General features: G+C 32.4%; 2 protein-coding genes across 2 annotated transcripts; both read right to left on the reverse strand.

The window, feature by feature from the left end:
• Positions 1-9,977: 9,977 nt before the first annotated feature.
• On the reverse strand, positions 9,978-36,611 carry LOC139490153 (serine-rich adhesin for platelets-like). Its single transcript, XM_071277004.1, has 5 exons — positions 35,297-36,611; positions 34,806-34,861; positions 17,749-18,943; positions 17,258-17,313; positions 9,978-10,133 (listed from the first exon to the last, which is right to left on the reverse strand). Exons 1-5 carry the CDS (start codon positions 36,609-36,611, stop codon positions 9,978-9,980), a joined length of 2,778 nt encoding a protein of 925 aa, XP_071133105.1.
• Positions 36,612-52,433: 15,822 nt separating this feature from the next.
• Positions 52,434-55,455, reverse strand: LOC139490154 (uncharacterized). Its single transcript, XM_071277005.1, has 3 exons — positions 54,082-55,455; positions 53,551-53,606; positions 52,434-52,476 (listed from the first exon to the last, which is right to left on the reverse strand). The coding sequence occupies exons 1-3, from the start codon at positions 55,453-55,455 to the stop codon at positions 52,434-52,436; spliced, it is 1,473 nt and encodes a 490-aa protein (XP_071133106.1).
• Positions 55,456-72,089: the final 16,634 nt, after the last annotated feature.

A 72,089-nucleotide genomic window follows, 5' to 3' on the forward strand; every position in this document is an offset into this window, starting at 1 on the left:
TATTTTTGTTCTCGCGTAAGATACAAAACTGCGTACATAATACGATAAACATGGTAAAATGACCCAAGGATTGGCTGTATGATAGTTAATTTTTCAGATCATATCGGTATTTGATGGGGTTCGTGTTGTTTTTAGTTTTCTATTTTGTGTTCATGTACTAATATGATCTGATGCAATGACAATTCTTGATTTTTAGTTGGTTAATTTCTCGACTTTCAAATTTGAAAACATCACATTGGTATTTTGAAACTCTCTTTAACACAAGTTTGCAATCTAAATGATATTATGGGTCAAAGTCATTGAAAAAAGTCTCACATTTATTCTACGAAGTTCAAGCTTAACTTTTTGTGCCATTGTATTTATTTGGCCAACAATTATTTAACTATTATATATGAATCAATTTCGTATGCTGTTTGATAAATATAGAATTAAAGCTTTGTTTTAAATCTGCACATTTGCTTTGACCGAGCCAACACATATATAAACTTTTAACAAATATTTATAGATTATCGTTCATCATCTCAACGAGATTGATTTTCTCGCTTGTGCCGGGACGTCAAAAGCGAGAAAAGCAATCGTGTTGAGATGACCAATGGTAATCTGTTTATCGCTATTTTCCCTATGACGACGTTGTCAATTTCATGTCAATTTCATTAGCAACGCCACGTGCCTCCTTAGTTTCTAGTGATACTTTTCCATCTCAAGCGAGTATCATGATATGAAAAATTCTCACAGAAAAAAAAGATCAAAGGAAAAATGCACAAAATAGCGATATTTGTTTTTTACAGGTACACACTGGTGTCATGAGATGTTGCCCATGTTACTCTCTCATACTACAGAGTATAACACAAAAGGTGTTTTACATCATGTGTTGGTAGACTTAACTGCACACGTCTTCGATAAACTGGACGATGATCAGGACCCTAGCCTATTCATAATACATTTGCCTTTACATCACCTACTAATTCATCATGTGGAAACATGGAAACAAAATTATATACCTGAATAGAAATCCGAAAGATAGATGGGCTTCTAACTACACATTTCTTCATGAAAAGTTCGGATTTCCTCATTGGACATGGGATGAATTCATTGATAATATGATCATTAAAGTTACACATACACACTAAGTCTTGAAGTCGTTAATTTATCACAGAAATGATGGAATTTCAGCATTGGACTTTTAAAATCAACGTTATTTAAACTAGGGATGTTGTTATGTGTCAGCACAGAGTGTCAAATGCCTCAGCTGCATACTGTTAAAAAAAAACAGAAGATGGAGCATGAGTACCAGTCCGAGTTGAAATGACAAAGATAAAACTATCACAGGTTACCTTACGTATACAAAAGTGAAAAAACGTCATAAATAGTCACCTATAAAAGGCACAAACATGAAAAATGTGAAATAATGCAAACGAACAAAAATATCAGCCAACTTTATAGATAATCTACAAAAATCACCATTGATTCAGTAACACATTCAAATGTTTTTAAATCAATAGTTTAAATTGTAAATTCAGAATTTATTTCTGTTCAGACGACTTTTACGGAGGTTGGTTCAACTATACAAGGGAATTTAAAAAGGCGGCACAAATTAAAACAGCCAATATACTACCAATTAAATATGAATATTTGAAATTAGTAAGTGTGCTAACAAATATATTTACATACTTTAATAAATAAAACTCAAAAAGTCATGAGAATTCAAATTACCAACATTTATTAAGTCGATTTACAGGTGCCTAAGTTGACATTTGTTTTCTTGTAAAATACTTAGAATCTTTTGAGGTAATGTGATATTTTCAAAAAACATATTTCGGTCATAGCTTCTTCACTTCATTGACATAACAATAAGAAGGATTCAGTTCTGTTATGAAAATGTATCATTCTAATATGACGTACTTCTTTCGCTTTTCGAATAAACCCATGCTCTAAATCCAATAAAATTTGATTGCACATGCGAATATTGACTACTGCAGAATAATGAATTTTATCAAATTAGCAAGAATTTAATATATTTTATTAACTTGAAACACTTTCAAACTCTTAAGTGATGCACATAATGTTACTTATTGATTTATCATGACTGTAATGTGTTGCAATTCGAAATTGACATATTTGACCTAAATATAACAACCGTTCATGCTGGCTGTTCGAAACTCCTCCCTCTGAAAATAATTTTGCAATTTCTTTGCTTGTTTATAAACAAAAGAGGGAGGTTCACGGAAGAGCCCTCACAAACGTGCTTCACTATTGCTCGGGCAAAAATAATCACGAATATAATGCCTACCCTTGTTAAAACTACAATAAAGTATAGCTTGCATCAAATATTTCATTATTGTTATTATGACACCAAATAACATTCATACATCTCATAAGAGTCTCCATGGGGGTTGCAGGCACTTTACATTTGTAAATCACTGGTATGCGTAACCTAATCTTTAAAAGATAATGAACCTCATCATATTCCCTTTGCGACATCTTTACTAACGTGATGACTTATATTTGCCGAAGACACAAACAAATTTAAATAATAGTTGCAAGCTGATAATACTTTTTCTCGATTTAAGGATGTTCGCTCCAACTTTTTTTTATGTTTTGCAGATATTCGGATCTTTTGCTTTTAACGATGCAGCGCCATTAAAATTTTGCTAAAAAAAACCTTAAAATTTTATAACATATAGTTGAATTTTTTTTTTATAAAAATCTTGTAAAATTCTTGTTACTTTTCATAGCTTACGAAAGAAAACGGTGCCAATGTTAATTCTTTAAGAGGTCATAAAAGAATCATTTCTCGCTAATTTTACGATGGCTTATATCTCCAAAACAATCTTCACGGACCAATATTGTTTGTTCTGCTTTTGGGGTTACTTTATACATCTACATCTAACTTAGAACAGTATTTTGAAAAGCGTGTTATTTTGAAATAGAGTAACGAAAATCCTTAATTGAAATTTATATAAACTGAAGCTAGTTTTTCTATTTTCTGTTACTATAAAATTCAAATTAGTCGATTTTTATACACAGAAATATTTTCAATTTACAGTCTCTAACATGCATCTTTTTGTCGTTTTCTATTGTAGAACTGTATTTAATTACATTACAAGTTGTATCATTTTTTATAGTATGTACCATCATAAACATATCTTTTCATCACTTCTAGAAAATGATACTCTTGTTTAAAAAATGTCTTCATCTCTTTGTTTCAGCATCCGTTCTCAACGATTAAAAAAATGGCCGAGTTTATAAATGTATCGCCCAATAACAATTTCATTTGAGAGATAATATAGAAATGCAGTTTTGATAATATCAAAAAGCACAAGTATGATTCAACTAGAATAACTGATCCCAAAAATGAGTCGACTTTATTCCGATAAGGCAATTTTATAACATTAGATAAAATGACTTCTTATATGTCTACAAGTTATTTGTATTGGGTCACTGTCATTTTGATTTTTAAAACAGTGTATATTGTTTAGATATAAGATAATGAAAATATTGCAGGAAATAATTCTTTCCAGGTTTTTTACGTACTTTTTGTCCTTCAAAAACCTTGAAAAAAAGAGATTTTATGAAAGATTTTCACTAATTGATTCTGAAAAATATGTTCAAGAAAATGAGAGAAGTAGTAGGGTGTTTACTGGCAAATTTAATTTAAAGGCACATCATGGATAACAACATGAACAATGGATACCACCAGAGGATTTTGAATATGTGACCGAGAGTCAAAAACAAGATTAGCGAACATTCTTAAATCACGTACATGTGTTACCTTCTTCTTGAAATAATGATCTTCAATAACCTAGCCATTTGAAGCAATACTCGATCATGATAAAATAAGTTATAGTTAGTAATTTAATGTTTACTTTTATCGTTTTAAGTGTTATAGGCGACTGGAAGATTTGGTTTACTGTTGCTCAAAATGAAAAATTGGATGAAATATACAAAGAGGAAATGAAGAATTGTGATGTTGACTTTATCTATGAACAATTCTCATGAAATTAATTATCATTTCTTTTCCTGTTTATTTTACCGTATTTTTGCCGTTTTTGGCTGGTCTTCAATAACTAGCACAGTATAATCGGGTATAAGAATTTATTTATAGCAACAATTCTATTACATAATTATAGATCCACTATATCATTGGTCGATGGTCAGTATATAAATCGGTCAAAGGATTTGTTTTGATATAAAACATATATGTCACTGGATTTTCTCATTTTCCGGCAGTAATACATTTCAGTTAATAATTTATTGTCCGTTGTGGGATGTATATAATCGTAGAGAAGTCATATACGCCTACAAATAATGTCAAATTCTATGCGTTTAAAGATTAGCCTATGGCTAGATATAGAACAATGTAGTAAGGGTTATTCACAATCGGTTATAACTCTATAATAATAAAAGATGTAATCACTACACGGGTTAAAAAAGTTATGCAAAGGCAGTTACAGAGATTACAATATATGTTATCACTACAGGGGTAAACAATTAAGAAAAGGCAATTACAGAGACAGCAATAGATGTAAGCACTTACAGAGACAGTAATAGATGTAAGCTCTTACAGAGACAGCATTAGATGTAAGCACTTACAGAGACAGCAATAGATGTAAGCACTTACAGAGATAGCAATAGATGTAAGAACTTACAGAGACAGCAATAGATGTAAGCACTTACAGAGACAGCAATAGATGTTAGCATTTACAGAGACAGCAATAGATGTAAGCACTTACAAAGATAACAACTGATGGAAGCACTAAAAGGATAAAAAAAGTAAGACAGATGCGTTCACAGAGAGTACAATATATGTGAGCCCTAGGCGTTTGTAAAAGTCAAGTTCATCAATGTTTTTTAAGCATTTACCTGAAACAGATTGAAAATCATCTGTGTAACCTAGAAGCTTAGAATATGTTTTTGAAAATGGTTGACACAAACGTACTGATGATTTTAAGAGTTCTTTCCCTTAATCTAGGTCTACCTCCTTAACAAGGGATATAGTTACAATACTGTTGTCAAGTCATTAAAGATTGCATATTTTGGCTTTAATATTGATTCACTTATAGGGTCTTTGCATCGAAACTAAACACATTTATTTGAAAAACAGTTGTTGGTATGACACGGGTTATGTTCTTCTCATATATTTTATGATAGTATGATACTAAACCCCTAACGAGAGGAATTGTACCTGATATTCATATGATGAAGACATACTCTTTCAATCAGTTTATTTGAGGTCTGGAGCTGGCATGTCAGTTAACTGCTAGTAGTCTGTTGTTATTTATGTATTATTGTCATTTTATTTATTTTCTTTTGTTACATCTTCTGACATCGGACTCGGACTTCTCTTGAACTGAATTTTAATGTGCGTATTGTTATGCGTCTACTTTACTACATTGGCTAGAGGTATAGGGAGAGGGTTGAGATCTCATAAACATGTTTAACCCCACCGCAATTTTGCGCCTGTCCCAAGTGAGGAGCCTCTGTCCTTTGTAAGTCTTGTATGATTTTTAATTTTAGTTTCTTGTGTATAATTCGGAGTTTAGTATGACGTCCATTATCACATTACTAGTATACATATGTTTTAAGGGGCCAGCTGAAGGACACCTACAGGTGCTGGAGTTTCTCGCTACATTGAAGACCCATTGGTGGCCTCGGCTGTTGTCTGCTCTACGGTCGGGTTGTTGTCGCTTTGGCACATTCCCCATTTCCTTTCTCAATTGTATGATAAACACGACACACAATAAAATATAAGCTAACTCTGCAAAGATTCCGAAATTTCTGACATTGATAATTGTGAAAAAATCTATAATTACTAAATTCTGTATCCTCAAGATTTAAACATTGTTAAACGCACCCTTTTCTTATTTCGAGTGGTTGCGGTATCCAATGCAAATATTCAGCTGACCAAATGCATTGACTGGCAGTACTTTATACAAATCACGATAGTTTGATCATCTCCTATGCACCTCTCAACTATCATACAGCCAATCCTTGGGTCATTTTACCATGTTTATCGTATTATGTACGCAGTTTTGTATCTTACGCGAGAACAAAAATAAACAAAAAAAATTTGGACAAACATGATAAAGTAAAAAATAATAAGTGCTACCTCTATGAGAACACGCAAACAAATTACCACATTTTTATACAGATGTTACATAATTGTTCATAAAAAATGCACCGTTATAAGAATCATCAACTTTACTTTGATATTTCATTTTTGTTCATACGTAATGCAGATCATTTATTATTACGATTTGCAAATATAAAAACCTGATTTCATAGAGGTACACAAAAGTATATCTGTGTCTTTTGTTTTGAGTGTCCCTATAGTTTCCAAATGCTTTTCTATACCATGTTCCTTGATGAGGGGACCCGAAAGAAATTTTGCCTCTCCTAGTCGAGTAAACGGATAAATCACCAGACCAGAATCGATAATGCTGAAAAATAAACGCGAACACACATGACAAAACAATATCTATATAGGTTAATTAGTATACATTTGTACTCCCGCTTACATATACATTTCAATGGTTAGAAATATTGTGTACAAGGTGTTAGTTTTACAAATTATAATTTATAAGTTTTTTTGACACGAACCTTATTGCACTTGAAGATACAGGTTTATCTTCTAAAATGTACCAGTTGAATGTTCTAAATTCAAATTTATATACTCCAATCTAACATTTAGTGTCTTTCTCCTAGTCCTCAAACTGGAAATGAAGATACCTAAATGGTTTAATTAGTTATCAAAGGTACCAGGATTATACTTTAGTACGCCAGACGCGCATTTCGTCTACATAAGACTCATCAGTGACGCTCCGATCAAAATAGTTATAAAGCCAAACAAATTCTAATTTAGTTTTTTTTCTTCTTATACCGTACCTGTTCCCTTTTCGTGTTGTCGTCAGTGTTAATGCTGTTCTAAAAGAAAAGATTTCTCGATGCACTTGTTTACAAAGCTGCTTTTATTGATCATTACCTTACCATAGTCCTCAGCGTTTTAAAGATGATTATTTGTTATTTATTTTATAGATTTTACACGTTAACAAATGGCTGATTTTGTCGGCTACTTCCTTTGAAACTTTACTAGAAATCGTAGATCAATCCACAGAAATTACAAAAAGTTAGAAACCAATGTAGCCGATAGATCCGTTTATAATATGAAATATTTTAAAAAATGATCTTTTTAACAAACATATTTATTTGTTGATGTTTTTTCTCGAATTTTCACGAAAGCACTGGCAATTATTACATGCATGTTCTGAACGGGGAAACAATTTACAAATGAAACCAAAAGGTAGGTTTGCCAATAGCTGTCGACTAAAATAGAACAGGAAATGTGTATGGGAAATAAGTATATATTGGATAGGGATATGAATAAGTCCTTGAAACAGGTCCCTGTTAGACCTCGCGCATATTCGTTAAAAAAGTTTTAGCATGTAGATAGCGCGTCATTCTCTTTACACAAGGCATTGAATTTAATATAACTATCCGATCGGTCGTGGCTATGATTTATACATTCCGCGAACTACTTTTGCAACGGTTTTACTTCCGGTCGAGAGAAAATCAAGGAATCACTATGTTTCTATATCTCAGTCAACCCTTATTTTTCAAATCCACTTTAAACCAGATGTCAACCGTAACAGATACAACAACGGTTCTAAAATAAACACTGACAAAACCTTCCATTAAATGCATATACAAAATATGCATCTTCTGCATAATATATAGTAAACATTTTTTAAACTTTAAACTTTTCTTATTGTATAGATGTCAGATTAGCTTTTTATACTATGATCAGCAGAAAGCCCTCAATACGAGTTATAATTATGAAAGTATTAAACAATAAATTGTACCTTTAATTATGTCGTTTTAGTGGAACATCGTGTGCATCCGCCATTATAAGCTGCTAACTTACCTACAGGTAATACTTGTAATGAAATAGTATGATTTACATGTAAGTGTATGTTAACGAAGGTTATTGAATGTAGGAACATAGTAAAATAGCTGTGACAAAAAGTAGAACACCGACTATGTTAGTGAAATTGATAATTACAGATGAAAATATAAATAAACTCATTATAGATATCCGGACTAAATTTTGTATATACGCCAGACGCGCGTTTCGTCTACAAAAGACTCATCAGTGACGCTCGAATCCAAAAAAGTTAAAAAGGCCAAATAAAGTACGAAGTTGAAGAGTATTGAGAACCAAAATTCCTAAAAGTTTTGCCAAATCCAGCTAAGATAATCTATGCCTGAGGTAGAAAAGCCTTAGTATTTCAAAAATTCTAAATTTTGTAAACAGTTAATTTATAAATATAACCATATCAATGATAATTCATGTCAGCACAAAAAGTGCTGACTACTGGGCTGGTGATACCCTCGGGGAAATAAATCTCCACCAGTAGTAGCATCGACCCAGTGGTTGTGAATAAACTCATCATAGATACCAAGACAAAATTTTGTATATAAATGTGTGTGTAAACAATTCCGAATAGATGAAGTATTTTGAATAATAGGGAATGGGGACAAAGTTATGTTTTCAAATGCATGCATATTTTTTATAAAGATTTTTAAAGTTTACAGTGGAATGTATTTCAAAATAAGCGGTTTACGGATTCTCAACTCTACTATGGAAGACAAATTCAATATAATTTATTTTCAACATTCAAATTAACAAAATAAGTAGTTATTAAAGTATGATTAACATATTATTTGGCTTTTCTTTGTCATGGATGAAAAATGGTCGTCACTAAAATTGAGAATGGAAATGGGGAATGTGTCAAAGAGACAACAACCCGACCAAATAAAAAACAACAGCAGAAGGTCACCAACAAGTCTTCAATGTAGCGAGAAATTTCCGCACCCGGAAGCGTCCTTCAGCTGGCCCCTAAACAAATACATACTACCTGTTTTAACTCTCATGTGGTTCTGTACATATACACACCGTCGTTGTGTAATTGTGATACATGTATGGTTAAATTGTGTATTCTTGTCTTTCATTTTCGCTTAATTAATATGCTTTGTCTGTATATGCCTCTTTTTGATTATTTGGTACATATGGCGCGGTTATGTATTGTGTTATTGTATTTGTGTCTTTCATTTTAGTTAATGTGCGTTGTCTATATGTCTTTTTTGTGTTTCTTTGTTAAATATTTGTCTGTTTTCGTCGTAATTAAGAATATAACAAAATCTTGATAGATGTACCTAAACTGTTGATTTGTTGATTTGTTGTGTTGGTTGTTTATTTGGTCACACATAGTTGTCAACAAAATGAATTTTAAACAACCATCATACAAGTGAGAGGTTTAGATGGTTATTAAACCAGGTTTAATCTACAATTTTTTACCTACGAAAATGCCTGTTCCAAGTCAGGAATGCAAGAGTTATTATACATTCGTTTGATTTGTTTGAGCTTTTGATTTTGTCATTTAAATAAGGAATTTCTTCGGTGTTCGGTATTTTTTGTGATTTTATTTGTTCATGTGAAAATTGCTTATTTTGATAAAATCATCATATATAATGGATAACTGATCATGCTCGATGTGAAATTCAAACGAAGACATATGTTGAATTGTTCAAAATTGATTTTTTTAAAAGTTCAATTACGTAATACATGACTCCAAAGGAATCAACGCAACTAATCGTAACTGTTAAACCCGTTTATTGCATTTTCAGGAAAAAGGACGAACAATTGTTATATGTTATCGTTGCTTATCTCAACGAGATTAATTTTCTCGTTTGAGCTGGTACGAAAATGTTGAGAGTAAATCCAGAAAACCAAATTCATAAAATATATATTTTTGTAGTTGAAATCTTAATAATCGAAACAATTTGTGTAAATTAATAAGATTTGATTAATATTCATTTAGGCTTTCCCGGCTAAACCATGTACTTCACCCCTGTAGTGCTAACATTTATTGAAATTTCTGAAATTGCCTCTGTCTTACGTGATTACCCATGTAGTGCTATCATTTATTGTTATCTTTGTATGTGTCTCTGTCCTTCTTTTTCCCCCCTGTAGTGATAACATCTATTGTTATTTCTGTAATTCCATGTCTTACTTTTTTTGTTCTTTTGAATATCTGTATATATGCAGACATAAAGATGAATATAGAAGAAAATATCTAAAAAAAACAACATCATAGCTACTAAACTTTAATGTGTGTACGCCAGACGCGCGTTTTGTTCACAAAACACCCATTAGTGACTCCAGGACCAACATAGTCAAAAAGATATATAAGGGTCAAAGTTAAAGAGCATTATGGCAAAACATTCAGAATACCATCTGCCAAATACTGCTCAGATAATCAAATCCTGAGGTCAATCATGTTCATGAATGTGACCTACCGAATTAGACTATTTACCGGATTTGTAATCACATAAGCAACACGACGGGTGCCACATGTGGAGCAGGATCTGCTTACCCTTCCGCAGCACCTGAGATCACCCCTAGTTTTTGGTGGGGTTCGTGTTGTTTATTCTTTAGTTTTCTATGTTGTGTCATGTGTACTATTGTTTTTCTGTTTGTCTTTTTCATTTTTAGCCATGGCTTTATAGATTTATGAGTTTGACTGTCCCTTTGGTATCTTTCGTCCCTCTTTTAGTACCTCAAACAATTTTTTAAAAGGTTTGAAAACAGTTGATTTTTAAATATGACAAAATATAAATGATAATTCATCTCAACAGAGAAGTGGAACTTTGACCTTTTATGGGATACTTTTATTAATTGTGACTTGGATGAAGAGTGTCTCATCTTCTTATATCTACAGAAGTGATAACTACATGGCTGGTTAAAATAAATTTGACCAGAAAGACTTCATCAGCAGTGACATTGACCCAGTACCGGCAAATATAATCATTCCAAAGATACCAGGCGTCAGAGATTGACGTTTGTTCACATTTATATATACAAGCTAAGTCGCAGGTCCCAATTATTTTTTTACAGAAAACAAAAGCAATATTATTTTTAAATGGTAATCTATTCAACACGAAGATTAAAATATATACAATGTCAATAAATGTCAACACTCAAAGACGAATAGTTGGTAATATTGATTGCCACATCAACACAAAATCTGAAATGACATAAACAGTTTCAAGAATATACATGTTATATATTTGAAATGACTCAATAATAGCCAAAGATAAATCTTACGGACGATGGATCATATGATTATGATACAATACACTACGATATATAATATATTACATGTCTAAAAGGGTACAACATCACAATGTATGGCAATCTTGAATTTTACACAATAAAAAAGCCAAACAGTATCACCTGAAAATCATATATAGAGACGCTAGTACAATTTAAAAATTTAAAACTTTCCAAAAACGACTCAATTTAGAACAGTTTAGAACGTTACAACAACTACGTGTAAATACATTTCCAATAAACAGCACTGACCGTACTAAGCTTGTAAAATATGTCAAATTTGGCAACAGTAGAGTAATAAAAACAGAGGCTGCGTATTTATCATTCCAAATAAATAGTAATTTGATAATGATAAAAAAGAATAATAATACATTTTTAATTAGGTTAAATAATTGAATGTAAATGCGTTCTTGTACAACCGTACAAAATGAAAACAAACCCTGTTATTTAAACTAGTACAATTCCAAAAATAAAACTGTTGGAGTTAAGTAAGGAAGTCGGAGTTACTGGAAACAAGTGATGTCAGGAAAATGAGTTACCCATGTTTTTTCATTAATGCCCTATGGGGAAACTGGTCTTAGGTTTCTCATCCAAAACTTTCCCGCGCAAGTCTTTCGGCCCTTTACTAACCATCGTTGTGGTCTATGATTGTCATTATAAGGTTTTTAAGATCAGCTTGGGCGTTCCCAGTTGATCTCAAATGACGACTTACGGGGAGGTCGGGATTGCAGGTGTAGTTATTTCGATGTCCGATCATGCGTTTGTTGAATGGCTTTTCAGTCTCGCCAACATACTGCATGCCACATCGACACTGAAGAAGGTATACAACATTCTGGGCTTTGAAAGTTACATTACAACATATATTGTACATAGACCCAGTGGAGTTGCAAGTAAATGTTTGAGTATTCAGTATTTGTTTGCAAGTCAGACATTGCCTGTAACCACACGACTTGCACCATTTATTCTGCAGTTGAACAGCTTTTATAAGAGTAGACGTCAGCTCTCACAAATAAGTCTTTTAGACTTGCTGGTCTCCGGAAAGCTAAGACAGGAGGATTGGGAAAGATCTTGGACAATTTAAGGTGCTTGGCAATAATTTGCCAATTAGCACGGATCAAACGTGAAAGGTTAGGAAAGGTGGGAGTGTATGTTAAAACAAAAGTAGCTATTTTGCTGCGCCTCTTCTGTTCTGTTTGTACTGTAATATCCCTAATCTATTTCCAATTTCTTATAATCTCGTTTGGTCAAAAAGCTGTGAAGTTCCTGTAACCGTTTCGTGACAGCCTCCTCAGAGGAGTAAATCCGCTTTTCTCTGAAAGCTTGACTGTACGGATTACTTTTTGCACAGTGTTTGGGGTGACAGTTTTGGGGAGAAAGATACTGATGTTTATCTGTAGGTTGACAGAAGAGATCTGTTGATATGAGACCGTCCTTAATAAAAGTGTCTAAGAAAGATATTTTGGAATCGAAAATTTCATATGTAAATTTAATAGACGTGGGCGTTTTTTTGCATGTCTAATAAAATCATCCAATTTTTGTCGGGATGCAATCCATTTTATGTCAATCATCATCGATAAAACGGAACCAAGGCAGAGGTTTTGATAAAGATGTTGAAATAATTTATTTCTTCAATTATATATGTTATATATATGTATATATAATTGAGAATGGAAATCAGGAATCGGTAAAAAAAACATCAACCCGATAAAAGAGCTGAACACGCCGAAAGCCTCCAACGGTCTTCAACACAGCAATAAGGCAGAGTAAAAATCAGTGTAAAGGAAGTCCCAGTCCGATGTCAGAATAGGTTTCAAAAGTAGCTAACCAAAATGACAATGATACATAGTTGAACAAAGGACTACTAGCATTTAATAAAATGTCAGCTGCAGACCTCAATTAAACCGATTGAAAGATTATGTCTTCATTATATGAAAATCAAACAAAATCCCTCCCGCAAGGAGTTTTGTACCTTACCATCATATACTATATATATGGGAAGAAAATGACCCGTAGCATGCCAACAACTAATTTTAGAATAAATGTGTTGATATCCGATGCAAAGATCCTATGCGTGAATTAATACTAGTAGCACCATATGCAGTCTTTAATTACTGGACAACAATATCGTAACTATTCCCCTCTGAATAAGTCTTTTTAAAGGTTTAATTAGCTTTTGTAGTGAATGTCGATATGTTATGTACTATGTAAAGAATGTTAAAATCAAATAGTTACATTGTTACAAACATGAGCGAATTGCACAGGATAAGATAAATCAACATTAAAAGATGGTGAAAAGGGGACGTCATCATCTTAAACTGTATAATTAAAATTCTTCTCTTGCATCATAAATTTTAGAAATAAGCTTCCCTTAAGGATACAGAAAAGGGCAGTATTCTTTGTTAGTATTAGCTTTTTTTTATATCAGTTCAGCAGAATAAATCTCTTAAGGGCACATACTGAAGTCCTCATTATTGCGAGTTAATATATCATCCAAATATCTAAAAGTGTTGTAAAATTTTGTATTCGATGTTATTTCGATGGGTCTAAGCTAATCTTGAAAAAAAACTCAAAATAACATAGAAGCAGGTCAGCAATAAGTTGTGCATAGTTAGCACAAATATATTTACAAAGGTTGAGATAGCCCTACAGCAAAGAAAAATAGAATGCAATATGTAAGAACACCCATGTCTGTCGTTTACACCCATAATACATAATATATGTGTATATCATTACATCAAGGAAACATAAAATGCAATTTGCAAAAACATACATGACTCTCAATTTGACTCACAATAAATAATACATAAGTACATGCTAAAAAACAATTTTTAAAACGATATGTTGTACGCAAAAGTAAAAAGTGACAGAAATGCTCCAATAGGTACATTTTTTGTAAACTGATAAAGATGAACAGCTAGTAAAGAACTGACGAAGATGCCTCAATATGACCCAACTGTCGAAGACAATTCAATAGTACAGAACTGACAAAGGTGTTCCAATAGGTTAGAACTGACAAGGATGATCTGAGAGTTTAGAACTGATGAAGCTGATCCGATAGTTTAGAACTGACAAAGATGTCGAATAAATTTACGAAGATGAACCACTAGCAGGACTAGTTCAGAACTTACGAAGATACTCCGAAAGATTAGTTCTGACGAAGATGAACAAGAATAACTGGATATTGCAGGAAAACAATCAAGCATTTGAGATGTATCTCCCTTGTGAAGGTTGCTTAATTAAAAAAACCCATTTACAATAGAGTTTCATAATTGAATATAATTTAAAAAAATAAATAAATATAGCTCTATAAATTTCATACGTCCGACAAACTTTGCGAAATATTTCTTCATATTCATCAGAAAAGTTTTTAAGAGTATTCAAAATCCAAAAATATATAAAAAAAACAAAAAAATGTGTGTGTAGTTGACGGTACAGACTACGAGTTTCTTCTTGATATTGCCCTTAGTACAGTTATATTTTATTTGTGAATTATACACGTTTATGACTCCGGTTATTACCATGGTTACACGGAATATTTTTTTTCAATTAGACTTCATCTATAACACACCTTATTTCTTTTAGATTTTTTACCGAAAATTTGCATATGATCTTTTGATAATCAAAGCTATCATGTGGAGGAATAATCTGTCTTTTTGGTTAATTTTACTCGATTTGTTGTCAGATTTGCAACTGCCAGAAAAAATCCCGTTAGACCGCAAAGTAAGGTAAACATATACTCCAGCCATTCGGAGACATAGAGGGCGTTGAAAATACCTATAAACCAGAATACTCCCGATAAAGCGATCATACGAAGGTACATTTTAGCGTCTTGGTATATGTCCAGTTTTCGAATGTTTGCAGCTTCAGTTCGAATTTTGCAAACTTGAATAATAACAAATATTAAACAGGATGAATTTACAAACACTGATAGCATAACAGGTCCTGTGAAAAAGATAAGATTAGCAGGGTAATTATTTGGAAAGCAGGCATTTGAACCGTATCCAGCAGAAAGAAAACTAGGTCCATATGCATCAATACAGATAGATGGGATAACTAAAAATAGAGGCATAATCAACCCTAAGGCTGTTAATTTTCTTTTTCTTTTCCGGGAGCTCTCATTAGTTTTAAATCTCCTAATTGTCATTTTCGACAACGTTGAAGTAATACATGCGACAGAAATAGTCATAAAAGAAAATACACAGAGCAACAAATAATGAAGTATAACCCCAATAACATAACACATTGCTGATTTCTTTTCTGAAGCCCCAATGCCAACCATAAATAAAATGTTTGACAGCATTATTGATACAGATATGTTTTCAATGTTAGAAATCGGAATACTAGTGATCATATTTAATTGTCGGTTGACTATAATTAGCACACATAACGCAATAGCGGATACAGAGAAGGAAACGTAAGTTATAATGCCAGATATCAAATTTCCAGATATTGTTTGAGTGTTTAAATTAAAAGTCGTTAAACACCTCATTTGCTGAACGTGTAATTCCTCTCCCACAAATTGAACTTGAATATATACCTCGTCACATCGCCAATCGTCGATCTGGTTTATTCCGACTATTCCATTTTCCGAAGGGAATGTCTTTAGGGATTCTAGTGGAAAGTTATGTGTCTTATATAATTCCAGCTGAGATATGGAAGAGGTATTTGAGCTATTACCGGGCATATCATATGTGTTAAATATCTCAATCTCTTGATCACGAGAACCGTTGTTCAAAATAACTCTAACTTTTCTTTTACTCAAGTGTTTTCGAATATCTTCAATTTCATGATGGAAAGCGGATTTTTGTATAATCATTTCAACTCGTATAGTAACAATTAGTCCGTTTTCATCCATCCATATCTTGAATTTTGATGTTCTTATGGTAAAATTCTTTGTATTATAGCTGTGTCCTACCATTAAAACAATTTGGTGAAAGATTTCTTTTCGTAACATTTGGTTTGAAATCAAAGAAAATCTAAAATTTATACTAGCATTTATGAAAATATCATACTGACTGCAAAAACCCAGTTGTTTAATCTGAAAAAAATTCCATAAAATTAAAACTGGAATTGTGAAGAAGTATTATAAATATGCAATAGTTTATCGAAACATATCTGATACATGATTTAATCAAAGTGTATTAAAAATGTGTGCAGAACAATAAAATAAAGAAAACTAAGTGAATATGTTTTTAATTCCAAAAATGGCAAGGTTAACCGTACTCGGAGTGTAATAGTCCGTATGTTCAATCCACATCCGCGACAAACCCAAGACCTGAAACTAATATTGAAACCGTGTAGCACGCAACATATGTAAGTGAGAACAGACAAATATAGTGCTGAGTAGGGATAACGTGTCCATGTAGTAAACATTTCGATGTGAAATTTTGACTCAGCATGTTGGGGTTACAAATTGTCCAAATTAACTTTTATCAATAACCAATTCTCGTTGTCGTCCAAAATTGTAATTTCTAATAGCAAGGTGAACATTATTTATTTCAAGCACTTTCAAGGCTACATTTCTTATCGATAGTTTTAATGAAATATTTGTCAAAGTTTTATACCATCAATGTCTCAACGAGTATAAAAATCAGCAACGTAAAAACGTGAACGAGTCATGTCCCTTTCGAAAGTAAAATTAGATATGAATATTTGAATCGTAGGCGCTATCTCGCTCATATTTCGTTTTTCATATTTTGATTAGGATTTTTATTCCATTAATATCAAAGTAAATTTCAGCAATGTTTCGAACATGTTTCAAATCAAAGTCGATCAACCATTTGTAAGAGTATTTTGTTTTTGGTTATGTAAGTTATATGGTGAGTGTATTATCAAATGATTATGATCATGATGTCTGTCAAGAGTTATACGAGCAATTTCTTTAAAACCGATATAGTCTTGGCAAATGAAATAGACAATGATCAGAGTAATTTCTGTTGGTCAGATTAAATATGTGCTCCGCCGATGGACATTGCCAAAACAACTTTTAATATACCATATACTATTTTTGAGGCACAATGTACAAATAAATTTTAAATCAAAACAGTAGTTTCGGCAAACTGGAACAAACTGAATCGATTCTCTTACCTCTTCTGTCCATTCCCTGCATTTGTTTTCATTGGTATAAGCTCCTGTTGGGTTTCCTAGAGAAACAAGAATCGACAAACTAAATAAAAGTGAATCTCGAAATAGCATATCCAATATTTTGTATATACATACGAACGAATACATATCGCTTGAAACATTTGAGTCTAGGCAGAAATAATTCTTATAAAATTTGAACGAATCAAATACTAAAATAGGATTGTTATAACTTTGACATATATTGTAGTTGCTGTTTGATATAAGATCTTTGATACAAAACCGAAGGTTAGTGTTGCCTGGTGGAATAACCTTGAAATCGGAATTGCTGAGAAAATATGTCATTTTGTCCTCCTTTTTCATTTTAAACATATATTCATACAAGTTTTCATTTAGAACAAACACAATATCAAATTCTTGAACATCTGTTACATTGTTACATAATGCACAGAACTTATTTTTGAATATCAGAACCTTTCCATATGACACGAAAATACCGTTTTCTGTAAAATTATTTTGTAAACACCTTTCTTTTACAGTTCTGTTTTTGTAAGAATTAGGACAAGATCCCACTGCTAAAAATCCAGTTCGACTATTACTTCTTTCGACGTAAGTCTGGGGATAACATTCAAATGATAGTTGACTATTACTGTTTCTGATATTTCCGTTATAATCACTACAACAGTCGTTAAACATTTTACAGTCGCTATCACAGTAACAGTACCATTTTGTTTTATTCTGTGCCACGGAACAAGTTCCATATTTTTGGCATGGATCACGTTGAAGTTCTTTCAAGGTTGTTAGATGCTCTGTTGACTGAGTGCTCAAACCACTGAGTAAATTTAAAGTATCATTTATTTTCGTATTCCTTATTTCTGAAGGGATATTTTCTTTACTTTTATTTAACTCCAATAAAAGACCATCATTGAAGGTTGTCCATGATGCTGTAAATAAATCTTGGTTATATCTTTTTCGGTGTTGAGTGTGATTTGCAGAACCATCAGATATCCTCTCCGTCTGTGTTGCAGTATGCTGATTTGAATTAACAGAGCCACGAGGAGTCCTCTCCGTCCTTGTCTTTGTATTCTTATCGATATTTTTTAAACTATCAGGGATCCTCTCCGTCTGTGTTGCAGAATTCTGATTTGAATTAACAGAACCACGAGGAGCCTCCTCAGTTGTTTCTGTCTTTTTGTTTGTATTCTTATTGTTATTTGTCGAATCATAATAGATACTCTCCGTCTGTGTTTCAGTATTCGAAATTGAATTAACAGAGCTACGAGGAGTCCATTCAGTCTGTGTGTCTGTTTTCTTGTCGCTATTTGTCCAACCATAAGAGATCCTCTCCGTCTGTGTTGCAGTACTGTGAATTAAATCAACAGAACCACGAGGAGTTCTGTATATCTTTGTGTTTGTATTCTTATTGTTATTTGTCGAACAATCAGATATACTCTCCGTTTGTGTTGCAGTATTCTTGTGTGAATCAACAGACGCATCAGGGATTCTCTCCGTCTTTGTGGCTGTATCATCATTGCTATTTGGTGAACCATAAGGGATCCTCTCTTTCTCTTTGGCTGTAGTCTTCTTTGTATTTGGTGAAACATTAGTGATCCTCTCCGTATATTTGACATGTACAGTATTTTGATCATATGTTGAACCACCAGAGCTCCTCTCTATCTTTGTGATTGTATTCTGATTAAAATTTAAAGAACCATCCGGGGTCTTTTCTGTGTTTGAGACATAATTCCATGATAAAACACCGCAAATCAGAAGAAATAAAATGGGAAAATATGATTGTTGAGTTGTTTTCATTGTAATGCCCGAACAACAAGTAATAAAGCAGATAACTCCTTATATACCCGAACGAGTTAAAGACATATTGCTCATCAACATTTAATAGATGTTGTTGCAAAAATGGATACTTAAAAGCACATTATATGTTATAGTCTTTTTACAACTATCCATAAAGGTCCATAAAAAAGTATCCGTTTCAGGAAATAATATCATGTTTTAAAGTCGTTTATTTATTATGCAGTTGAGAACACAAAGACATCCATTTATGTATATTAAACAATTTTAGATTAACAAAAGTTAATAAATTGCGATCATTTGTCGTTCATACTGAGACATATCATTATAACATTTTTTAATGTTAGACGTTTCGTCCGAGGCCTAGTGTATCACCAGCCCAGTAGTCAGCACTTCAGTGTTGACATGAACAAAATGATGAATATCAATTAAATGGTAATTTTTATAAATTTTCTGTTTAAAAAAAATTGAATTTTTTTAAAACCAAGGATTTTCTTATTCCAGGAATAGATTACCTTAGCCGTATTTGGCAACAACTTTTTGGAATTTTGGGTCCTCAATGCTCTTCAACTTTGTACTTGTTTGGCTTAGTAACTATTTTGATCTCAGCGTCACTGATGAGTCTTATGCACGTCTGGCGTATTAAATTATAATCCGGGTACATTTGATAACTTTTTAATGCTAGATTCTAACATTGCTTGTCCAATGTACTGTTACCATCGGTCAGAAGCTATAGACAATTAAGAAAAAAAAACTAGGTACATAATTCCTATCATAAATATGTATTATGACTGTGAAGACAGCTGTGCTTTGGTTATTTAAAATTATTTTAGATTTACACATTACACTATAAAATCGGTTATCTGCTTTTGGTAATGGCGGCTGGAAAAAATTGAGCTCATGTTGCTTACAAAGCATTTGATTTAAAATGTATATGTGGACTAAAGCTAAGTGCGGAAATGGAACTGTATGCTTTTAAATTGGTTTGGTCCTTCGGTAGACTTTTAAGCGGGGCTCCCAAATTCGAAAACAATACAAGTTGCTTGATGGAAAGTTTGATGAACTCTTATGTTACTATATAAAGTTGCTGCAACTTTTGGTAATCAAAACATTCTATAGGTGAATATGAACCAATCAAAAATTAAAACGATGAATGCGTTCAAATTTTTCCTTAGAATGGTGGAGCTCCGAGTAAATCGACTAAAACTTTCGTACAACAGGAATCAAAAATGTCATATAAAAACATAGAAAAACCAATCGCTGCTACCAGAATTTTCACATGTACCTTTTCTGATATATAGTTTAAATGTCCGAAAGTTTTAAATCTAAGTCCAAGTAGAAATTCATATATATTATATTTCTCAATGTCGGATATTTTTTAACAGTACAATCGCTTGCGAGTTTACAGTACAATCACTTGGACCTTTTCTGGCAAACTTAAATTCAAAAGTTTGGTAAAGAAAAATTGAAATGATGTAGACATCGATGTTCATTATTACTGAACTAGTATATATTTGTTTAAGCAGCTGAAGGACGCCTCCGGGTGCGAGAATTACTCGTTGCATTGAAGACCTTTTGGTGACCTTCTGCTGTTGTCTGCTCTATGGTCGGGTTGTTCTCTCTTTGGCACATTCCCAATTTCAATTCTCAATTTTATTGTCTTAATTGATTTAATTTCTTTGATTCATAATTATATGATTAAAAATGTTCTCTTAGCACACATATTTTCAATTGCAGGTTAAATCATTGACATAACATTAAAATTATTTGTATCATCATATTTCGTGATATATAGCTTTTAGTTACAACACATTTTATTAGAAATTTATGAATCACAGAATATGATTGCATTTATACACAAAAGGATCCAGAATAATATTGTTCTTACATTAATCTGCCTGTTAAACAAACTTGAAAATAAAATAACTTCTTTTTAAACGGTTAAAAATGTCACCAGGAGATGTGTTTCAATGCTGTTCCAAATCTGAGATAAAGGGAAAGTCATTATATATAGACGATATTTTTATAGAACATATAATAGTTTTTAGTGTTTACTTTTTTTGGCAGATGAATAATTATGACAAATGTGGAAATGATTACTAGTATCTTTTCTGCAGCATTCATGAAAAGTTTATATTTTCAATCAGACTTCTGTCATATAAATTTTCATTAAAACTACTTCAATCCAATACAACATATGTCTGGCATGCGTTTTAGTTTCCTATTTCTGTTACGATTTGATATCAGTTATTTGGTATATATTTTTTTTTATTTATGACTCATTGTTGTGCTGTAAAACCAGTCCCAGTTTTGGATTGAGCGCACACAACAGAAACATGTTTACCCCCGCCACAGCCCTTATGTACCTGTCCCAAGTCAAGAGCCAGTAGGTCAGTGGTTGTCGTTGTTTCATGTCTGGCATATATATTTTTTGTAAATTGTTCATATTTTTCATGTCAGGACCTTTTTAAGAGCCGAGTATACTTGCTAACGTCACTTTCATTTTAACTGTTGTTGATAGTTGGCTTACTGGCATTTATAATTTTTGTCGAGCCCACGACCTTTGTTGATTAAGCGAGACAAAGCGATCCTACATTTCGTCGTCGGCGTCGTCCACAACTATTCACTCGGTTGTTAAATTTTTTGAATTTTTTATAATTTCTAAAACTATCCTAGATTATTGTCAAACTTGAACAGACGCTTGTTTATGATCAAAAGCTTCTATCTAGAGGGAAATCAGGTAAGAATTATTTCCTGGTTATCCGTATATATCATGTATAACTTATAAATGGAATAGTTTTTCTTCCAGTTTACAACAGTTTGCAGTTAAGGATTTTAAATCATTAATAAGAATGATAAACCATCCTGTTTTTTTCTAAACTTAGACAGAAGTTTCTTACCATCAAAAGATGGTATCTAGAGGACAATTTTTAATGATGTTTTTCCAAATTGTTTTTAGCATTGACTAACAGCAAAAGTAGGCAAGACACTGTATTCCACGGAACCCTTACGCATTTTATATATTGACGATATAAATGTGGTTATGACTTAAACAAATAATGGTATAATTGGAGGATTGCACTGCTTATAACTATGAAAAATTTGATGTTTATGAATATTGTGCTTTTTTCTGTCTTTCAGATAAAAAAATGTCACACTCCGATTCTTTTGTTTGGTCAGTTATTAGTTTTGTTGCAGGTTTTTTGGAAACCAGGCACTTTTCCTGCATAAATGCAGTCTAAAACAGGGCCATGCAATATTTGTAATGAGCGTTTGTAAATATACATTAAATGGTGCCATAGTTGGTTATATAAACCAATGGGACAAGTGTGTTAAGAAATTCGCCAAGGTTTTACAAACTGGCATAGATATTTTGGTTTTTAATTAAATATTATTCGACACAAAAGTGTACTTGCATTCATCATTGTTCATCATTGCAATAAAAGTTATAGATATGCTAAAAATTTATAATAAGAATAATACTATAAATTTGAGTAAAAAGTATTAAACACGAATAGTTTTTTTTAACCGAATTGAAGAAGATGTACATGCATTTTATAATTTTAAGTCAAACTGGGGCAAATGGGTTGCAGCTTATAAACATTTCAAATTGCAACCTTTGCAGAAGGAAGTAAACTGAGGACTTACACATTGTTGAGCGAGAATGGTCGCAGATAGCATGTACTGCCATATAACCCCATGACACTTACCAAAGAGGAAATCCTTGATAATCATAGGTCTGTTCTATGTTCCTTTTGAATTTCAATTAGAGATGAAGAACTGGATCTTCCATTACTGTATTGGATACTTAAACTGAATAAATGGCTTTACAAACAACGTATTATGCTGGGTCTTCCAAGTGCTCCACGAAACCCTTTACTAAATTATTAACATCTATTCTATCAGCAATCAAAGCCGGGCTCATAAGTTATTGTGAAACAGATATGGATACTTGAAAATTCCAACGATCTTATAGAGTACATATAATCTAAGACTCTTTCATCTTGCAATAGTATTAAAACATTTCACTTGACAAAAGAGATGATTTCACTTTCCCAATTGTGAACTTTCCATTTCTATGTAACAACATTCCAGCAGCGCCTGCATACAGAGTATATATCTTCTGATTGATACGATATTCTAGGGCTTGTATTTTACATCATGATTTCCTTGATAGAGGGTTGCTGCGAACAAGGAAGCTATTACAACAAGAGTTTTACATAATGAAGTTGTGATCATCCATTCGTGAATTTTACGGACGCCATCACGAGTTGGTTGACCGTTGATGAATAACCGTTTCACAAATGATATCAAATATGTTCATTATGTCGTAACCACACTCCCCTTCCCTTATCACGAATGTGACCTACCGAATTAGCCTATTTACAGAGTTTGTAATAACATGAGCAACACGACGGGTATCACATGTGGAGCAAGGATCTGCTTAATTACCATTTTGGAGCACATAAGATCACAGCCAGATTTTGGTACTACTAGAACACACCCGTGATATCACGAGTCCGTGACTGAATTCAAGTATATAACTATGCGTAAGCCTTATTTTAGTATTGGTATTGTCATCTGATAAAGTCATGTCGATTATAAGATGTACAGTTTTCTCTGCTTTCAAATCTTTCTGTTTGAACCCGTCGACCTGGAACTTATCAATTAGTCCAGATCTTTAGTATACATATTGTTATCTTAGAAAGTCTTGCTGATTAAAATACTACAATAGGGAACAATTTGACAATGATTGAATTTAGTAGTGTCAACCTTTTGATTATGACCCGTGTAAATAGCAAAATCATAATTACACCGTTTGGTGGTGCGCCTGTCAAATGCGGAACGTACAGATAAGGTAATAGGTAACAGGTGGATATACTATTGGTATCGGTATCGGATTCGACCCGGAACTTGTTAATTATTGGCAATATCAATTATGTGGAAAACAAAAGGGTGTGGAGTGTGTTATATCTAATCTACACCATTGTCCTATAATAGCTATACATAAAGTTGAATTCTTTGATTTGTCGTTTTTACCCGATGATGGCTGACAAATTGGACCTCGTTATTTTAGTATTATAGATTACTTGTCTGGTTTTTTCTTCTTTCTTAGCAATGATGTTGTCAGGTTTTTTTTCGATCTATGAGTTTTACTGTCCCTCTGGTATCTTTCGTCCCTCTTTCATTGCTGTTTTTTATACGGAAATGAAATATGATACTAAAAGTGAATCAAGTTTGTTGTCAACCAATCAAAGGTACAGATTCTGATAAAACATGCATATAATGTAATTATTATCCATTAAGTATAACATGTCATCCAATGCATCCTTTCTATCATACAATTTTGTTTCATTTTAGTTTTACGCAGTATCATTTTCCGACAAATGACGATAAACAGGGAATGTTAAAGTACAATATGAAGCATGTTTTTGTTTATACAAACGAAAGAAAATTTGAACTTTAATACCTGTTGTTTTGTTTTTACAAAATGAAATTGGCGTTTTTCTAATAAGATAAGCATGTGCATGAATCTACAATAAACTTATTTATCGGGTAACATGTATATGTAGGACTCTAAAGTGCGATGGTCACGCTAAAGTGCGATTGGCTACGCTAAAGTACGATGGTGTATCACGCTTAAGTGCGATGGTCACGCTAATGTACGATGGTGTATCACGCTAAAGTGCGAGTGTTGTTTGTTTGCTAAAGTACGATGGTATATCACCCTAAAGTGCGGTGGACCAAAAGGGTAAGCTTATAGGGCTAAAAACGTGAAAGTACATGAATGTTGAAAAAAATGTATTTTTGCAAAAGCTAGTAAGCTATAAGTGTAAAAATGTGGTAGTCTTGAGTGATTGGTTCTAAATATAGAAAACCGACCATATTTTTATTGCTAAAAGGTAATATAGGTGTCACAAAATATGACAATATGGAAATGAATTTGATACAATTCGGGCGTAAAAAATATTTGGATCATTGGTTTCGCTTACTGTTTACACCGTCTAACAATTATGTGAACATCTCCCCTTACATTTGTGTTGGTAAATTACAAATCCAAAATTCATTAATTTTTCGGAATGTGTTACATTATTTTTATAAGCTTTAATTCAAATGTGATGGAAAGGAGATGTTGTCCAAGTTTTCTCCATTTTCTTAGCGAGAACATATACATGATATATTTTAAATGTATCCATCAGCTTCCAGTAAAAGCGGGATACAGGATACTTATGCGTATACTATTTTGTATCTATAAAGTAAACTTCAGATTCAAGTCCTCCTTTAAGCAACCTAGAAAAAAAACACACATTTGCTTCAGCCAAGAAAGCACGGTTCTAGGCTTAAATTAATAAAGTCATGAACACTTGTTTTTCGACTGCATGGTTTATAAGGTATAAATGAAATGTATCTTCCAGCATGTACATTTATGGTTTATATAAAGGACTGTTTACGTCATAATCAAAGCAACGTTTAGTTCGTCTATACTTTCGCGGACCATCGGACTTTAGCGTATGGAGGAATCGCACTTTAGCGAAGACCATCGCACTTTAGCGAAGACCATCGCACTTTAATTAGCGTGACCATCGTACTTTAGCGTCCCCATCGCACTTTAGAGTCCTACATATATATGATAAGTATGCTGTTTATCAGATATTCAATTTAATGTTCTAGTTACAATAAAATGTCAGATGAGCAACATTGAAAATTATAAAAAAAGCGAGTAACTCAATACAATGCATGTGTTGTTCCTAACTAATTTCTTTACAATAAGTTGCCACATTACGAAGAATAATCAAGAAATTAGATATGATTTTTAATAGGTGCATTCCCACAAATTTTGCTTCTAATGAAAACATAAATGCACTTCGTTTTATATGACATTTATTTTTTGAACAGTTGATATTTGAATTTATATACATGAAGTTTGTTTCGTTATGTTACGGAACAAATAACAAATTAAAACACTATTAGATATACTACATATTTAAAAGTTGTTTGGAGTTATTAAATAAAACAATCAAGATTCTTCGAGCTTAGTTTAGAATTAGAACAGTTTATTACAAAAAAGAAATAAAATTGCTGATTGAACATACTTCTATATAAATCCTAGCACCTGTTAAACACGTGATTTTTCGCCAACATGCAGGTTCAAAATCTGAAAAACTATTTCACGTCATTGGTTAATTTTCTATTGATTATGACGTTTTGAACCAATCACGACGTTTTCGTGTATACTTTTGAAAATATGACCCAGAATGCATTAGATTCTGAAAAGCCCAATTAACCTATGACTGCCAGTGCGACTCATAATATTTTCAATATTTTTATATATATCATTATTAAAAGATTAAGAGTGGCTGAAAGGTTTAGGTCTCCATGTTGAGGCTGTTCTTAATTAAATTGACTTAGTTTGAGCTAAGAGTGTCCTCGAGATCTGAGGAGAAAAATTAAAAAGAAACATTATCTCATGTAACTATAGCATAGCGATTCCAAGCATTCAATATAATTCAATAACTTTAGTATGGTTCCCCTCTTTTCATATGACTTGCATGTATTGGAACACCCATCGCTTTAAGAAGCCTGGATCCGCGACTGAAATGGCATGCATGCATGATAAAAAAGTAAAATAACAAAAATACCGAACAAATAGAATAAGTGGACTAATCCTGGCTTGATAGCTAGATAAACTTCTGACAATCGCATAAAATTCCATTATATTAACAACGATGTGTGAACGAAACAAACAGATATACTTGAACAAAATGTCAAAATAGGTGTACAGCAGTCAAATTTGTGTTATAATCTTATTCATTATAAAAAAAACAAATTTGTCAACAAAGATTCTAGAAAAAGTCTACAGACATAGCACACCAGTAAAAACGAAAAACAAGACTAGAAGTAACGTAATGAAACTCTGCTAATTATAATAGGCAACATAGGACAAACATTTACATCATAAAACATTATTATAATAATGATTCAGAGTCAACTAAATGAGCAATATTGTGTCTAGACTTAATTTTGAGATACGAGTAATCGACAGCATAGGAAATGTCAAATTCATTTGGAGCATTCGCAATATCAACTGATTAATAAAAACTGAGATTTGAGTTTGCCTTACAAAATTTTGATTATATACCTTGTTTCCCGAAAAGGTGCACGTGTTTCTATTATAAGATAAAACTATCTTCTCAGTAGGAAACAAAACAGAAAACAGCGGATCAAAATAAGCAGAATCTTAGCAGAATGGTTGACATCACGTTAAGTGTACAACATGGTTTCTTTCCTTACCTTTATTTTTTAAGTTTTCATCAATGGTATTATTTTGATTGTCAATCATAGTTTTCTTTATAACAATGCAGGCTGCAATATGTATGTCATTTTGTAAAATTTCGGGGTTTGATACATTAATAGAAATAATGATATTTTAAAAAACTGATTCGCGCGAACAAAGAATCGTTTGAAATTGATAAAATTTATGCATGCATTTCCTGATAAACTTCATATTTTGGCAATGGGTAAAAAAACATATTTGATAAAAATCCAACATAATTATCAAAAAATGTTGACACAGAGATATATTTCGACTCTTTGTGATTTTGATAGTAAAAACGTTAAAAAACCATGCATGAAGGTACAAAGTCAAATTCAATCTGAAGCCTTATTTCGATATTTAAGTATATTAACGCTTTGTTTCTATTTATAGGTATTTGATATGAGAAAAATAATCTAAATAACAATGTAAAAATACACAGAAAGAAGATTGAAATCCATTTTCACAATACATTTTTTACATAATTATGTAATAAAACAATTAATACGTCCAATCGGACAAAATATTACATTAAATTAAAATGACTCTCAGACTTCGTCCTATCCCCCACCCCCCCCCTCCCCCCACCTCAATCATGTTTAGTACCTCAAACAATTTTTAAAAGGTTTGAAAACAGTTGATTTTTAAATATGACAAAATATAATTGATAATTCATCTCAACATAGAAGTTGGACTTTGACCTGTAATGGTTTACTTTTATTAATTGTGACTTGGATGAAGAGTATCTCATCTTCTTATATCTACAGAAGTGATAACTACATGGCTGGTTAAAATAAACTTGACCAGAAAGACTTCATCAGTAGTGACATTGACCCAGTACCGGCAAATATAATCATTCCAAAGATACCAGGCGTCAGAGATTGACGTTTGTTAACATTTATATATACAAGCTAAGTCGCAGGTCCCAATTATTTTTTTACAGAAAACAAAAGCAATATTATTTTTAAATGGTAATATATTCAACATGAAGATTAAAATATATACAATGTCAATAAATGTCAACACTCAAAGACGAATAGTTGGTAATATTGATTGCCACATCAACACAAAATCTGAAATGACATAAACAGTTTCAAGAATATATATTGTTATATATTTGAAATGACTCAATAATAGCCACAGATAAATCTTACGGACGATGGATCATATGATTATGATACAATACACTACAATATATAATATATTACATGTCTAAAAGGGTACAACATCACAATAAGATAACGAACAAATGTTAAATATTTCGGATAAAAATATCAATCATCAGTATCAGCACGATGTAAAATGTATCAGATCAATCTATGTCAATTATTAAACCAAAAATGTATGGCAATCTTGAATTTTACACAATAAAAAAGCCAAACAGTATCACCTGAAAATCATATATAGAGACGCTAGTACAATTTAAAAATTTAAAACTTTCCAAAAACTACTCAAAGACATGACAGTTTAGAACGTTACAACAACTGCGTGTAAATACATTTCCAAAAAAACAGCACTGACCATACTAAGCTTGTAAAATATGTCAAATTTGACAACAGTAGAGTAATAAAAACTGAGGCTGCGTATTTATCATTCCAAATGAATAGCAATTTGATAATGATAAAAAAGAATAATAATACATTTTTAATTAGGTTAAATAATTGAATGTTAATGCGTTCTTGTACAACCGTACAACATGAAAAGAAACCCTGTTATTTAAACTAGTATACTTCCAAAAATAAAACTGTTGGAGTCAAGTAAGGAAGCCGGAGTTACTGAAAACAAGTGATGTGAGGAAAATGAGTGACCCATGTTTTTTCATTAATGGCCTATGGGGAAACTGGTCTTAGGTTTCTCATCCAAAACTTTCCCGTGCAAGTCTTTCGGCCCTTAACGAACCATCGTTGTGGTCTATGATTGTCGTTGTAAGATTTTTAAGATCAGCTTGGGCGTTCCCAGTTGATCTCAAATGACGACTTACGGCGAGGTCGGGATTGCAGGTGTAGTCACTTCGATGACCGATCATGCGTTTGTGGAATGGCTTTTCAGTCTCGCCAACATACTGCATGCCACATAGACACTGAAGAAGGTATACAACATTCTGGGCTTTGAAAGTTACATTACAACATATATTGTACATAGACCCAGTGGAGTTGCAAGTAAATGTTTGAGTATTCAGTATTTGTTGGCAAGTCAGACATTGCCTGTAACCACACGACTTGCACCATCCATTCTGCAGTTGAACAGCTTTTATAAGAGTAGACGTCAGCTCTCACAAATAAGTCTTTTACACTTGCTGGTCTCCAAAAAGCTAAGACAGGAGGATTGGGAAAGATCTTGGACAATTTAAGGTGCTTGGCAATTATTTGTGAATTAGCACGGATCAAACGTGAAAGGTTAGTAAAGGTGGGAGTGTATGTTAAAACAAAAGTAGCTATTTTGCTGCGCCTCTTCTGTTCTGTTTGTACTGTAATATCCCTAATCTATTTCCAATTTCTTATAATCTCGTTTGGTCAAAAAGCTGTGAAGTTCCTGTAACCGTTTCGTGACAACCTCCTCAGAGGAGTAAATCCGCTTTACTCTGAAAGCTTGACTGTACGGAATACATTTTGCACAGTGTTTGGGGTGACAGTTTTGGGGAGAAATATACTGATGTTTATCTTTAGGTTGACAGAAGAGATCTGTTGATATGAGACCGTCCTTAATAAAAGTGTCTAAGAAAGATATTTTGGAGTCGAAAATTTCATATGTAAATTTAATAGACTGGTGGGCGTTGTTTTGCATGTCTAATAAAATCATCCAATTTTTGTCGGGATGAAATCCATTTTATGTCAATCATCATCGATAAAACGGAACTAAGGCAGAGGTTTTGATAAAGATGTTGAAATAATTTATTTCTCTAATTATATATGTTATATATATGTATATATAATTGAGAATGGAAATCAGGAATCGGTATAAAAAAAAACAACATCAACCCGATAACAGAGCTGAACACGGCCGAAGGCCTCCAACGGTCGTCAACGCATCAATAAGGCAGAGTAAAAATCATTTTAAAGGAAGTCCCAGTCTGATGTCAGAATAGGTTTCAAAAGTAGCTAACCAAAATGACAATGATACATAGTTGAACAAAGGACTACTAGCATTTAATAAAATGTCAGCTGCAGACCTCAATTAAAACGATTGAAAGATTATGTCTTCATTATATATGTTATATGAAAATCAAGCAAAATCCCTCCCGCAAGGGGTTTTGTATCATACCATCATATACTATATATATGGGAAGAAAATGACCCGTAGCATGCCAACAACTGATTTTAGAATAAATGTGTTGATAACCGATGCAAAGACCCTATGCGTGAATTAATACTAGTAGCACCATATGCAGTCTTTAATTACTGGACAACAATATCGTAACTATTCCCCTCTGAATAAGTCTTTTTAAAGGTTTAATTAGCTTATGTAGTGAATGTCGATATGTTTTGTACTATGTAAAGAATGTTAAAATCAAATAGTTACATTGTTACATACATGAGCGAATCGCACAGGTTAAGATAAATCAACATTAAAAGATGGTGACAAGGGGACGTCATCATCTAAAACTGTATAATTAAAATTCTTCTCTTGTATCATACATTTTTGAAATAAGCTTCCCTTAAGGATACAGAAAAGGGCAGTATTCTTTGTTAGTTTTAGCTCTTTTTATATCAGTTCAGCAGAATAAATCTCTTAAGGGCACATACTGAAGTCCTCATTATTGCGAGTTAATATATCATCCAAATATCTTAGTGTTGTTAAATTTTGTATTAGATGTTATTTCGAAGGGGTCTAAGCTAATCTTGAAAAAACTCAAAATAACATAGAAGCAGGTCAGCAATAAGTTGAGCACAGTTAGCACAAACATATTTACAAAGGTTGAGATAGCCCTACAGCAAAGAAAAATAGAATGCAATATGTAAGAACACCCATGTCTGTCGTTTACACCCATAATAAATAATATATGTGTATATCATTACATCAAGGAAACATAAAATGCAATTTGCAAAAACATACATGACTCTCAATTTGACTCACAATAATTAATACATAAGTACATGCTAAAAAACAATTGTTAAAACGATATGTTGTACGCAAAAGTAAAAAGTGACAGAAAATGCTCCAATAGATACATTTTTTGTAAACTGATAAAGATAAACAGCTAGTAAAGAACTGACGAAGATGCCTCAATATGAAAGAACTGTCGAAGACAATTCAATAGTACAGAACTGTCGAAGACAATTCAATAGTACAGAACTGACGAACGTGTTCCAATAGGTTAGAACTGGCAAAGATGATCTGATAGTTTAGAACTGATGAAGCTGATCCGATAGTTTAGAACTGACAAAGATGTCGAATATTTTAAAATTTACGAAGATGAACCACTAGCATGACTAGTTCAGAACTTACTAAGATACTCCGAAAGATTAGTTCTGACGAAGATGAACAAGAATAACTGGATATTGCAGGAAAACAATCAAGCATTTGAGATGTATCTCCCTTGTGAAGGTTGCTTAATTAAAAAAAAACATTTACAATAAAGTTTCATAATTGAATATAATTTAAAAAAATAAATAAATATAGCTCTATAAATTCCATACGTCCGACAAACTTTGCGAAATATTTCTTCATATACATCAGAAAAGTTTTTAAGAGTATTCAAAATCCAAAAATATATAAAAAACAAAAAAATGTTTTGTGTAATTGACGGTACAGACTACGATTGTCTTCTTGATATTGCCCTTAGTACAGTTATATTTTATTTGTGAATTATACACGTTTATGACTCCGGTCATTACCATGGTTACACGGAATATTTTTTTTTCAATTAAACTTCATCTATAACACACCTTATTTCTTTTAGATTTTTTTACCGAGAATTTGCATATGATCTTTTAATAATCAAAGCTCTCATGTGGAGGAATAATCTGTCTTTTTGGTTAATTTTACTCGATTTGTTGTCAGATTTGCAACTGCCAGAAAAAATCCCGTTAGACCGCAAAGTAAGGTAAACATATACTCCAGCCATTCGGAGACATAGAGGGCGTTGAAAATACCTATAAACCAGAATACTCCCGATAAAGCGATCATTCGAAGGTACATTTTAGCGTCTTGGTATATGTCCAGTTTTCGAATGTTTGCAGCTTCAGTTCGAATTTTGCAAACTTGAATAATAACAAATATCAAACAGGATGAATTTACAAACACTGATAGCATAACAGGTCCTGTGAAAAAGATAAGATTAGCAGGGTAATTATTTGGAAAGCAGGCATTTGAACCGTATCCAGCAGAAAGAAAACTAGGTCCATATGCATCAATACAGATAGATGGGATAACTAAAAATAGAGGCATTATCAATCCTAAGGCTGTTAATTTTCTTTTTCTTTTCCGGGAGCTCTCATTAGTTTTAAATCTCTTAATTGTCATTTTCGACAAAGTTGAAGTAATACATGCGACAGAAATAGTCATAAAAGAAAACACACAGAGCAACAAATAATGAAGTATAACCCCAATAACATAACACATTGCTGATTTCTTTTCTGAAGCCCCAATGCCAACCATAAATAAAATGTTTGACAGCATTATTGATACAGATATGTTTTCAATGTTAGAAATCGGAATACTAGTGATCATATTTAATTGTCGGTTGACTATAATTAGCACACATAACGCAATAGCGGATACAGAGAAGGAAACGTAAGTTATAATGCCAGATATCAAATTTCCAGATATTGTTTGAGTGTTTAAATTAAAAGTCGTTAAACACCTCATTTGCTGAACGTGTAATTCCTCTCCCACAAATTGAACTTGAATATATACCTCGTCACATCGCCAATCGTCGATCTGGTTTATTCCGACTATTCCATTTTCCGAAGGGAATGTCTTTAGGGATTCTAGTGGAAAGTTATGTGTCTTATATAATTCCAGCTGAGATATGGAAGAGGTATTTGAGCTATTACCGGGCATATCATATGTGTTAAATATCTCAATCTCTTGATCACGAGAACCGTTGTTCAAAATAACTCTAACTTTTCTTTTACTCAAGTGTTTTCGAATATCTTCAATTTCATGATGGAAAGCGGATTTTTGTATAATCATTTCAACTCGTATAGTAGCAATTAGTCCGTTTTCATCCATCCATATCTTGAATTTTGATGTTCTTATGGTAAAATTCTTTGTATTATAGCTGTGTCCTACCATTAAAACAATTTGGTGAAAGATTTCTTTTCGTAACATTTGGTTTGAAATCAAAGAAAATCTAAAATTTATACTAGCATTTATGAAAATATCATACTGACTGCAAAAACCCAGTTGTTTAATCTGAAAAAAATTCCATAAAATTAAAACTGGAATTGTGAAGAAGTATTATAAATATGCAATAGTTTATCGAAACATATCTGATACATGATTTAATCAAAGTGTATTAAAAATGTGTGCAGAACAATAAAATAAAGAAAACTAAGTGAATATGTTTTTAATTCCAAAAATGGCAAGGTTAACCGTACTCGGAGTGTAATAGTCCGTATGTTCAATCCACATCCGCGACAAACCCAAGACCTGAAACTAATATTGAAACCGTGTAGCACGCAACATATGTAAGTGAGAACAGACAAATATAGTGCTGAGTAGGGTTAACGTGTCCATGTAGTAAACATTTCGATGTGAAATTTTGACTCAGCATGTTGGGGTTACAAATTGTCCAAATTAACTTTTATCAATAACCAATTCTCGTTGTCGTCCAAAATTGTAATTTCTAATAGCAAGGTGAACATTATTTATTTCAAGCACTTTCAAGGCTACATTTCTTATCGATGGTTTTAATGAAATATTTGTCAAAGTTTTATACCATCAATGTCTCAACGAGTATAAAAATCAGCAACGTAAAAACGTGAACGAGTCATGTCCCTTTCGAAAGTAAAATTAGATATGAATATTTGAATCGTAGGCGCTATCTCGCTCATATTTCGTTTTTCATATTTTGATTAGGATTTTTATTCCATTAATATCAAAGTAAATTTCAGCAATGTTTCGAACATGTTTCAAATCAAAGTCGATCAACCATTTGTAAGAGTATTTTGTTTTTGGGTATGTAAGTTATATGGTGAGTGTATTATAAGAATTTTACACAACATGTATTATCGGATGATTATGATCATGATGTCTGTCAAGAGTTATACGAGCAATTTCTTTAAAACCGATATAGTCTTGGCAAATGAAATAGACAATGATCAGAGTAATTTCTGTTGGTCAGATTAAATATGTGCTCCGCCGATGGACATTGCCAAAACAACTTTTAATATACCATATACTATTTTTGAGGCACAATGTACAAATAAATTTTAAATCAAAACAGTAGTTTCGGCAAACTGGAACAAACTGAATCGATTCTCTTACCTCTTCTGTCCATTCCCTGCATTTGTTTTCATTGGTATAAGCTCCTGTTGGGTTTCCTAGAGAAACAAGAATCGACAAACTAAATAAAAGTGAATCTCGAAATAGCATATCCAATATTTTGTATATACATACGAACGAATACATATCGCTTGAAACATTTGAGTCTAGGCAGAAATAATTCTTATAAAATTTGAACGAATCAAATACTAAAATAGGATTGTTATAACTTTGACATATATTGTAGTTGCTGTTTGATATAAGATCTTTGATACAAAACCGTAGGTTAGTGTTGCCTGGTGGAATAACCTTGAAATCGGAATTGCTGAGAAAATATGTCATTTTGTCCTCCTTTTTCATTTTAAACATATATTCATACAAGTTTTCATTTAGAACAAACACAATATCAAATTCTTGAACATCTGTTACATTGTTACATAATGCACAGAACTTATTTTTGAATATCAGAACCTTTCCATATGACACGAAAATACCGTTTTCTGTAAAATTATTTTGTAAACACCTTTCTTTTACAGTTCTGTTTTTGTAAGAATTAGGACAAGATCCCACTGCTAAAAATCCAGTTCGACTATTACTTCTTTCGACGTAAGTCTGGGGATAACATTCAAATGATAGTTGACTATTACTGTTTCTGATATTTCCGTTATAATCACTACAACAGTCGTTAAACATTTTACAGTCGCTATCACAGTAACAGTACCATTTTGTTTTATTCTGTGCCACGGAACAAGTTCCATATTTTTGGCATGGATCACGTTGAAGTTCTTTCAAGGTTGTTAGATGCTCTGTTGACTGAGTGCTCAAACCACTGAGTAAATTTAAAGTATCATTTATTTTCGTATTCCTTATTTCTGAAGGGATATTTTCTTTACTTTTATTTAACCCCAATAAAAGACCATCATTGAAGGTTGTCCATGATGCTGTAAATAAATCTTGGTTATATCTTTTTCGGTGTTGAGTGTGATTTGCAGAACCATAAGATATCCTCTCCGTCTGTGTTGCAGTATGCTGATTTGAATTAACAGAGCCACGAGGAGTCCTCTCCGTCCTTGTCTTTGTATTCTTATCGATATTTTTTAAACTATCAGGGATCCTCTCCGTCTGTGTTGCAGAATTCTGATTTGAATTAACAGAACCACGAGGAGCCTCCTCAGTTGTTTCTGTCTTTTTGTTTGTATTCTTATTGTTATTTGTCGAATCATAATAGATACTCTCCGTCTGTGTTTCAGTATTCGAAATTGAATTAACAGAGCTACGAGGAGTCCATTCAGTCTGTGTGTCTGTTTTCTTGTCGCTATTTGTCCAACCATAAGAGATCCTCTCCGTCTGTGTTGCAGTACTGTGAATTAAATCAACAGAACCACGAGGAGTTCTGTATATCTTTGTGTTTGTATTCTTATTGTTATTTGTCGAACAATCAGATATACTCTCCGTTTGTGTTGCAGTATTCTTGTGTGAATCAACAGACGCATCAGGGATTCTCTCCGTCTTTGTGGCTGTATCATCATTGCTATTTGGTGAACCATAAGGGATCCTCTCTTTCTCTTTGGCTGTAGTCTTCTTTGTATTTGGTGAAACATTAGTGATCCTCTCCGTATATTTGACATGTACAGTATTTTGATCATATGTTGAACCACCAGAGCTCCTCTCTATCTTTGTGATTGTATTCTGATTGAAATTTAAAGAACCATCCGGGGTCTTTTCTGTGTTTGAGACATAATTCCATGATAAAACACCGCAAATCAGAAGAAATAAAATGGGAAAATATGATTGTTGAGTTGTTTTCATTGTAATGCCCGAACAACAAGTAATAAAGCAGATAACTCCTTATATACCCGAACGAGTTAAAGACATATTGCTCATCAACATTTAATAGATGTTGTTGCAAAAATGGATACTTAAAAGCACATTATATGTTATAGTCTTTTTACAACTATCCATAAAGGTCCATAAAAAAGTATCCGTTTCAGGAAATAATATCATGTTTTAAAGTCGTTTATTTATTATGCAGTTGAGAACACAAAGACATCCATTTATGTATATTAAACAATTTTAGATTAACAAAAGTTAATAAATTGCGATCATTTGTCGTTCATACTGAGACATATCATTATAACATTTTTTAATGTTAGACGTTTCGTCCGAGGCCTAGTGTATCACCAGCCCAGTAGTCAGCACTTCAGTGTTGACATGAACAAAATGATGAATATCAATTAAATGGTAATTTTTATAAATTTTCTGTTTAAAAAAAATTGAATTTTTTTTAAAACCAAGGATTTTCTTATTCCAGGAATAGATTACCTTAGCCGTATTTGGCAACAACTTTTTGGAATTTTGGGTCCTCAATGCTCTTCAACTTTGTACTTGTTTGGCTTAGTAACTATTTTGATCTCAGCGTCACTGATGAGTCTTATGCACGTCTGGCGTATTAAATTATAATCCGGGTACATTTGATAACTTTTTAATGCTAGATTCTAACATTGCTTGTCCAATGTACTGTTACCATCGGTCAGAAGCTATAGACAATTAAGAAAAAAAAACTAGGTACATAATTCCTATCATAAATATGTATTATGACTGTGAAGACAGCTGTGCTTTGGTTATTTAAAATTATTTTAGATTTACACATTACACTATAAAATCGGTTATCTGCTTTTGGTAATGGCGGCTGGAAAAAATTGAGCTCATGTTGCTTACAAAGCATTTGATTTAAAATGTATATGTGGACTAAAGCTAAGTGCGGAAATGGAACTGTATGCTTTTAAACTGTTTTGGTCATTCGGTAGACTTTTAAGCGGGGCTCCCACATTCGAAAAAAATACAAGTTGCTTGATGGAAAGTTTGATGAACTCTTATGTTACTATATAAAGTTGCTGCAACTTTTGGTAATCAAAACATTCTATAGGTGAATATGAACCAATCAAAAATTAAAACGATGAATGCGTTTAAATTTTTCCTTAGAATGGTGGAGCTCCGAGTAAATCGAATAAAACTTTCGTACAACAGGAATCAAAAATGTCATATAAAAACATAGAAAAACCAATCGCTGCTACCAGAATTTTCACATGTACCTTTTCTGATATATAGTTTAAATGTCCGAAAGTTTTAAATCTATTGTCCAAGTAGAAATTCATATATATTATATTTCTCAATGTCGGATATTTTTTAACAGTACAATCGCTTGCGAGTTTACAGTACAATCACTTGGACCTTTTCTGGCAAACTTAAATTCAAAAGTTTGGTAAAGAAAAATTGAAATGATGTAGACATCGATGTTTATTATTACTGAACTAGTATATATTTGTTTCAGCAGCTGAAGGACGCCTCCGGGTGCGAGAATTACTCGTTGCATTGAAGACCTTTTGGTGACCTTCTGCTGTTGTCTGCTCTATGGTCGGGTTGTTCTCTCTTTGGCACATTCCCAATTTCAATTCTCAATTTTATTGTCTTAATTGATTTAATTTCTTTGATTCATAATTATATGATTAAAAATGTTCTCTTAGCACACATATTTTCAATTGCAGGTTTAATCATTGACATAACATTAAAATTATTTGTATCATCATATTTCGTGATATATAGCTTTTAGTTACAACACATTTTATTAGAAATTTATGAATCACAGAATATGATTGCATTTATACACAAAAGGATCCAGAATAATATTGTTCTTACATTAATCTGCCTGTTAAACAAACTTGAAAATAAAATAACTTCTTTTTAAACGGTTAAAAATGTCACCAGGAGATGTGCTTCAATGCTGTTCCAAATCTGAGATAAAGGGAAAGTCATTATATATAGACGATATTTTTATAGAACATATAATAGTTTTTAGTGTTTACTTTTTTTGGCAGATGAATAATTATGACAAATGTGGAAATGATTACTAGTATCTTTTCTGCAGCATTCATGAAAAGTTTATATTTTCAATCAGACTTCTGTCATATAAATTTTCATTAAAACTACTTCAATCCAATACAACATATGTCTGGCATGCGTTTTAGTTTCCTATTTCTGTTACGATTTGATATCAGTTATTTGGTATATATTTTTTTTTTTATTTATGACTCAGTTACAAATTCTAAAGGGTAACTAATGTTTATAGGTTTTGTTTTAATGGATGCGAACTGCATTAGCGGATCCGGTGAGCGACGAGAGGATGTCCTGTTGGTTGAAACCCAATGTTGTTCGATTTTTTTTTAATTTTGTGAACGTCTAAGGGTATTCATTCTTTTAAAAAAAAAGTCAGGATCAGCGCCTGGTCTGATATTGTCCATGATAGTATTAAATGATGACCTGATCATTCAACTGATTTTTTAAAGGTTTGATCTTGTGGTCTTTTGTTGTGCTGTAAAACCAGTCCCAGTTTTGGATTGAGCGCACACAACAGAAACATATTTACCCCCGCCACAGCCCTTATGTACCTGTCCCAAGTCAAGAGCCAGTAGGTCAGTGGTTGTCGTTGTTTCATGTCTGGCATATATATTTTTTGTAAATTGTTCATATTTTTCATGTCAGGACCTTTTTAAGAGCCGAGTATACTTGCTAACGTCACTTTCATTTTAACTGTTGTTGATAGTTGGCTTACTGGCATTTATAATTTTTGTCGAGCCCACGACCTTTGTTGATTAAGCGAGACAAAGCGATCCTACATTTCGTCGTCGGCGTCGTCCACAACTATTCACTCGGTTGTTAAATTTTTTGAATTTTTTATAATTTCTAAAACTATCCTAGATTATTGTCAAACTTGGACAGACGCTTGTTTATGATCAAAAGCTTCTATCTAGAGGGAAATCAGGTAAGAATTATTTCCTGGTTATCCGTATATATCATGTATAACTTATAAATGGAATAGTTTTTCTTCCAGTTTACAACAGTTTGCAGTTAAGGATTTTAAATCATTAATAAGAATGATAAACCATCCTGTTTTTTTCTAAACTTAGACAGAAGTTTCTTACCATCAAAAGATGGTATCTAGAGGACAATTTTTAATGATGTTTTTCCAAATTGTTTTTAGCATTGACTAACAGCAAAAGTAGGCAAGACACTGTATTCCACGGAACCCTTACGCATTTTATATATTGACGATATAAATGTGGTTATGACTTAAACAAATAATGGTATAATTGGAGGATTGCACTGCTTATAACTATGAAAAATTTGATGTTTATGAAATATTGTGCTTTTTTCTGTCTTTCAGATAAAAAAATGTCACACTCCGATTCTTTTGTTTGGTCAGTTATTAGTTTTGTTGCAGGTTTTTTGGAAACCAGGCACTTTTCCTGCATAAATGCAGTCTAAAACAGGGCCATGCAATATTTGTAATGAGCGTTTGTAAATATACATTAAATGGTGCCATAGTTGGTTATATAAACCAATGGGACAAGTGTGTTAAGAAATTCGCCAAGGTTTTACAAACTGGCATAGATATTTTGGTTTTTAATTAAATATTATTCGACACAAAAGTGTACTTGCATTCATCATTGTTCATCATTGCAATAAAAGTTATAGATATGCTAAAAATTTATAATAAGAATAATACTATAAATTTGAGTAAAAAGTATTAAACACGATTCTAATATGACGTGCTTCTTTAGCCTTGTAAACAACACTGTGGTAAAATTCTCGATAAAATATACTTAGCGCAGACTCAGAGATATACATAATAATGGCTGTTACAATATACTTCCCACGTAAATCTACATGTATTGGAACCTATTTACAGACCCTCTGCCGATTTTATTGTTTTAAAAAGGGCAATTAAAAAAAGACAAAATAACTTTTTTTCTTATTCTTATGCATAATAAAAAGAAGTAATGCACAAGAGCTCGGAGAAATCAACAAAATAAAAATTAATTAAAATTCCGCGAAAGTCTATTAATCTTTTTGGCTCATTTAAGTCATTTCAAAACATGACGTCATACAAATGAAACCGCTAAAGTTGAAAGTTTTCTGTTGCGTGAACCATCGGAATTCGTATGATATTGTATTAAAACTGATTTTTGAGGTAGGTTTTGTTTTATTTCCTATTCAATTGCATTATTCGCATATTTACTCGTTTCAGCAAGTCAACATGGCGGCTCCTTAGTTACAAAATGTCAACTTTGGATTTAACGGAAGCTTACGAGAAAAACATGTAAATTAAACTGGCATATGTTGGATTTGAGAATTTAAAAAATTCAAAAAGTTTTTTTTCTAGCAGTTATTTACGAACTAACCTACGCAAGCTACATATTTATAAAGATATTTGAGCTTTATCTAGCAGGGAGTAAAAAAAGAACAGCCACATACACAGCATACCCACCCTCGCTTCAGTTTTTTAATGACCGTATTTGTCCTATTAGAATCGAAATAATTCATGGAAGCCATATATTGTTGGAAATTTACACATGGCCTGGGCCGTGATATTCGTTAATTTTATCCCTCGCTAACGCTCAGGATAAAATTCGAATATCACGGCCCAGGCCATGTGTAAATTTCCAACAATATATGGCTTCCATGAATTATTTCTTAAATAGTTTTTTTTTAACCGAATTGAAGAAGATGTACATGCATTTTATAATTTTAAGTCAAACTGGGGCAAATGGGTTGCAGCTTATAAACATTTCAAATTGCAACCTTTGCAGAAGGAAGTAAACTGAGGACTTACACATTGTTGAACGAGAATGGTCGCAGATAGCATGTACTGCCATATAACCCCATGACACTTACCAAAGAGGAAATCCTTGATAATCATAGGTCTGTTCTATGTTCCTTTTGAATTTCAATTAGAGATGAAGAACTGGATCTTCCATTACTGTATTGGATACTTAAACTGAATAAGTGGCTTTACAAACAACGTATTATGCTGGGTCTTCCAAGTGCTCCACGAAACCCTTTACTAAATTATTAACATCTATTCTATCAGCAATCAAAGCCGGGCTCATAAGTTATTGTGAAATAGATATGGATACTTGAAAATTCCAACGATCTTATAGAGTACATACAATCTAAGACTCTTTCATCTTGCAATAGTATTAAAACATTTCACTTGACAAAAGAGATGATTTCACTTTCCCAATTGTGAACTTTCCATTTCTATGTAACAACATTCCAGCAGCGCCTGCATACAGAGTATATATCTTCTGATTGATACGATATTCTAGGGCTTGTATTTTACATCATGATTTCCTTGATAGAGGGTTGCTGCGAACAAGGAAGCTATTACAACAAGAGTTTTACATAATGAAGTTGTGATCATCCATTCGTGAATTTTACGGACGCCATCACGAGTTGGTTGACCGTTGATGAATAACCGTTTCACAAATGATATCAAATATGTTCATTATGTCGTAACCACACTCCCCTTCCCTTATCACGAATGTGACCTACCGAATTAGCCTATTTACAGAGTTTGTAATAACATGAGCAACACGACGGGTATCACATGTGGAGCAAGGATCTGCTTAATTACCATTTTGGAGCACATAAGATCACAGCCAGATTTTGGTACTACTAGAACACACCCGTGATATCACGAGTCCGTGACTGAATTCAAGTATATAACTATGCGTAAGCCTTATTTTAGTATTGGTATTGTCATCTGATAAAGTCATGTCGATTATAAGATTTACAGTTTTCTCTGCTTTCAAATCTTTCTGTTTGAACCCGTCGACCTGGAACTTATCAATTAGTCCAGATCTTTATTATACATATTGTTATCTTAGAAAGTCTTGCTGATTAAAATACTACAATAGGGAACAATTTGACAATGATTGAATTTAGTAGTGTCAACCTTTTGATTATGACCCGTGTAAATAGCAAAATCATAATTGCACCGTTTGGTGGTGCGCCTGTCAAATGCGGAACGTACAGATAAGGTAATAGGTAACAGGTGGATATACTATTGGTATCGGTATCGGATTCGACCCGGAACTTGTTAATTATTGGCAATATCAATTATGTGGAAAACAAAAGGGTGTGGAGTGTGTAATATCTAATCTACACCATTGTCCTATAATAGCTATACATAAAGTTGAATTCTTTGATTTGTCGTTTTTACCCGATGATGGCTGACAAATTGGACCTCGTTATTTTAGTATTATAGATTACTTGTCTGGTTTTTTCTTCTTTCTTAGCATTGACGTTGTCAGGTTTTTTTTCGATCTATGAGTTTGACTGTCCCTCTGGTATCTTTCGTCCCTCTTTCATTGCTGTTTTTTTTTATACGGAAATGAAATATGATACTAAAAGTGAATCAAGTTTGTTGTCAACCAATCAAAGGTACAGATTCTTATAAAACATGCATATAATGTAATTATTATCCATTAAGTATAACATGTCATCCAATGCATCCTTTCTATCATACAATTTTGTTTCATTTTAGTTTTACGCAGTATCATTTTCCGACAAATGACGATAAACAGGGAATGTTAAAGTACAACATGAAGCATGTTTTTGTTTATACAAACGAAAGAAAATTTGAACTTTAATACCTGTTGTTTTGTTTTTACAAAATGAAATTGGCGTTTTTCTAATAAGATAAGCATATGCATGAATCTACAATAAACTTATTTATCGGGTAACATGTATATGTAGGACTCTAAAGTGCGATGGTCACGCTAAAGTGCGATTGGCTACGCTTAAGTACGATGGTGTATCACGTTTAAGTGCGATGGTCACGCTAAAGTACGATGGTGTATCACGCTAAAGTGCGAGTGTTGTTTGTTTGCTAAAGTACGATGGTATATCACCCTTAAGTGCGGTGGACCAAAAGGGTAAGCTTATAGGGCTAAAAACGTAAAAGAACATGAATGTTGAAAAAAATGTATTTTTGCAAAAGCTAGTAAGCTATAAGTGTAAAAATGTGGTAGTCTTGAGTGATTGGTTCTAAATATAGAAAACCGACCATATTTGTATTGCTAAAAGGTAATATAGGTGTCACAAAATATGACAATATGGAAATGAATTTGATACAATTCGGGCGTAAAAAATATTTGGATCATTGGTTTCGCTTACTGTTTACACCGTCTAACAATTATGTGAACATCTCCCCTTACATTTGTGTTGGTAAATTACAAATCCAAAATTCATTAATTTTTCGGAATGTGTTAAATTATTTTTATAAGCTTTAATTCAAATGTGATGGAAAGGAGATGTTGTCCAAGTTTTCTCCACTTTCTTAGCGAGAACAGATACATGATATATTTTAAATGTATCCATCAGCTTCCAGTAAAAGCGGGATACAGGATACTTATGCGTATACTATTTTGTATCTATAAAGTAAACTTCAGATTCAAGTCCTCCTTTAAGCAACCTAGAAAAAAAACACACATTTGCTTCAGCCAAGAAAGCACGGTTCTAGGCTTAAATTAATAAAGTCATGAACACTTGTTTTTCGACTGCATGGTTTATAAGGTATAAATGAAATGTATCTTCCAGCATGTACATTTATGGTTTATATAAAGGACTGTTTACATCATAATCAAAGCAACGTTTAGTTCGTCTATACTTTCGCGGACCATCGGACTTTAGCGTATGGAGGAATCGCACTTTAGCGAAGACCATCGCACTTTAGCGAAGACCATCGCACTTTAATTAGCGTGACCATCGTACTTTAGCGTCCCCATCGCACTTTAGAGTCCTACATATATATGATAAGTATGCTGTTTATCAGATATTCAATTTAATGTTTTAGTTACAATAAAATGTCAGATGAGCAACATTGAAAATTATAAAAAAAGCGAGTAACTCAATACAATGCATGTGTTGTTCCTAACTAATTTCTTTACAATAAGTTGCCACATTACGAAGAATAATCAAGAAATTAGATATGATTTTTAATAGGTGCATTCCCACAAATTTTGCTTCTAATGAAAACATAAATGCACTTCGTTTTATATGACATTTATTTTTTGAACAGTTGATATTTGAATTTATATACATGAAGTTTGTTTCTATAATGTTACGGAACAAATAACAAATTAAAACACTATTAGATATACTACATATTTAAAAGTTGTTTGGAGTTATTAAATAAAACAATCAAGATTCTTCGAGCTTAGTTTAGAATTAGAACAGTTTATTACAAAAAAGAAATAAAATTGCTGATTGAACATACTTCTATATAAATCCTAGCACCTCTTAAACACGTGATTTTTCGCCAACATGCAGGTTCAAAATCTGAAAAACTATTTCACGTCATTGGTTAATTTTCTATTGATTATGACGTTTTGAACCAATCACGACGTTTTCGTGTATACTTTTGAAAATATGACCCAGAATGCATTAGATTCTGAAAAGCCCAATTAACCTATGACTGCCAGTGCGACTCATAATATTTTCAATATTTTTATATATATCATTATTAAAAGATTAAGAGTGGCTGAAAGGTTTAGGTCTCCATGTTGAGGCTGTTCTTAATTAAATTGACTTAGTTTGAGCTAAGAGTGTCCTCGAGATCTGAGGAGAAAAATTAAAAAGAAACATTATCTCATGTAACTATAGCATAGCGATTCCAAGCATTCAATATAATTCAATAACTTTAGTATGGTTACCCTCTTTTCATATGACTTGCATGTATTGGAACACCCATCGCTTTAAGAAGCCTGGATCCGCGACTGAAATGGCATGTATGCATGATAAAAAAGTAAAATAACAAAAATACCGAACAAATAGAATAAGTGGACTAATAATGGCTTGATAGCTAGATAAACTTCTGACAATCGCATAAAATTCCATTATATTAACAACGATGTGTGAACGAAACAAACAGATATACTTGAACAAAATGTCAAAATAGGTGTACAGCAGTCAAATTTGTGTTATAATCTTATTCATTATAAAACAAACAAATTTGTCAACAAAGATTCTAGAAAAAGTCTACAGACATAGCACACCAGTAAAAACGAAAAACAAGACTAGAAGTAACGTAATGAAACTCTGCTAATTATAATAGGCAACATAGGACAAACATTTACATCATAAAACATTATTATAATAATGATTCAGAGTCAACTAAATGAGCAATATTGTGTCTAGACTTAATTTTGAGATACGAGTAATCGACAGCATAGGAAATGTCAAATTCATTTGGAGCATTCGCAATATCAACTGATTAATAAAAACTGAGATTTGAGTTTGCCTTACAAAATTTTGATTATATACCTTGTTTCCCGAAAAGGTGCACGTGTTTCTATTATAAGATAAAACTATCTTCTCAGTAGGAAACAAAACAGAAAACAGCGGATCAAAATAAGCAGAATCTTAGCAGAATGGTTGACATCACGTTAAGTGTACAACATGGTTTCTTTCCTTACCTTTATTTTTTAAGTTTTCATCAATGGTATTATTTTGATTGTCAATCATAGTCTTCTTTATAACAATGCAGGCTGCAATATGTACGTCATTTTGTAAAATTTCGGGGTTTGATACATTAATAGAAATAATGATATTTTAAAAAACTGATTCGCGCGAACAAAGAATCGTTTGAAATTGATAAAATTTATGCATGCATTTCCTGATAAACTTCCTATTTTGGCAATGGGTAAAAAAACATATTTGATAAAAATCCAACATAATTATCAAAAAATGTTGACACAGAGATATATTTCGACTCTTTGTGATTTTGATAGTAAAAACGTTAAAAAACCATGCATGAAGGTACAAAGTCAAATTCAATCTGAAGCCTTATTTCGATACTTAAGTATATTAACGTTTTGTTTCTATTTATAGGTATTTGATATGAGAAAAATAATCTAAATAACAATGTAAAAATACACAGAAAGAACATTGAAATCCATTTTCACAATACATTTTTTACATAATTATGTAATAAAACAATTAATACGTCCAATCGGTCAAAATATTACATATGGTCCTGTTAGATTGAAATGACTCGCAGACTTCGTCCTATCCCCCCCCCCCTCCCCCTCAATCATGTTTAGTACCTCAAACAATTTTTTAAAAGGTTTGAACACAGTTGATTTTTAAATATGACAAAATATAATTGATAATTCATCTCAACATAGAAGTTGGACTTTGACCTGTAATGGTTTACTTTTATTAATTGTGACTTGGATGAAGAGTATCTCATCTTCTTATATCTACAGAAGTGATAACTACATGGCTGGTTAAAATAAACTTGACCAGAAAGACTTCATCAGTAGTGACATTGACCCAGTACCGGCAAATATAATCATTCTAAAGATACCAGGCGTCAGAGATTGACGTTTGTTAACATTTATACAAGCTAAGTCGCAGGTCCCAATTATTTTTTTACAGAAAACAAAAGCAATATTATTTTTAAATGGTAATATATTCAACATGAAGATTAAAATATATACAATGTCAATAAATGTCAACACTCAAAGACGAATAGTTGGTAATATTGATTGCCACATCAACACAAAATCTGAAATGACATAAACAGTTTCAAGAATATATATTGTTATATATTTGAAATGACTCAATAATAGCCACAGATAAATCTTACGGACGATGGATCATATGATTATGATACAATACACTACAATATATAATATATTACATGTCTAAAAGGGTACAACATCACAATAAGATAACGAACAAATGTTAAATATTTCGGATAACAAATATCCATCATCAGTATCAGCACGATGTAAAATGTATCAGATCAATCTATGTCAATTATTAAACCAAAAATGTATGGCAATCTTGAATTTTACACAATAAAAAAGCCAAACAGTATCACCTGAAAATCATATATAGAGACGCTAGTACAATTTAAAAATTTAAAACTTTCCAAAAACTACTCAAAGACATGACAGTTTAGAACGTTACAACAACTGCGTGTAAATACATTTCCAAAAAAACAGCACTGACCGTACTAAGCTTGTAAAATATGTCAAATTTGACAACAGTAGAGTAATAAAAACTGAGGCTGCGTATTTATCATTCCAAATGAATAGCAATTTGATAATGATAAAAAAGAATAATAATACATTTTTAATTAGGTTAAATAATTGAATGTTAATGCGTTCTTGTACAACCGTACAAAATGAAAAGAAACCCTGTTATTTAAACTAGTATACTTCCAAAAATAAAACTGTTGGAGTCAAGTAAGGAAGCCGGAGTTACTGAAAACAAGTGATGTCAGGAAAATGAGTGACCCATGTGTTTTCATTAATGGCCTATGGGGAAACTGGTCTTAAGTTTCTCATCCAAAACGTTCCCGTGCAAGTCTTTCGGCCCTTAACGAACCATCGTTGTGGTCTATGATTGTCGTTGTAAGATTTTTAAGATCAGCTTGGGCGTTCCCAGTTGATCTCAAATGACGACTTACGGCGAGGTCGGGATTGCAGGTGTAGTCACTTCGATGACCGATCATGCGTTTGTGGAATGGCTTTTCAGTCTCGCCAACATACTGCATGCCACATAGACACTGAAGAAGGTATACAACATTCTGGGCTTTGAAAGTTACATTACAACATATATTGTACATAGACCCAGTGGAGTTGCAAGTAAATGTTTGAGTATTCAGTATTTGTTGGCAAGTCAGACATTGCCTGTAACCACACGACTTGCACCATCCATTCTGCAGTTGAACAGCTTTTATAAGAGTAGACGTCAGCTCTCACAAATAAGTCTTTTACACTTGCTGGTCTCCAAAAAGCTAAGGCAGGAGGATTGGGAAAGATCTTGGACAATTTAAGGTGCTTGGCAATAATTTGTGAATTAGCACGGATCAAACGTGAAAGGTTAGTAAAGGTGGGAGTGTATGTTAAAACAAAAGTAGCTATTTTGCTGCGCCTCTTCTGTTCTGTTTGTACTGTAATATCCCTAATCAATTTCCAATTTCTTATAATCTCGTTTGGTCAAAAAGCTGTGAAGTTCCTGTAACCGTTTCGTGACAACCTCCTCAGAGGAGTAAATCCGCTTTACTCTGAAAGCTTGACTGTACGGAATACATTTTGCACAGTGTTTGGGGTGACAGTTTTGGGGAGAAAGATTCTGATGTTTATCTTTAGGTTGACAGAAGAGATCTGTTGATATGAGACCGTCCTTAATAAAAGTGTCTAAGAAAGATATTTTGGAGTCGAAAATTTCATATGTAAATTTAATAGACTGGTGGGCGTTGTTTTGCATGCCTAATAAAATCATCCAATTTTTGTCGGGATGAAATCAATTTTATGTCAATCATCATCGATAAAACGGAACTAAGGCAGAGGTTTTGATTAAGATGTTGAAATAATTTATTTCTCTAATTATATATGTTATATATATATGTATATATAATTGAGAATGGAAATCAGGAATCGGTAAAAAAAAAAAAACATCAACCCGATAACAGAGCTGAACACGGTCGAAGGCCTCCAACGGTCGTCAACGCAGCAATAAGGCAGAGTAAAAATCATTTTAAAGGAAGTCCCAGTCCGATGTCAGAATAGGTTTCAAAAGTAGCTAACCAAAATGACAATGATACATAGTTGAACAAAGGACTACTAGCATTTAATAAAATGTCAGCTGCAGACCTCAATTAAAACGATTGAAAGATTATGTCTTCATTATACATGTTATATGAAAATCAAGCAAAATCCCTCCCGCAAGGGGTTTTGTATCATACCATCATATACTATATATATGGGAAGAAAATGACCCGTAGCATGCCAACAACTGATTTTAGAATAAATGTGTTGATAACAGATGCAAAGACCCTATGCGTGAATTAATACTAGTAGCACCATATGCAGTCTTTAATTACTGGACAACAATATCGTAACTATTCCCCTCTGAATAAGTCTTTTTAAAGGTTTAATTAGCTTATGTAGTGAATGTCGATATGTTTTGTACTATGTAAAGAATGTTAAAATCAAATAGTTACATTGTTACAAACATGAGCGAATCGCACAGGTTAAGATAAATCAACATTAAAAGATGGTGACAAGAGGACGTCATCATCTAAAACTGTATAATTAAAATTCTTCTCTTGTATCATAAATTTTAGAAATAAGCTTCCCTTAAGGATACAGAAACGGGCAGTATTCTTTGTTAGTTTTAGCTCTTTTTATATCAGTTCAGCAGAATAAATCTCTTAAGGGCACATACTGAAGTCCTCATTATTGCGAGTTAATATATCATCCAAATATCTTAAAGTGTTGTAAAATTTTGTATTAGATGTTATTTCGAAGGGGTCTAAGCTAATATTGAAAAAACTCAAAATAACATAGAAGCAGGTCAGCAATAAGTTGAGCACAGTTAGCACAAACATATTTACAAAGGTTGAGATAGCCCTACAGCAAAGAAAAATAGAATGCAATATGTAAGAACACCCATGTCTGTCGTTTACACCCATAATAAATAATATATGTGTATATCATTACATCAAGGAAACATAAAATGCAATTTGCAAAAACATACATGACTCTCAATTTGACTCACAATAATTAATACACAAGTACATGCTAAAAAACAATTGTTAAAACTATATGTTGTACGCAAAAGTAAAAAGTGACAGAAAATGCTCCAATAGATACATTTTTTGTAAACTGATAAAGATAAACAGCTAGTAAAGAACTGACGAAGATGCCTCAATATGAAAGAACTGTCGAAGACAATTCAATAGTACAGAACTGACGAACGTGTTCCAATAGGTTAGAACTGACAAAGATGATCTGATAGTTTAGAACTGATAAAGCTGATCCGATGGTTTAGAACTGACAAAGATGTCGAATATTTAAAAATTTACGAAGATGAACCACTAGCATGACTAGTTCAGAACTTACGAAGATACTCCGAAAGATTAGTTCTGACGAAGATGAACAAGAATAACTGAATATTGCAGGAAAACAATCAAGCATTTGAGATGTATCTCCCTTGTGAAGGTTGCTTAATTAAAAAAAAAACATTTACAATAAAGTTTCATAATTGAATATAATTTAAAAAATAAATAAATATAGCTCTATAAATTCCATACGTCCGACAAACTTTGCGAAATATTTCTTCATATACATCAGAAAAGTTTTTAAGAGTATTCAAAATCCAAAAATATATAAAAAACAAAAAAATGTGTGTGTTATTGACGGTACAGACTACGAGTTTCTTCTTGATATTGCCCTTAGTACAGTTATATTTTATTTGTGAATTATACACGTTTATGACTCCGGTCATTACCATGGTTACACGGAATATTTTTTTTTCAATTAAACTTCATCTATAACACACCTTATTTCTTTTAGATTTTTTTACCGAGAATTTGCATATGATCTTTTAATAATCAAAGCTCTCATGTGGAGGAATAATCTGTCTTTTTGGTTAATTTTACTCGATTTGTTGTCAGATTTGCAACTGCCAGAAAAAATCCCGTTAGACCGCAAAGTAAGGTAAACATATACTCCAGCCATTCGGAGACATAGAGGGCGTTGAAAATACCTATAAACCAGAATACTCCCGATAAAGCGATCATACGAAGGTACATTTTAGCGTCTTGGTATATGTCCAGTTTTCGAATGTTTGCAGCTTCAGTTCGAATTTTGCAAACTTGAATAATAACAAATATTAAACAGGATGAATTTACAAACACTGATAGCATAACAGGTCCTGTGAAAAAGATCAGATTAGCAGGGTAATTATTTGGAAAGCAGGCATTTGAACCGTATCCAGCAGAAAGAAAACTAGGTCCATATGCATCAATACAGATAGATGGGATAACTAAAAATAGAGGCATTATCAATCCTAAGGCTGTTAATTTTCTTTTTCTTTTCCGGGAGCTCTCATTAGTTTTAAATCTCCTAATTGTCATTTTCGACAAAGTTGAAGTAATACATGCGACAGAAATAGTCATAAAAGAAAATACACAGAGCAACAAATAATGAAGTATAACCCCAATAACATAACACATTGCTGATTTCTTTTCTGAAGCCCCAATCCCAACCATAAATAAAATGTTTGATAACATTATTGATACAGATATGTTTTCAATGTTAGAGATCGGAATACTAGTGATCATATTTAATTGTCGGTTGACTATAATTAGCACACATAACGCAATAGCGGATACAGAGAAGGAAACGTAAGTTATAATGCCAGATATCAAATTTCCAGATATTGTTTGAGTGTTTAAGTTAAAAGTCGTTAAACACCTCATTTGCTGAACGTGTAATTCCTCTCCCACAAATTGAACTTGAATATATACCTCGTCACATCGCCAATCGTCGATCTGGTTTATTCCGACTATTCCATTTTCCGAAGGGAATGTCTTTAGGGATTCTAGTGGAAAGTTATAATGTGTCTTATATAATTCCAGCTGAGATATGGAAGAGGTATTTGAGCCATTACCGGGCATATCATATGTGTTAAATATCTCAATATCTTGATCACGAGAACCGTTGTTCAAAATAACTCTAACTTTTCTTTTACTCAAGTGTTTTCGAATATCTTCAATTTCATGATGGAAAGCGGATTTTTGTATAATCATTTCAACTCGTATAGTAACAATTAGTCCGTTTTCGTCCATCCATATCTTGAATTTTGATGTTCTTATGGTAAAATTCTTTGTATTATAGCTGTGTCCTACCATTAAAACAATTTGGTGAAAGATTTCTTTTCGTAACATTTGGTTTGAAATCAAAGAAAATCTAAAATTTATACTAGCATTTATGAAAATATCATACTGACTGCAAAAACCCAGTTGTTTAATCTGAAAAAAAAATCCATAAAATTAAAACTGGAATTGTGAAGAAGTATTATAAATATGCAATAGTTTATCGAAACATATCTGATACATGATTTAATCAAAGTGTATTAAAAATGTGCGCATAACAATAAAATAAAGAAAACTAAGTGAATATGTTTTTAATTCCAAAAATGGCAAGGTAACCGTACTCGGAGTGTAATACTCCGTATGTTCAATCCACATCCGCGACAAACCAAAAACCTGAAACTAATATTGAAACCGTGTAGCACGCAACATATGTAAGTGAGAACAGACAAATATAGTGCTGAGAAGGGATAACGTGTCCATGTAGTAAACATTTCGATGTGAAATTTTGACTCAGCATGTTGGGGTTACAAATTGTCCAAATTAACTTTTATCAATAACCAATTCTCATTGTCGTCCAAAAGTGTAACTTCTAATAGCAAGGTGAAAATTATTTATTTCAAGCACTTTCAAGGCTGCATTTCTTATCGATGGTTTTAATGAAATATTTGTCAAAGGTTTATACCATCAATGTCTCAACGAGTATAAAAATCAGCAACGTAAAAATATTAACGAGTCATGTCCCTTTCGAAAGTAAAATTAGATATGAATATTTGAATCATAGGCGCTATCTCGCTCATATTTCATTTTTCCTGTTTTGATTAGGATTTTTATTCCATTAATATCAAAGTAAATTTCAGCAATGTTTCGAACATGTTTCAAATCAAAGTCGATCAACCATTTGTAAGAGTATTTAGTTTTTGGGTATGTAAGTTATATGGTGAGTGTATTATAAGAATTTTACACAACATGTATTATCGGATGATTATGATCATGATGTCTGACAAGAGTTATACGAGCATTTTCTTTGAAACCGATATAGTCTTGGCAAATGAAATAGACAATGATCAGAGTAATTTCTGTTGGTCAGATTAAATATGTGCTCCGCCGATGGACATTGACAAAACAACTTTTAATATACCATATACTATTTTTGAGGCACAATGTACAAATAAATTTTAAATCAAAACAGTAGTTTCGGCAAACTGGAACAAACTGAATCAATTCTCTTACCTCTTCTGTCCATTCCCTGCATTTGTTTTCATTGGTATAAGCTCCTGTTGGGTTTCCTAGAGAAACAAGAATCGACAAACTAAATACAAGTGAATCTTGAAGTAGCATATCCACTATTTTGTATATACATACGAACGAATACATATCGCTTGAAACATTTGAGTCTAGACAGAAATAATTCTTATACAATTTGAACGAATCAAATACTAAAATAGGATTGTTATAACTTTGACATATATCGTAGTTGCTGTTTGATATAAGATCTTTCATACAAAACCGAAGGTTAGTGTTGCCTGGTGGAATAACCTTGAAATCGAAATTGCTGAGAAAATATGTCATTTTGTCCTCCTTTTTCATTTTAAACATATATTCATACAAGTTTTCATTTAGAACAAACACAATATCAAATTCTTGAACATCTGTTACATTGTTACATAATGCACAGAACTTATTTTTGAATATCAGGATCTTTCCATATGACACGAAAATACCGTTTTCTGTAAAATTATTTTGTAAACACCTTTCTTTTACAGTTCTGTTTTTGTAAGAATTAGGACAAGATCCCACTGCTAGAAATCCAGTTCGACTATTACTTCTTTTGACGTAAGTCTGGGAATAACATTCAAATGATAGTTGACTATTACTGTTTCTGATACTTTCATTATAATCACTACAACAGTCGTTAAACATTTTACAGTCGCTATCACAGTAACAGTACCATTTTGTTTTATTCTGTGCCACGGAACAAGTTCCATATTTTTGACATGGATCACGTTGAAGTTCTTTCAAGGTTGTTAGATGCTCTGTTGACTGAGTGCTCAAACCACTGAGTAAATTTAAAGTATCATTTATTTTCGTATTCCTTATTTCTGAAGGGATGTTTTCTTTACTTTTATTTAACCCCAATAAAAGACCATCATTGAAGGTTGTCCATGATGCTGTAAATAAATCTTGGTTATATCTTTTTCGGTGTTGAGAGTGATTTGCAGAACCATAAGATATCCTCTCCGTCTGTGTTGCAGTATGCTGATTTGAATTAACAGAGCCACGAGGAGTCCTCTCCGTCCTTGTCTTTGTATTCTTATCGATATCTTTTAAACTATCAGGGATCCTCTCCGTCTGTGTTGCAGTATTCTGATTTGAATTAACAGAGCCACGAGGAGCCTCCTCAGTCTGTGTGTCTGTATTGTTATCACTGTTTGTCGAACCATAAGATATCCTCTCCGTCTGTGTTACAATATTCTGAATTATATTAACAGAACCACGAATAGTTGTTTCTGTCTTTTTGTTTGTATTCTTATTGTTATTTGTCGAATCATAATAGATACTCTCCGTCTGTGTTTCGGTATTCGAAATTGAATTAACAGAGCTACGAGGAGTCCATTCAGTCTGTGTGTCTGTTTTCTTGTCGCTATTTGTCCAACCATAAGAGATCCTCTCCGTCTGTGTTGCAGTACTTTGAATTAAATCAACAGAACCACGAGGAGTTCTGTATATCTTTGTGTTTGTATTCTTATTGTTATTTGTCGAACCATCAGATATACTCTCCGTTTGTGTTGCAGTATTCTTATGTGAATCAACAGACGCATCAGGGATTCTCTCCGTCTTTGTGGCTGTATCATCATTGCTATTTGGTGAACCATAAAGGATCCTCTCTTTCTCTTTGGCTGTAGTCTTCTTTGTATTTGGTGAAACATTAGTGATCCTCTCCGTATATTTGACATGTACAGTATTTTGATCATATGTTGAACCACCAGAGCTCCTCTCTATCTTTGTGACTGTATTCTGATTGAAATTTAAAGAACCATCCGTGGTCTTTTCTATGTTTGAGACATAATTCCATGATAAAACACCGCAAATCAGAAGAAATAAAATAGGAAAATATGATTGTTGAGTTGTTTTCATTGTAATGCCCGAACAACAAGTAATTTGGCAGATAACTCCTTATATACCCGAACGAGTTAAAGACATATTGCTCATCAACATTTAATAGATGTTTTTGCGTTTTTATGTACACTAAAACTGAAGCTTTAAAGCAAAAATGGATACTTAAAAGCACATTATATGTTATAGTCTTTTTACAACTATCAACGAAAGATAAATGGTCCAAAAAAAAAGTATCCGTTTCAGGAAATAATATCATGTTTTAAAGTCGTTTATCTATTATGCAGTTGAGACTACAAAAACATCCATTTATGTATATTAAACAATTATAGATTAACAAAAGTTAATAAATTGCGATCATTTGTCGTTCATACTGAGACATACCATTATAACATCTTTTAATGTTAGACGTTTCGTCCGAGGCCTAGTGTATCACCAGCCCAGTAGTCAGCACTTCAGTGTTGACATGAACAAAATGATGAATATCAATTAAATGGTAATTTTTATAAATTTTCTGTTTAAAAAAAATTGAATTTTTCGAAAACCAAGGATTTTCTTATTCCAGGAATAGATTACCTTAGCCGTATTTGGCAAAAACTTTTTGGAATTTTGGGTCCTCAATGCTCTTCAACTTTGTACTTGTTTGGCTTAATAACTATTTTGATCTGAGCGTCACTGATGAGTCTTATGCACGTCTGGCGTATTAAATTATAATCCGAGTACTTTTTAATGCTAGATTCTAACATTGTTTGTCCAATGTACTGTTACCATCGGTCAGAAGCTATATACAATTAAGAAAAAAACAACTAGGTACATAATTCCTATCATAAATATGTATTATGACTGTGAAGACACCTGTGCTTTGGTTATTTAAAATTATTTTAGATTTACACATTGCACTATAAAATCAGTTATCTGCTTTTGGTAATGGCGGCTGGAAAAAATTGAGCTCATGTTGCTTACAAAGCATTTGATTTAAAATGTATATGTTGACTAAAGCTAAGTGTGGAAATGGAACTGTATGCTTTTAAATTGTTTTGGTCATTCGGTAGACTTTTAAGCGGGGCTCCCAAATTTGAAAACAATACAAGCTGCTTGATGGAAAGTTTGATGAACTCTTATGTTACTATATAAAGTTGCTGCAACTTTTGGTAATCAAAACATTCTATAGGTGAATATGAACCAATCAAAAATTAAAACGATGAATGCGTTCAAATTTTTCTTTAGAATGGTGGAGCTCCGAGTAAATCGATCAAAACTTTCGTACAACAGGAATCAAAAATGTCATATAAAAACATAGAAAAACCAATCGCTGCTACCAGAATTTTCACATGTACCTTTTCTGATATATAGTTTAAATGTCCGAAAGTTTTAAAGCCATTGTCCAAGTAGAAATTCATATATATTATATTTCTCAATCTCGGATATTTTTTAACAGTACAATCGCTTGCGAGTTTACAGTACAATCACTTGGACCTTTTCTGGCAAACTTAAATTCAAAAGTTTGGTAAAGAAAAATTGAAATGATGTAGACATCGATATTCATTATTACTGAACTAGTATATATTTGTTTAGGGGCCAGCTGAAGGACGCCTCCGGGTGCGAGAATTTCTCGTTGCATTGAAGACCTGTTGGTGACCTTCTGTTGTTGTCTGCTCTATGGTCGGGTTGTTGTCTCTTTGGCACATTCCCAATTTCAATTCTCAATTTTATTGTCTTAATTGATTTAATTTCTTTGATTCATAATTATATGATTAAAAATGTTCTTTATAAAAACTGGCTTAGCACACATATTTTCAATTGCAGGTTAAATCATTAACATAACATTAAAATTAGTTGTATCATCATATTTCGTGATATATAGCTTTTAGTTACAACACATTTTATTAGAAATTTATGAATCACAGAATATGATTGCATTTATACACAAAAGGATCCAGAATAATATTGTTCTTACATTAATCTGCCTGTTAAAAGAATTGAAAATAAAATAACTTCTTTTTAAACGGTTAAAAATGTCACCAGGAGATGTGTTTCAATGCTGTTCCAAATCTGAGATAAAGGGAAGGTCATTATATATAGACAAAAAAAAAATTGATATTTTTATAGAACATATAATAGTTTTTAGTGTTTACTTTTTTTGGCAGATGAATAATTATGACAAATGTGGAAATGATTACTAGTATCTTTTCTGCAGCATTCATGAAAAGTTTATATTTTCAATCAGACTTCTGTCATAAAATTTTCATTAAAACTACTTCAATCCAATACAACATATGTCTGGCATGAGGTTTAGTTTCCTATTTCTGTTACGATTTGATAACAGTTATTTGGTATATTTTTTTTTATTTATGACTCAGTTACAAATTCTAAAGGGTAACTAATGTGTATAGGTTTTGTTTTAATGGATGCGAACTGCATTAGCGGATCCGGTGAGCGACGAGAGGATGTCCTGTTGGTTGAAACCTTATGTTGTTCGAATTTTTTTTTATTTTGTGAACGTCTAAGGGTAAACATTCTTTTAAAAAAAAAAGTCAGGATCAGCGCCTGGTCTGATATTGTCCATGATAGTATTAAATGATAACCTGATCATTCAACTGATTTTTTAAAGGTTTGATCTTGTGGTCTTTTGTTGTGCTGTAAAACCAGTCCCAGTTTTGGATTGAGCGCACACAACAGAAACATGTTTACCCCCGCCACATCCCTTATGTACCTGTCCCAAGTCAAGAGCCAGTAGGTCAGTGGTTGTCGTTGTTTCATGTCTGGCATATACATTTTTTGTAAATTGTTCATATTTTTCATGTCAGGACCTTTTTAAGAGCCGAGTATACTTGCTAACGTCACTTTCATTTTAACTGTTGTTGTTAGTTGGCTTATTGGCATTTATATATTTTTGTCGAGCCCACGACCTTTGTTGATTAAGCGAGACAAAGCGATCCTACATTTCGTCGTCGGCGTCGTCCACAACTATTCACTCGGTTGATAACTTTTTTGAATTTTTTATAATTTCTAAAACTATCCTAGATTATTGCCAAACTTGGACAGACGCTTGTTTATGATCAAAACTTTCTATCTAGAGGGAAATCAGGTAAAAATGATTTCCTGGTTATCCGTATATTACATCTTCCAGTTTACAACAGTTTGCAGTTAAGGATTTTAAATCATTAATAAGAATCATAAACCATCCTGTTTTTTTCTAAACTTAGACAGAAGTTTCTTACCATCAAAGGATGGTATCTAGAGGACAATTTTTAATGATGTTTTTCCAAATTGTTTTTAGCATGTGACTAACAGCAAAAGTAGGCAAGACACTGTATTCCACAGAACCCTTACGCATTTTATATATTGACGATATAAATGTGGTTATGACTTAAACAAATAATGTTATAATGTTTATGAATATTGTGCTTTTTTCTGTCTTTCAGATAAAAAAAATGTCACACCCCGATTCTTTTGTTTGGTCAGTTATTAGTTTTGTTGCAGGTTTTTTGGAAACCAGGCACTTTTCCTGCATAAATGCAGTCTAAAACAGGGCCATGCAATATTTTCAATGAGCGTTTGTAAATATACATTAAATGGTGCCATAGTTGGTTATATAAACCAATGGGACAAGTGTGTTAAGAAATTCGCCAAGGTTTTACCAACTGGCATAGATATTTTAGTTTTTAATTAAATATTATTCGACACAAAAGTGTACTTGCATTCATCATTGTTCATCATTGCAATAAAAGTTATAGATATGCTAAAAATTTATAATAAGAATAATACTATAAATTTGAGTAAAAAGTATTAAACACGAATAGTTTTTTTTAAAACCGAATTGAAGGAGATGTACATGTGTTTTATAATTTTAAGTCAAACTGGGGCAAATGGGTTGCAGCTTATAAACATTTCAAATTACAACCTTTGCAAAAGGAAGTAAACTGAGGACCTACACATTGTGGAACGAGAATGGTCGCAGATAGCATGTACTGCCATATACCCCCATGACACTTACCAAAGAGGAAATCCTTGATAATCATAGGTCTGTTCTATGTTCCTTTTGAATTTCAATTAGAGATGAAGAACTGGATCTTCCATTACTGTATTGGATACTTAAACTAAATAAGTGTCTTTACAAACAACGGTATTATGCTTGGTCTTCCAATGGCTCCACGAAACCTTTTTCTAAATTATTAACATCTATTCTATCAGCAATCAAAGCCGGGCCAACGATCTTATAGAGTACATACAATCTAAGACTCTTTCATCTTGCAATAGTATTAAAACATTTCACTTGACAAAAGAGATGATTTCACTTTCCCAATTGTGAACTTTCCATTTCTATGTAACAACATTCCAGCAGCGCCTGCATACAGAGTATATATCTTCTGATTGATACGATATTCTAGGGCTTGCATTTTACATCATGATTTCCTTGATAGAGGGTTGCTGCGAACAAGGAAGCTATTACAACAAGAGTTTTACATAATGAAGTTGTGATCATCCATTCGTGAATTTTACGGACGCCATCACGAGTTGGTTGACCGTTTTTGAATAACCGTTTCACAAATGATATCAAATATGTTCATTATGTCGTAACTACACTCCCCTTCCCTTATCACGAATGTGACCTACCGAATTAGCCTATTTACAGAGTTTGTGATAACATGAGCAACACGACGGGTATCACATGTGGAGCAAGGATCTGCTTAATTACCATTTTGGAGCACATAATATCACAGCCAGATTTTGGTACTACTAGAACACACCCGTGATATCACGAGTCCGTGACTGAATTCAAGTATACAAATATGCGTAAGCCTTATTTTAGTATTGGTATTGTCATCTGATAAAGTCATGTCGATTATAAGATGTACAGTTTTCTCCGCTTTCAAATCTTTCTGTTTGAACCCGTCGACCTGGAACTTATCAATTAGTCCAGACCTTTAGTATACGTATTGTTATCTTAGAAAGTCTTGCTTCTTGCTAATTAAAATACTAAAATACTACAATAGGGAACAATTTGACAATGATTGAATTTAGTAGTGTCAACCCTTTGATTATGACCCGTGTAAATAGCAAAATCCTAATTACACCGTTTGGTGGTGCGCCTGTCAAATGCGGAACGTACAGATAAGGTAATAGGTAACAGGTGAATATACTATTGGTATCGGTATCGGATTCGACCCGGAACTTGTTAATTATTGGCAATATCAATTATGTGGAAAACAAAAGGGTGTGGAGTGGTGTAATATCTAATCTACACCATTGTCCTATATTAGCTATACATAAAGTTGAATTCTTTGATTTGTCGTTTTTACCCGATGATGGCTGACAAATTGGACCTCGTTATTTTAGTATTAGAGATTACTTGTCTGGTTTTTGTCTTCTTTCTTAGCAATGGCGTTGTCAGTTTTTTTTTCGATCTATGAGTTTGACCATCCCTCTGGTATCTTTCGTCCCTCTTTCATTGCTGTTTTTTTATACGGAAATGAAATATGATACTAAAAGTGAATCAAGTTTGTTGTCAACCAATCAAAGGTACAGATTTTGATAAAACATGCATATAATGTAATTATTATCCATTAAGTATAACATGTCATTCAATGAATCCTTTCTTTCATACAATTTTGTTTCATTTTAGTTTTACGCAGTATCATTTTCCGAAAAATGACGATGAACAGGGAATGTTCAATATGAAGCATGTTTTTGTTTATACAAACGAAAGAAAATTTGAACTTTAATACCTGTTATTTTGTTTTTACAAAATGAAATTGGCGTTTTTCTAATAAGATAATCTTGAATCTACAATAAACCTATTTATCGGGTAACATGTATATGTAGGACTCTAAAGTGCGATGGTCACGCTAAAGTGCGATTGGCTACGCTAAAGTACGATGGTGTATCACACTAAAGTGCGATGGTCATGCTAAAGTGCGATTGGCTACGCTAAAGTACGATGGTGTATCACGCTAAAGTGCGATGGTTGTTTGTTTGCTCAAGTACGATGGTATATCACCCTAAAGTGCGGTGGACCAAAAGGGTAAGATTATAGGGCTAAAAACGTGAAAGTACATGAATGTTTTTATTGCTAAAAGGTAATAAAGGTGTCACAAAATATGACAATATGGAAATGAATTTGATACAATTCGGGCGTAAAAAATATTTGGATCATTGGTTTCGCTTACTGTTCACACCGTATTACAATTATGTGAACATCTCCCCTTACATTTGTTTTGGTAAATTACAAATCCAAAATTCATTAATTTTTCGAAATGTGTTACATTTATTTTTAAAAGCTTTAATTCAAATGTGATGGAAAGGAGATGTTGTCCAAGTTTTCTCCATTTTCCTAGCGAGTACAGATACATGATATATTTTAAATGTATCCATCAGCTTCCAGTAAAAGTGGGATACAGGATACTTATGCGTATACTATTTTGTATCTATAAAGTTAACTTCAGATTCAAGTCCTCCTTTAAGCAACCTAGAAAAAAACCACACATTTGCTTCAGCCAAGAAAGCACGGTTCTAGGCTTAAATTAATAAAGTCATGAACACTTGTTTTTCGACTGCATGGTTTATAAGTTATAAATGAAATGTATCTTCCTGCATGTACATTTATGGTTTGTATAAAGGACTGTTTACGTCATAATCAAAGCAACGTTTAGTTCGTCTATACTTTCGCGGACCATCGGACTTTAGCGTATGGAGGAATCGCACTATAGCGAAGACCATCGCACTTTAGCGAAGACCATCGCACTTTAATTAGCGTGACCATCGTACTTTAGCGTCCCCATCGCACTTAGAGTCCTACATATATATGATAAGTATACTGTTTATCAGATATTCAATTTAATGTTTTAGTTACAATAAAATGTCAGATGAGCAACATTGAAAATTATCAAAAAAGCGAGTAATTCAATACAATGCATGTGTTGTTCCGAACTAATTTCTTTACAATTAGTTGCCACATTACGAAGAATAATCAAGAAATTAGATATGATTTTTAATAGGTGCATTCCCACAAATTTTGCTTCTAATGAAAACATAAATGCACTTCGTTTTATATGACATTTATTTTTTGAACAGTTGATATTTGAATGTATATACATGAAGTTTGTTGCTATTATGTTACGGAACAAATAACAAATTAAAACACTATTAGATATACTACATATTTAAAAGTTGTTTGGAGTTATTAAATAAAACAATCAAGATTCTACGAGCTTAGTTTAGAATAAGAACAGTTTATTACAAAAAAGAAATAAAATTGCTGATTGAACATACTTCTATATACATCCTAGCACCTCTTAAACACGTGATTTTTCGCCAACATGCAGGTTCAAAATCTAAAAGACTATTTCACATCATTTGTTAATTTTCTATTGATTATGACGTTTTGAACCAACCACGACGTTTTCGTGTATACTTTTGAAAATATGACCCAGAATGCATTAGATTCTGAAACGCCCAATTAACCTATGACTGCCAGTGCGACTCATAATATTTTCAATATTTTTATATATATCCTTATTAACAGATTAAGAGTGGCTTAAAGGTTTAGGTCTCCATGTTGAGGCTGTTCTTAATTAAACTGACTTAGTTTGAGCTAAGAGTGTCCTCGAGATCTGAGGAGAAAAATTAAAAAGAAACATTATCTCATGTAACTATAGCATAGCGATTCCAAGCATTCAATATAATTCAATAACTTTTGTATGGTTCCCCTCTTTTCATATGACTTGCATGTATTGGAACACCCCTCGCTTTAAGAAGCCTGGATCTGCGACTGAAATGGCATGCATGCATGATAAAAAAGTAAAATAACAAAAATACTGAACAAATAAAATAAGTGGACTAATCCTGGCTTGATAGCTAGATAAACTTCTGACAATCGCATAAAATTCCATTATATTAACAACGATTTGTGAACATGAGGGTGAACGAAACAAACAGATATACTTGAACAAAATGTCAAAATAGGTGTACAGCAGTCAAATTTGTGTTATAATCTTATTCATAATAAAACAAACAAATTTGTCAACAAAGATTCTAGAAAAAGTCTACAGACATAGCACACCAGTAAAAACGAAAATCAAGACTAGAAGTAACGTAATGAAACTCTGATAATTATAATAGGCAACATAGGACAAACATTAACATCATAACACATTATTATAATAATGATTCAGAGTCAACTAAATGAGCAATATTGTGTCTAGACTTAATTTTGAGATACGAGTAATCGACAGCATAGGAAATATCAAATTCATTTGTAGCATTCGCAATATCAACTGATTAATAAAAACTGAGATTTGAGTTTGCCTTACAAAATTTTGATTATATACTTTGTTTTCCGAAAAGGTGCACGTGTTTCTATTATAAGATAAAACTATCTTCTCAGTAGGAAACAAAACAGAAAACAGCGGATCAAAATAAGCAGAATCTTAGCAGAATGGTTGACATCACGTAAAGTGTACAACATGGTTTCTTTCCTTACCTTTATTTTTTAAGTTTTCATCAATGGTATTATTTTGATTGTCAATCATAGTCTTCTTTATAACAATGCAGGCTGCAGTATGTATGTCATTTTGTAAATTTTGTATTTCGGGGTTTGATACATTAATAGAAATAATGATATTTTAAAAAACTGATTCGCGCGAACACAGAATCGTATGAAATTGATAAAATTTATGCATGCATTTCCTGATAAACTTCATATTTTGGCAATGGGTAAAAAACATATTTGATAAAAATCCAACATAATAATCAAAAAATGTTGACACAGAGATATATTTCGACTCTTTGTGATTTGATAGTAAAAACGTTAAAAAACCATGCATGAAGGTACAAAGTCAAATTCAATCTGAAGCCTTGTTTCGATATTTAAGTATTTTAACGCTTTGTTTCTATTTATAGGTATTTGATATGTGAAACATAATTTAAACAACAATGTAAAAATACACAGAAAGAACATTGAAATCCATTTTCACAATACATTTTTTACATAATGATGTAATAAAACAATTAATACGTCCAATCGGTCAAAACGTTACATATGGTCCTGTTAGATTAAAATGACTCTCAGACTTCGTCCTCGGTCAATATTATGTAAACAGCTTCATATTTAACGTATTGGCCTCGTCAAAATTCAATAATTGATAAATATCGCCGAAATTATACTACGGATATGCAAAAACTACACAGAAAGATAATTTGCATGCTTTTTACTAATTTCCTCATATAAACTTTGAATTCTTGTTCTTGTTGAATTCTCTCGCACATAATTTCAAAGCTGTCATACAAACTGCAGTGAACTGTTTTTGTTGAAATTACGAACACTTTACAGTTGACAGACGTGGAACAATATTTGGCACATTCTGTTGTGCTTGATACCGTGAGCACTTGGTTTGCCATTGATGTGAGTTTCGTGTTATTTGACAGTAACAAATATCGATGTGTTCTTGTTTGAAGGGTACAAAATCTGAAGGAAAACATATTTCTCGAGTTCCAATGTATATGATATAGTATAAATGATAAACTTTACATATGACTTCATGACTAATTGCGACAGAAATTATGTCACCACATTATACTGTTTATTGTCAATTAAAATTATTTTCGAAAAGAACTTGTAATGAATACGCTATAAACTCAATTTTTTAAAAAGCAATAAAAATTCACCAAAGAAATAAGTCAAATAATCTTTCAATTGTGGCTTTTCAATAATTAATTCATAGAAAGCCTCCAATTTACAAAATAAATGAAAAAGTTATCTTAATTTTGAAATTATTTTCTCAGATTAGCAACTGAACGTCTCATGTTTGCTAATATGTTCCAAACAGAATGTTCAATCAATACAGTTACCCAAATTAACTATTACAGTGTATTCCTAATAATTTCAAAATGCACTGTCAATCTAACATTTATATTGGTTTTATTGAACTTGTAGTGAATGGAGTCGTATGGCATGCTATTAATTTATAATATTTCGGATTTATTCCATTTGAACGCTCTTCCAACAAAATTTACATAATAACTTTAGTCATAGATTACATGTTAAAAGGGATTAAACGACTTATTGTATAACAATAAATTGGGTTTATATCGGGAACGTATCAAAATACTGTCACTGAATATGTATTTGAAATTTTTTGCAATTTAGTCAAATTACAGTTTTTGAATTGGTCTTTTTTTCAAATTGCAATACCTGTGCTATATATCGACAATTTCAACCCTCCTCCACACGTCTGCATGGAATCACCAGCGCACTCTTGATCGCAGTCGTAATTCATGATGTATGTAGAAGCAACATCATCTGGTCCATACCGATACGGGTTATTACCACAAAAACAAGCAACATGATTCTTAAACAAGATTACACGTCTAGTAGATAAGTTAATTGAAAAAAAAAATACCACACCCTGTGTTTCGATATCACAGATTAAAAAAAAGAAGTTATTATCGCTACAAAAACAACATTCGTCACAAAAAAATCAACTACACACATCTTATAAGTTCAGGTATTACACATTCAAACATTAAGGTAATACTTTACGCAAAGCATACACATATAGTCATTCACCTTAGGAGCTAACCAAACCTTTAAACAGACTTATTCACGAAGGATTAACTGTTGTTAAATCGTTAAAGAAAACATTGTTTGCAATCATTACTGATTGACTCGTACGGTCTTGGCATCGGAGGTAAACAATTCAGTCTAAAAATATTTGTTCGCATGACATGTCTTTTTTCTTTTCGTATAATGTATGATGACATGATACATAACCCCAAACATACTAAATTAATGGTTTTGATTGTTATTGTCTTCTGCTTGTTGGTCGGGTTATTGTAACTTTGACACATTCCCCATCTTCATTCTAAATTTTATTAATAGTTTTGAGTTAAAGCCCTTCGGATCATTTAGCCATGTACAAAATTTTCTTTGGGAGGTAACGTCAGACAAAAAAATAGAATAAACATTGGAAACATAATCGACTGGTAGAACATTCAGCAAAACTCCAAAATCCATTACTTTTAAAGATGGTGGGCTGACAAGCCAAAAATAAGCCCATCTGCACGTTTGCCTGGTTCACAAACCTGTTCGTGACAATTTCTCTGTGATGAAGCTATTTAAGTTGAAGTAGAATTTTGAAAGATAGGTCACGTTTTCACTAATGCGACACAAGCATTAATTCATCGATGGGGTCGCGAAAGCAAAGACAAATTAGTCAGCCAAAAAGTAAAATTACAAAAATACTGAACGTCAAGGAAAATTCAAAACGGAAAGTCCCTAATCAAATGTCAAAATCAAACGATAAAACACATCAAACGAATGGACAACAACTGTCATATTCCTGATTTGGTACAGGCATTCTCAAATGTAGAAATTGGTGGATTGAGCCTGGTTTTATAGCGCTAATCCTCTCACATGTATGGCAGTCCATCAAATTCCATTATATTTATAACTATGCGTGAACAAAACAAAACAAAAAATACATAAAATTGTCAGCGAAATTCATCTCAAGTCAATTTTGAGAACCTGATTGAAGCCTAAAAAAAACTTCTCTGAAAATATAAAGCAAGTGCTTATTTAGAAGAAAAAAAATGTACAAATAGCATTAATACCTATTCGATTATTTGACATGTATATTTTTTGTACGGCTTGTACACAAAGCTTAACTCTCTGTACATGCTGTAAGAACCTTGAACGCTATCCTGATAAATTCGAAATGTATCTAGATTTCTTACAAAATTGACAGTTTTTAACAATTTTGTAATGCAACTATGGTGTCCGAATTGCAAGTATATAGTTTTCATTATGATTTATATCTGTAAGACAATTGAAAGGACCATCGTTCTGTAAGACTTACTTTCGTTTATTTACGAGGAAATGGTTTGCCTGTTCATTTCCTTTATAGAGATAAAGTTATTCTAGGTGGAATGGTTACTTACAACTTTTGCTAGAACGACTGCGTGTTCGTATTTTGTCGAAATCATTGTTTTCGTTTTGCGGTTGACATCTGGCCAGAATATATATTTTTAATCATTCTGCCCGCTCCCCAATGTTATTTTTTTTAGAAAAATATGAAGTTGTTAATGACGTTTAAGTGTGTATCTTGTCTGGCGTATATACAAAATTTAGTCCTGGTATATATGATGAGTTTGTTTACAACAACTGGGTCGATGCCACTTCTGGTGGAGATTTATAACCCCGAGGGTATCACTAGCCCAGTAGTCAGCACTGTTTGTGCTGACATGAATTATCATTGATATGGTTATATTTATAAATTAACTGTTTACCAAATTTTGAATTTTTGAAAAACTAAGGTTTTTCTACCTCAGGCATAGATTACCTTAGCTGTATTTGGCATAACTTTTAGGAATTTCGGTCCTTAATTCTCTTGAACTTCGTACTTTATTTGGCCTTTTTAACTTTTTTGGATTCGAGCGTCACTGATGAGTCTTTTGTAGACGAAACGCGCGTCTGGCGTATATACAAAATTTAGTCCTGGTATCTATGATGAGTTTATTTAAAACAACTGGGTCAATGCCACTGCTGGTGGAGATTTATTTCCCCGAGGGTATCACCAGCCCAGTAGTCAGCACTTTTTGTACTTCCATGAATTATCATTGATATGGTTATATTTATAATTAAACTGTTTACAAAATTTGGAATTTTTGAAAAACTAAGGCTTTTCTACCTCAGGCATATATTATCGTAGCTGTATTTGGCATATCTTTTAGGAATTTTGGTCATTAATGCTCTTCAACTTCGTACTTTTTTTGGCCTTTTTAACTTTTTTGGATTCGAGCGTCACTGATGAGTCTTTTGTAGACGAAACGTGCGTCTGTCGTATATACAAAATTTAGTTCTGGTATCTATGATGAGTTTATTTACAACAACTGGGTCGATGCCACTGCTGGTGGAGATGTATTTCCCCGAGGGTATCACTAGCCCAGTAGTCAGCACAAGAATTATAATTGATATGGTTATATTTATAAATTAACTCTTAACCATATTTTGAATTTTTGAAAAACTAAGGCTTTTCTACCTCAGGCATAGATTACCTTAGCTGTATTTGGCATAACTTTTAGGAATTTTGGTCCTTAATTCTCTTCAACTTCGTACTATATTTGGCCTTTTTAACTTTTTTGGATTCGAGCGACACTGATGAGTCTTTTGTAGACGAAACGCGCGTCTGGCGTATATACAAAATTTAGTCCTGGTATCTATGATGAGTTTATTTACAACAACTGGGTCGATGCCACTGTTGGTGGAGATTTATTTCCCCGAGGATATCACCAGCCCAGTAGTCAGCACTTTTTGTGCTGACATGAATTATCATTGATATGGTTATATTTATAAATAAACTGTTTACAAAATTTTGAATTTTTGAAAAACTAAGGATTTTCTACCTCAGGCATAGATTACCTTAGCTGTATTTGGCATAACTTTTAGGAATTTTGGTCTTTAATGCTCTTCACCTTCGTACTTTTTTTGACCTTTTTAACTTTTTTGTATCGAGCGTCACTGATGAGGCTTTTGTAGACGAAACGCGCGTCTGGTGTATATACAAAATTTAGTCCTGGTATCTATGATTAGTTTATTAGTACCATTTGTCTCACAAATAAGTTGTTCCTTTCCGGCGTAAGAATTCTTGTTGCTTTCAAAGCCCTTCATCTGTGGTTTGTTCGCCTGCCTTTCAATCAACCTGATGTACAGAGTTTTTCATATGTTAACCTACTGGGACTTAACAAAACCATTGATCTTTTGTATAGGTTACCAATGGTTTGAAAAAGAATGCTTTGACTACCTCTTTAGGACTGTAAATATTACAAATATTACTTTAGTAAAGAGGTACAGATCAATGCGCAATGAAATATTTAAATGGCTTCATTGGTTAAAAATATTTTAAGAAAACCGAGCAGTTTAAGTGATAGTTTAATTATGATGTAACCATAGAAGCACACTAGTATTCAGACACACATTTTTGTCATAGACGAATACAAAACTTTGAGTATTCCCTTTACCTAGACTATAACTTGTATACAAATTTTCAATAATTGTTTTGTCTGAAATATGTTTCAATCAAATTTGAAGCTCAATTATTATGTGAAAAAAATACAACAGAAAAAAATTAATAAAAGGATATTGTACCTACAATTCTACGATATACACAAATATCCAACGACTCTGCAGTATAGATTTTTTTTTAAATGTAAATATTTGCATTCTCTTTACGAATCAATCAACTAAACTTATGGTAAAAATCATGTTTATCTATGTTTAGAATATCATTTATTAATTGTTTAGAAGGTATTTTATTCCCGAAATCTGGGAAAACATCACAGCTGTTTTACAACGAAATTGGATTTCAATCAACCTTTTAAAATAACTGGATCGAATGATCATGTTGATGTAAAAAGTATACACGTGTACTACAAATATCTGTATTACACCTTCAATCATTCAATACCAAGGACTCAAAATAAAGTAAGTAAAAAATTCTGAGATCTTGACTGACAAACAAAAATATAAAGCGTGTACTTTTTCTATGTATTCGGGAAAAAAAGAAACTTCATTTTGTTTACCGAAATGACAGAAACTGATCATAGTATTCAACAGCATAAAAAGAGACAACGTTTCAACCTTTGCTTGGCTATGTTTGTTACAATTTAAATCTGCCTGTACCAAATAATGAGCTTCGTCAGCTGTTGGTTTTTTTTTTGTATCGAGCGATTTAGAGCTTCCTTCGTAGTAAAGATATTAACATGTTTGTTATAACATCATGTCAACCTCTATTTTTTTTATCGAATTGTAGGCCAGCTTCATCTTGATAAAACGGGTAAACAATATCATATACATCACCTTACCAAATACACTTAGATTGACATGCTTCCTTGTTGAGAACTATTAATATGGAAATCTACATCAAGAAAAAGAAAAAAAATCATAAACCTTTTGAATTTTTGATCACCTGCCGGAAGATATAACATAAAGTATTCCAACTACTTCCAATTTTCAGATTCAAAGAAACCATAGATTTTGTGTCATTATACCTTTTTTTTCTAACATAATGCAATTTCTCAACTTTTGAACGTCTAGAGGCTTATAAAAAAACATAGAAAAAAATCAAATCAAATTTTTTGTAATGTATTTAATATGTAAAACCGATGTTTTTTTTTAAATTTTTACCGAACAGGTACTGATTGGTTCATTTGATACGCTGAAAAAAGTTTTGTTTCAATTCACACAAAAAAAAGGTTAATATTTATTTCTAACGAAACAAAAAATTTATCATTTATGAATTATTGTTATTTTATGCATGTAATACAAATACGAAGCAACAAACATCAGTATGCTTTAAAATATTGATACAAGAAAAAAGTATTCTTGTAACTATCATCTGATACTATTTAATTTTCGAAACGCGGCATGAAATATTTGCTGTCTGTGCTATCATCAAAATAGGAAAAAAACATCTCAGGTAAACATAGGAAATTTTATCTCATGATTTAAAAAGTTGTACATCTTTTCGGTAAATTTTCTTACCATAGGATGGTAATTAGCTATATAAGCTTATGAGTTCGTCAAAATATGACTAACGAACAAGACTTTAAATGATTGTACTTACACTCATGTCATGAAACAGTAGGAATTTACGTCACATACAACAGGAAGAAGTAAAAATAAAGTAAAATTATTTATTTTCTCATTTATTAATGCACATATAATGATAAAACCTTGTACATTTGTATCTTATGTTCGAATGAACATATTTAAACTATTAGTTTCCCCCCTTAACCATGCGGGTCGTCAAAATCAAGAAAACATGCAAATCAAATATGACACAGAATATATAGATGATTTAACTATTAACAAACATCATCCTGGAGCAACGGTTCCGCCGTGAGTCTCGTATAGTTTCTAAAAGACATATAAATAATGAGATAACACTTGTGTCAAATCCTGTTTCTTTTCTTCAGGTTTACAATATTTCTGTTTTGTAATTAAGTCTTTCCACTTTTCTTTGGAAAGACTTATTGTATTTTTTCTGATTATTCTTATTATTAATGTCACTAAGATATTTGTAATATAGTATCATACAGTTTATGCGCTTTTTATTTTCATCCATTCTTAGCCGATCAATTTTCTTTGTAAGAGTTATCTCCCTATTCACTGTTTACTAAATGTGTACATCTCCTTCGTAACAAAAAAAGATATCGACAAAATTCTTGTTCGTTAAATCCTCAGGAATATTTGGCTTATTTGGATCGAAGTGATTCGATGTAATTTTATAGGAGTTATCTACCTTTACCAAATAAATTTGTCGGTATGTTTTTTAACTCATGAACAATAAACCGTATAACCCTGGAATGTTTTTAGTTGAGGCCCCTAGGTCCTTACAAAGAAAATGAGGTCAAGGTCAAAGGTCAAGGTCAAGTTCTCATTTTTGACTTTTACTTGTTTTGGCATTTTCTCCCACATTTTTGAAGATATATATAAAAGTATCAGTGCAAAATGTTTGCTGAATTGTAATAAAGATAAGGTACATTTGACTTGAAACAATATAATGGCATTAGGAGTTAGTTCCTCTGAAATGTCTAATTATTAGTTTTTTTTATTACTATTTCAACTAAGTTTATTATATAGCAATTTGACCTTTAAT

The sequence above is a fragment of the Mytilus edulis genome, chromosome 9, assembly GCF_963676685.1.
Source record: "Mytilus edulis chromosome 9, xbMytEdul2.2, whole genome shotgun sequence".
Lineage (NCBI taxonomy): Eukaryota > Metazoa > Mollusca > Bivalvia > Mytilida > Mytilidae > Mytilus > Mytilus edulis.

What these genes read in the sequence shown, in the direction of transcription:
- LOC139490154 (XM_071277005.1), bottom strand. Translation starts at nt 55,455, where the DNA reads ATGAAAACAACTCAACAATCATATTTTCCTATTTTATTTCTTCTGATT. An exon ending in ATTCTTACAAAAACAGAACT is followed by an intron (nt 53,607 to 54,081) that starts GTAAAAGAAAGG and finishes TTGTTTCTCTAG; the next exon opens with GAAACCCAACAGGAGCTTAT. An exon ending in GCAGGGAATGGACAGAAGAG is followed by an intron (nt 52,477 to 53,550) that starts GTAAGAGAATTG and finishes TTTTTTTTTCAG; the next exon opens with ATTAAACAACTGGGTTTTTG.
- LOC139490153 (XM_071277004.1), bottom strand. Translation starts at nt 36,611, where the DNA reads ATGAAAACAACTCAACAATCATATTTTCCCATTTTATTTCTTCTGATT. An exon ending in AAATAATTTTACAGAAAACG is followed by an intron (nt 17,314 to 17,748) that starts GTATTTTCGTGT and finishes TTGTTTCTCTAG; the next exon opens with GAAACCCAACAGGAGCTTAT. An exon ending in GCAGGGAATGGACAGAAGAG is followed by an intron (nt 10,134 to 17,257) that starts GTAAGAGAATCG and finishes TGTTTTTTTTAG; the next exon opens with ATATTTTCTTCTATATTCAT.